Below are 72,089 nucleotides of genomic sequence, written 5' to 3'. Positions count from 1 at the left end.
TTTTTCGATTTCGGCTTTTCTCTTGAGGACAAGCGAGGTCTAAGCTTGGGGCAGTTGATACGTCCATTTTGAATCATGCTTTTATATCAATAGTTATTGCATTATGGGCTGTTATTACACATTATGTCACAATACTTATGCCTATTCTCTCTTATTTAACAAGGTTTACATAAATAGGGAGAATGCCGGCAGCTGGGATTCTGGGCTGGAGAAGGAGCAAATATTAGAGACCTATTCTGCACAGCTCCAAAAGTCCTGAAACTTCACAGATGATGTTTTCCAAATATATAAAAAATACTGAGTGCAAGAACCTCACCAAGGGGGCCACCCCCTTCCCACGAGGGTGGGGGCGCGCCCTACCCCCCTGGGCGCGCCCCCCTACCTCGTGGGGCCCCTGGTGGCCCTCCGGTGGCCATCTTCTGCTATATGGAGTCTTTCGATGGGAAAAAATCATAAGCCATCTTCTCGGACGAAACTCCGCCGCCACGAGGCGGAACCTTGGCGGAACCAATCTAGGGCTCTGGCGGAGCTATTCTGCCGGGGAAACTTCCCTCCCGGAGGGGGAAATCATCGCCATCGTCATCGCCAACGCTCCTCTCATTGGGAGAGGGCAATCTACATCAACATCTTCATCAGCACCATCTCATCTCAAAACCCTAGTTCATCTCTTGTATCCAATTCTTGTCTCCAAGTACGGGATTGGTGCTAGTAGGTTGCTAGTGGTGTTAATTACTCCTTGTAGTTGATGCTAGTTGGTTTAATCGGTGGAAGATCATATGTTTAGATCCTATATGCATATTAATACCCCTCTGATTATGAACATGTTTATGCTTTGTGAGTAGTTACTTTTGTTCCTGAGGACATGGGAGAAGTCTTGCTAGTAGTAGTCATGTGAATTTGGTATCCGTTCGATATTTCGATGAGATGTATGTTGTCTCTCCTCTAGTGGTGTTATGTGAACGCCGACTACATGACACTTCACCATTACTTGGGCCTAGAGGAAGGCATTGGGAAGTAATAAGTAGATGATGGGTTGCTAGAGTGACAGAAGCTTAAACCCTAGTTTATGCGTTGCTTCGTAAGGGGCTGATTTGGATCCATATGTTTCATGCTATGGTTAGGTTTACCTTAATACTTATGTTGTATTTGCGGATGCTTGCAATAGAGGTTAATCATAAGTGGGATGCTTGTCCAAGTAAGGACAGCACCCAAGCACCGGTCCACCCACATACCAAATTATCAAAGTACCGAACGCGAATCATATGAACGTGATGAAAACTAGCTTGACGATATTCCCATGTGTCCTCGGGAGCACTTTACATCATATAAGAGTTTGTCCAGGCTTGTCCTTTGCTAAAAAAGGATTGGGCCACCTTGTTGCACTTTATTTACTTTTGTTACTTGTTGCTCGTTACAAACTATCCTATCACAAAACTATCTGTTACCACTTATTTCAGTACTTGCAGAGAATACCTTGCTGGAAACCGCTTATCATTTCCTTCTGCTCCTCATTGGGTTCGACACTCCTACTTATCGAAAGGACTACGATAGATCCCCTATACTTGTGGGTCATCATGGGCCCCCTGTTGCCTCTCCGACTCCAACTCCAACTCAATATATTGAGTTTCAGGGAGAAAAAAATCAGAGAGAAGAAATCACCGCGTTTTACGATACGGATCCACCGCCAAGCCCTAAAACCTCCTGGGAGGGCTGATCTGGAGTCCGTTCGGGGCTCCGAAGAGGGGAATCCATCACCATCGTCATCACCAACCATCCCCCATCACCAATTTCATGATGCTCACCGCCATGCGTGAGTAATTCCATCATAGGCTTGCTGAACGGTGATGGGTTGGATGAGATCTATCATGTAATCGAGTTAGTTTTGTTAGGGTTTGATCCCTAGTGTCCACTATGTTCTGAGATCGATGTTGCTATGACTTTGCTATGCTTAATGCTTGTCACTAGGGCCCGAGTGCCATGATTTCAGATCTGAACCTATTATGTTTTCATCAATATATGAGTGCTCTTGATCCTATCTTGCAAGTCTATAGTCACCTATTATGTGTTATGATCCGTTAACCCCGAAGTGACAATAATCGGGATACTTACCAGTGATGATCGTAGTTTGAGGAGTTCATGTATTCACTATGTGTTAATGCTTTGTTCCGGTTCTATATTAAAAGGAGGCCTTAATATCCCTTAGTTTCCGTAAGGACCCCGCTGCCACGGGAGGGTAGGACAAAAGATGTCATGCAAGTTATTTTCCATAAGCACGTATGACTATATTCGGAATACATGCCTACATTATATCAATGAACTGGAGCTAGTTCTGTGTCACCCTAGGTTATGACTGTTACATGATGAACCGCATCCGGATAATTCTCCATCAGTGATCCATTGCCTACAAGCTTTCCATATATTGTTCTCCGCTTATTTACTTTTCCGTTGCTATTACTGTCATCACTACAAAATACCAAAAACATTACTTTTACTATTGTTACCTTTTGTTACCGTTATCACTACTATCATATTACTTTGCTACTAAACATTTTGCTGCGGATATTAAGTTTCCAGGTGTGGTTGAATTGACAACTCAGCTGCTAATACTTGAGAATATTCTTTGGCTCCCCTTGTGTCGAATCAATAAATTTGGGTTGAATACTCTACCCTCGAAAACTGTTGCGATCCCCTATACTTGTGGGTTAGCAAGACTATTTTCTGGCGCCGTTGCCGGGGAGCATAGCTCTATTCTTTGAGTCACTTGGGATATATATCTGCTTATCATTATGAAGAACTTGAGAGATCCAAAAACCAAGATCTATCCCTCAACTACGAGGGGAGGTAAGGAACTGCCATCTAGCTCTGCACTTGATTCACCTTCTGTTTTGAGTAAGCTTGCGACACCTACACCTGCTTCTGCTATTCGTTTTGATATGTCGCATGTTATTGATGATGCCACTTCTGCTATGCATGATACTTATGATGAAACTACCTCTATGCCTGATACTACTATGCCACTTAGTGATTTTCTTGATGAACAACTTGCTAGGGCTAGAGAAATTGAAAATATTGAATCTGATGATACTGATGAAAGTGATGATGAAGAATCACTTGTTATTCCTAAGGGTTATGTTTTTTATCAGGAAGCTTCTTTAGCTATTTTAGCTTGCAAAAATAGAAATGAACTCAAAAGGTTATTAGCTAAATGGAGTAAGCAATCTCTAAATGCTAGAATGAAACCTGATCCTGCTTTTGCTACTTCACCTTTCTTTGTTACTAATAAGGATTATGAATTCTCTGTTGATCCTGATATAATTACTTTGTTGAATCTGATCCTTTTCATGGTTATGAATCTGAAACTGTTGTGGCACATCTTACTAAATTAAATGATATAGCTACCCTGTTTACTAAAGATGAGAGAACTCGCTACTTTTATATCCATAAAATATTTCCTTTCTCATTAAAGGGTGATGCTAAGATATGGTTTAATTCTCTTGATCCTGGTTATGTGCGTAGTCCCCAGGATATGATTTATTACTTCTTTGCTAAATATTTCCATGCTCATAAGAAACAAGCTGCTTTAAGGGATATATATAATTTTGTGCAAATTGAAGAAGAGAGTCTCCCACAAGATTGGGGGAGGCTTCTCCAATTACTTAATGCTTTGCCTGATCATCCTCTTAAGACAAATGAAATACTTGATATCTTTTATAATGGACTAACCGATGCCTCCAGAGATTACCTGGATAGTTGTGCTGGTTTTGTTTTCAGGGAAAGAACACCGGATGAAGCTGAAATTCTATTGAATAATATGTTGACAAATGAAAATAATTGGACACCTCCAGAGCCAATTCCTGAGCCTATTCCTAAACCAACTCCGAAGAAGAGGGGTATTCTATTTCTCAGTCCTGAAGATATGCAAGAGGCAAAGAAATCTATGAAAGAAAAAAGGTATTAAAGCTGAAGATGTTAAGAATTTACCTCCTATTGAAGAAATACATGGTCTTAATTTACTGCCTGTTGAAGAAACATATAATCTTAATCCTTTACCTATTGAAGAAACTCATGGTCTTGATAACCCGACACAGGTAGTAAAGGTAAATTCTCTCTATAGATATGATAAAGCTGAAATCCCATTTACTAAATTTGCTAGCCCATGCTTAGATGAGTTTGATAAATTTATGGCTAAGAAAGAAGACTTTAATGCTTGTTTTGGTAGACAATTGAAATACAATTCAAATATGCTTGAACACTTGGGTGATTATATGGCTAATGTTAAAGGTGAACTTAAACTTATTAGTAAACATGCTTCTATGGTTACCACTCAAGTAGAAAAAGTACTTAAAGCTCAAAATGATTTTCTCAATGAATTGAATAGTAAGGATAATGATAATGGTGTTAGAGTGGCTACTAGAACTGGTAGAATGACTCAGGAACCTTTGTATCCTGAAGGCCACCCTAAGAGAATTGAGCAAGATTCTCAGAGAAATAATATAGATGCACCTAGTCCTTCTAAAAAGAAGAAAAAGAAAAATGATAAGACTTTGGATGCTTCTAGTGATCCTATTGTTGAAACACCTGAGAATCCAAATGATATTTCTATTTCTGATGCTGAAACTCAATCTGGTAATGAACCTGAAACTAGTGATAATGCTAATAATAATGTTCATGATGATGATCAACCTAGTAATGATAATGATATAGAAATTGAACCTGCTGTTGATCTTGATAACCCACAATCAAAGAATCAACGTTATGATAAGAATGACTTTGTTGCTAGGAAACATGGTAAAGAAAGAGAGCCTTGGGTTCAGAAACCCATGCCTTTTCCTCCCAAACCATCCAAGAAAAAGGATGATGAGGATTTTGAGTGCTTTGCTGAAATGATTAGACCTATGTTTTTGCGTATGCGATTAACTGATATGCTCAAAATGAATCCATATGCTAATTACATGAAAGATATTGTTACAAATAAAAGAAAGATACCAGAAGCTGAAATTTCCACCATGCTTGCTAATTATACTTTTAAGGGTGGAATACCAAAGAAACTTGGAGATCCAGGAGTACCCACTATACCATGCTCCATTAAAAGAAACTATGTTAAAACTGCTTTATGTGATCTGGGAGCCGGTGTTAGTGTTATGCCTCTCTCTTTATATCATAGACTTGATTTGAATAAGTTGACACCTACTGAAATATCTTTGCAAATGGCTGATAAATCAACTGCTATACCTGTCGGTATTTGTGAGGATGTGCCTGTTGTAGTTGCAAACGTTACTATTTTAACGGACTTTGTTATTCTTGATATTCCCGAGGACGATAGTATGTCTATTATTCTTGGAAGACCCTTTTTGAATATTGCAGGGGCTGTTATTGATTGCACTAAAGGCAATGTCACTTTTCATGTTAATGGTAATGAGCATACGGTACACTTTCCGAGAAAACAACCTCAAGTTCATAGTATCAACTCTATTGGAAAAATGCCATCGATTATATTTGGAGGTTTTGAATTTCCTCTTCCCACTGTCAAGAAGAAATATGATATTCTTATTATTGGGGATGTGCATATCCCCGTTGAGGTAACATAGTGTTATTCGAAATTTCTCCGGTTCCATGTAATTCGGAATGAGTTCGTTAACAAGACTTGATCAACCTTGTTAGTGGATTCCTTTTGATGATCATGAGATGGATGAAACTAGAAGGCACAACCTTTTGTACCCCACTTTTACTTTCTGTTATTTATATTAAATAAAATAAAAACAAATATTTTTCTGTCTGTTATCTGATTATCCGTGCAATATAAAATACCTCGAAAATAAAAGTTCTCCAAATGCCCTGAAATTTAAATATGATTTTTTCCAGAATATTTGAGAATATTTGGCACTGAGAACACAGCAGGGGGGTCAACCACCTGCCCACGAGGGTCGAGGGCGCGCCCTACCCCCAGGGCGCGCCCCCTGCCTCGTGGGCCCATGGTGGCCCTCCTCCACTTATCCTTTCACCCATACACTTCTTCTCCCTCTCACAAACACGAATAACCAGCTCAAACCCAAGTTCTAGCTCATTTTGCTGCCATTTTCGATCTCCTTGCTCAAAGCACCTCTCACAAAACTACTTGGGGAGATTGTTCCTTGGTATGTGACTGCTCCATTGGTCCGATTAGTTTTTGTTCTAGTGCTTTATTCATTGCAAATTTTTGCTGCTTAGGTGACCCTGTTCTTGAGCTTGCATGTCAAATTTATATGGTCAAAAGTAGTTTTGATGCATGATATAGGCCCTAGGCACTTGTAGGAGTAGTTGCTATCAATATTATTGAGTTTGGTTTACTTTTATTTTGAAGTTACTAAAATTTTCAGAATTTTTCAGAAAATTATGAGGAGACTTATGAGGGGCTCATTGATGACCCACAAGTATAGGGGATCGCAACAGCTTTCGAGGGTAGAGTATTCAACCCAAATTTATTGATTCGACACAAGGGGAGCCAAAGAATATTCTCAAGTATTAGCAGCCGAGTTATAAATTCAACCACACCTAGAAACTTAGTATCTGTAGCAAAGTGTTTAGTAGCAAAGTAATATGATAGTGATGGTAACGGTGACAAAAGAGTAATGAAAGCAAAGTAATGTTTTTGGTATTTTGTAGTGATTGTAACAATAGCAACGGGAAAGTAAATAAGCGTAAACCAGTATATGGAAAGCTCGTAGGCATTGGATCAATGATGGATAATTATGCCGGATGTGGTTCATCATGTAACAGTCATAACATAGGGTGACACAGAAATAGCTCCAATTCGTCAATGTAATGTAGGCATGTATTCCGAATATAGTCATACGTGCTTATAGAAAAAAACTTGCATGACATCTTTTGTCCTACCCTCCCATGGCAGCGGGGTCCTAATGGAAACTAAGGGATATTAAGGCCTCCTTTTAATAGATAACCAGAACAAAGCATTAGCACATAGTGAATACACGAACTCCTCAAACTACGGTCATCACCGGTAAGTATCCTGATTATTGTCACTTCGGGGTTAATGGATCATAACATATAATAGGTGACTATAGACTTGCAAGATAGGATCAAGAACTCTCATATATTGATGAAAACATAATAGGTTCAGATCTGAAATCATGGCACTCGGGCCCTAGTGACAAGCATTAAGCATAGCAAAGTCATAGCAACATCAATCTCAGAACATAGTGGATACCAGGGATCAAACCCTAACAAAACTAACTCGATTACATGATAAATCTCATCCAACCCATCACCGTCCAGCAAGCCTATGATGGAATTACTCACGCATGGCGGTGAGCATCATGAAATTGGTGATGGAGGATGGTTGATGATGACGACGCGACGAATCCCCCTCTCCGGAGCCCCGAACGGACTCCAGATCAGCCCTCCCGAGAGGTTTTAGAGCTTGGCGGCAGCTCCATATCATAAAACGCGATGATTTCTTCTCTCCTATTTTTTTCTCCCCGAAAGCAGTTATATAGAGTTGGAGTTGGAGTTGGGAGGTCTCCAGGGGGCCCACGAGGTAGGGGGGCACGCCCTAGGTGGGGGCGCGCCCCCCCACCCTCGTGGCAAGGGTGTGGGCCCCCTGGTCTTCATCTTTGGTGAGGATTTTTTATTATTTATTGTAAGATATTCCGTGGAGTTTCAGGTTATTCCGAGAACTTTCGTTTTCTGCACATAAAACAACATCATGGCAATTCTGCTGAAAACAGCGTCAGTCTGGGTTAGTTCCATTCAAATCATACAAGTTAGAGTCCAAAACAAGGGCAAAAGTGTTTGGAAAAGTAGATACGACAGAGATGTATCAACTCCCCCAAGCTTAAACCCTTGCTTGTCCTCAAGCAATTCAGTTGACAAACTGAAAGAAATAAAGAAAAACTTTTACAAACTCTGTTTGCTCTTGTTGTTGTAAATATGTCAAGCTAGCATTAAAGTTTTCAGCAAAGATTATAACTAACCATATTTGCAATAATTCTGAGGTCTCATGATTACCCATATCAATAGCATAATCAACTAGCAAGCCATAATAATAAATCTCGGATGACAACACTTTCTCAAAACAATCATCATATGATATAACAATATGGTATCTCGCTAGCCCTTTCTGAGACCGCAAAACATAAATGCAGAGCACCTTTAAAGATCAAGGACTGACTAGACATGGTAATTCATGGTAAAAGAGATCCAATCATAGTCACACCCAATGTAAACTAACAATAATGAATGCAAATGACAGGGGTGCTCTCCAACTGGTGCTTTTAATAAGAGGGTGATGACTCAACATAAAAGTAAATAGATAGGCCCTTCGCAGAGGGAAGCAAGGATTTGTAGAGGTGCCAGAGCTCGGTTTTGAAATAGAGGTGAATAATATTTTGAGCGGTATACTTTCATTTTCAACATAACAACCAAGAGATGGCGATATCTTCCATGCTACACACATTATCGGCGGTTCCCAAACAGAATGGTAAAGTTTATACTCCCCCTCCACCAACAAACATCAACTCATGGCTTGCTCGAAACAACGAGTGCCTCCAACATACATCAGGTCCCAAGGGGAGTTTTGTTTGCAATTATTTTGATTTAGTTTGCATAGAGCATGGGACTGGGCATCCCGGTGACCAGCCATTTATCTCGTGAGTGAGGAGCGGAGTCCACTCCTCTTGAGAATAACCCGCCTAACATGGAAGCTACAGACAACCCTAGTTGATACATGAGCTATTCGAGCATACAAAACAGGATGCTTATTTGAAGGTTTAGAGTTTGGCACATACAAATTTACTTGGAATGGCAGGTAGATACCGCATATAGGAAGGTATAGTGGACTCATGTGGAATAACTTTGGGGTTTAAGGAGTTTGGATGCACAAGCAGTATTCCCGCTTAGTACAGGTGAAGGCTAGCAAAAGACTGGGAGGCGACCAACTAGAGAGCGACAACAGCCATGTACATGCATTAAAATTAATAAACATTGGATGCAAGCATGAGTAGGATATAATCCACCATGAACATAAATATCGTGAAGGCTATGTTGATTTGTTTCAACTACATGCGTGAACATGTGCCAAGTCAAGTCACTTAAATCATTCATAGGAGGATACCACCCTATCATACCACATCATAACCATTTTAATAACATGTTGGCACGCAAGGTAAACCATTATAACTCATAGCTAATCAAGCATGGCACAAGCAACTATGATCTCTAATTGTCATTGCAAACATGTTTATTCATAACAAGCTAAATCAAGAACGATGAACTCATCATATTTACAAAAACAAAAGAGGTTGAGTTCGTACCAGCTTTTCTCATCTCAGTCAGTCCATCATATATCATCATAATTTCCTTTCACTTGCACGACCAAACGATGTGAATAGTAATAGGAGTGCACGTGCGTTGGACTAAGATGGAATCTGCGGGCATTCAATAAACAGGAGAAGACAAAACAATATGGGCTCTTGGTTAAATCAACAATAAAGCATATAAGAGCCACTTCAACAATTTAATCATGGTCTTCTCCTACTGACCCCCAAAGAAAAGAAAAGAAACAAAACTATTTACACGGGAAAGCTCCCAACAAGCAAAAGAAGAACGGGAAATATTTTTGGGTTTTCTTTTTAATTACTACTACAAGCATGGAAAGTAAATTAATTAAAAGCTACAACTAATTTTTTGGTTTTTTCTTAAGGTTTATTAAACACACAGGAAGAAAGCATAAAAGGAAATAAACTAGCATGGATGATACAGTGAAAAACTATGAACACCGACATCTAGCAATGAGTGTGTGTGAACATAAATGTAATGTCGGTGAGAAATATGTACTCCCCCAAGCTTAGGCTTTTGGCCTAAGTTGGTTTATGGCCACGGTTGGCCTGGCTGATATCCATAATAATAGTTGGGGTCATACTGCGATGCAGCGGCTATCGCCTCCTGAGCTGCAGTGTGGCGACGAGCGGCCTCCACTCTCCACTCGTACTCATCTGCCTCCTCTGTGGTAATAGTATATCCTCCTCTTGCCCGATAATCAAAGAAAGCAGGAGCAGGGAGAGTAATACGGACAGCACGGCGTCTGTCAAATATTAGTCGGTACTAGAGAGGTGATTCGTCCCTCTCGACAAAATGGTGAGAAACCATAGAATCAAAATCTAAATAGGCAGGAGGAAACTCAATGTCTCCTTCACAAACGTCTATCTCAAGAAATTTAGCTGAGCGGGTTGCATAAATTACTCCAAAGAAATCTCCATTATATCTATTATGATGCAACCTACGAGCTACAATGGCTCCCATATGATAAGATTGGTCTCCTGACACAGCACTCCTGAGAATGCTAAGGTCAGGGACACACGTGTGACATGCTTCATCCTTAGCATTTATGCACCTACCTATGAAGAGAGCAAAATAATGTATAGCAGGAAAGTGAATGCTCCCTATGGTAGCTTGCGTTATATCTCTAGATTCCCCTACAGTTATACTAGCAATAAAGTTTCTAAATTCAGATTTAGGGGGATCCCTAACACTACCCCATTGTGGAAGTTTGCAAGCAAAAGTGAAATCCTCTAAGTCCATGGTATAAGATTTGTCATAAAGATCAAACATGACTGAAGGAGAATTACGTGAAGATGAATACTCAAACCTCCTCACAAAAGAGCTTGTGAGATCATGATACTGGGGGCATTTGTCTGCCTCAAAGTCCTCAAGACCGGCATTACGCAAATATGCATTAAATTCTTCTTTAATTCCCGCTTGATACATAAAATTTTCAGAAGGCCACTCACAAGGACGCACTGGAGCGTCTCTTGCTGGCTCTTCGTCAGTATCACGCATTCCAAGCCTGGGTCCTTGCTTCCTTGAAGAACCACCTTGGAACATTTTTCTAAGCATATTTCTTCCTCTGAAAAATTCTGAAAATTTTTAGTAACTTCGAAATAAAATTAAACCAAACTCAATAATATTGATAGCAACTACTCCTACAAGTGCCTAGAGCCTATATCATGCATCAAAACTACTTTTGACCATATAAATTTGACATGCAAGCTCAAGAACAGGGTCACCTAAGCAGCAAAAATTTGCAATGAATAAAGCACTAGAATAAAAACTAATTGGACCAATGGAGGAGTCACATACCAAGGAACAATCTCCCCAAGCAGTTTTGTGAGAGGTGCTTTGAGCAAGGGGATCGAAAATGGCAGCAAAGAGGGCTGGAACTCGTGCTTGAGTTGGTTTTTCGTGTTTGTGGGAGGAAGAAGAAGAGGATGGGTGCAGGAATAAGTGGAGGAGGGCCACCATGGGCCCACGAGGCAGGGGGCGCGCCCTAGGTGGGTGGGCGCGCCCTCCACCCTCGTGGCAAGGTGGTTGGCCCCCTGGTGTGTTCTTTGTTCCATAAATCCTCAAATATTCTAGAAAAAAAATCATATTTAATTTTCCGGGCATTTGGAGAACTTCTATTTTCGAGGTATTTTTATATTACACAGATAATCAGATAACAGACAGAAACTTATTTATTTTTATTTTATTTCAACTAAATATCAGAAAGTATAGAGAGGATACAGAAGGTTGTGCTTCTAGTTTCATCCATCTCATGCTTGTCAAAAGGAATCCACTAACAAGGTTGATCAAGTCTTGTTAACAAACTCATTCCGATTAACATGAAACCGGAGAAATTTCGAATAACACTATGTTACCTCAACGGGGATATGCACATCCCCAATAATAAGTATATCATATTTCTTCTTGACAGTAGGAAGAGGAAATTCAAAACCTCCAAATATAATCGATGGAATTTTTCCGATAGAATTGTGTGACGCCCGGATAATCAAGCTACAGTAATTCCCTCTAATTATGCCATGTCATCATTTTCACTATTGCTAAATTCCCCTTTGATTCAATCCAGTTCAAATTCAAATTCAAATTAAAGTCCAAAATTCAGATTTCTCACACATGAAAACTAAAATGTTCAAATGGTGGCAAATGATCTCTCGTTAATTTGTCATGTTGAAACTATATTTTATAAAGGGTTTAAGTGTCACATCCCTAATTCTGGTCTGACCTATGCCAGCTTCCATGTGTGCATCATGTTTAAATTCAAATGAAATTTGAATTGAGGAATGTTCAAAGCCTCAGAAAACCCCTAAAAATAACCAACATTTAAATCTCATCAAATGAGTCCAAGAAAATGTTCTGGTTATTCTGTGAAAATATTGGCATGAGGTGAAATTCAAACCAATATTTTTGGAGTCATAGAAATAATTTATTTGGGCCTTTGAATTAAATCAATAATATATTTGGGTTGGAATTATTTCTGTTATATAAGAAATAGTGTCCAAATAATCCTAAACTGAAATGTTCCATGTTGGGTTTATTCCATACAGTGAGCATGAGCAGTTTGGTGATTTTTGGAAGTGCCTAGGTATTTTTAGAAAAGCCACAAACTTGCAGAAATATTAGAAAACAGAAAAAAATAGAAAAAGGCAGAGAGAGAGTTACCTGGGCCACTTACCTGTAGCAGCAGCCCAGCAGACAAGCCAAGCCCACTGGCCACTGCTAGTAATCCTCAACCTCCCACCAGGAGGACTGGGGCGGGTGCTTGCTGCGCGCTGGCCACACGCTGCGCCACCTCCTGCTTCCGCCGCATCCCCGACGCGGATGTGAGCGCCACGCACTCCCCTTGGCCCCCCTCCCACTCTCCCCCCGCGCTCATCCCCTCCCCTGGACCTCTCTCTCTCACCCACCCGAACGGGTTCGTCGCCGCCGCTCGCCACCACTGCGGCCATCGCCGTCCCGACGACACCCCGATCAGTCGAGCTCCGCCCCAATGTCCTCTTCCTCCTCACCGATCCTCACGACGCCAGAAGCCCCTGGATGCCGCCAGCTCCGCCGTTCCCCTCCTCAGCCACCGAGGTCGCCGCCGTCGATTTGCCACCATCTCCGCCTCCCCGAGCTCAACGACCGCACCAGAAGACTCGCTGTGAGCCCCGCCATCTTCCCCCCTTTTCCCGCGTTCATTTGTGTGCTCCAGCCATGCTAGCCACCGGACCCGAGAGCTCACCGCCGCCGCGCTCGTCGTTGTCGGCGAATAGGCTAGCAATCGTCGCGTACGAGCACTGCTACGTGCTCAGCATGTTCCCAGAAACCCAACACCACCATCAGCTAGTCCTCCCGTGCATCGCAGCGTCGTTACCGAGCTTGTCCGAGCTCCGGCCACCGCGCTTGCCATCGCCGCCGTTGTTACGGTCCACTCCGGCGCGAGCTGATGGCTCTGTTGGATGCGGACGAGCACCAGCTTCGCGCCAAGCCAAACCGCCGCTCGTTTCGTCGCCTGTGCTGCGTTTCCAAGCCGCGCCGCCATCTCGGGCCTCGCCGGTGTCATGTCGCCGGTGGGTTTGACCCATTTGACCATGTGGGCCCCGCCCCCTGCTCAAACCTAGATTAGGAGTTAAACTAACACTAATTTAGTTAGTTGGCTAACTGTGACACCGACAGTGGGCCCCGCGTCGAGTCAAAGCATGAGTCAACGCGGGATTAGTGCCTCTGTCACTGACCAGTGGGTCCCACTGGTCAGGTTTGACCTGGACCGCGTCTGTTGACCAGATGACGTCAGCATGATGCAAGGCTGATGCAGTAACTGCTTTTCTATATTTTAAATAGATCTAAATGATTTATTTATTTTCAGAAAATCCTCTAAACTTCCAAAAATCATAGAAATTCAACCGTAACTCCAAATGAAATAATTTATATATGAAAAATTATCAAAAAAATATGAAGAATCTGCTTATGGCATTCTCATGCATGTTTGAACAACTTAAAGCCATTGTATATGACAATTTGAATCAATGGTATTTGAAATGCCTGATGTGGAGTTCAAATTTGAATCTAGTGTTCAAACCAACTCCATTTAAATCGTTGCTAGCTGCATTAGCTCAAATCACAACATATTGCCATGTCACATTCATGCATCATATTGTTGCATTGCATTGATTGTGTTTCCTCTCTGTTGCCGGTAATTGTCCCCTCTCAATAGACGTTGCTTCGATGATGTGATCGATGACACCGATGGAGAACTATACTATCTTCGGAAGTGTCAGGCAAGCAAAACCCCCTTGTTCATTCCGATACAATCCCACTCTCTTGCTCCTGCTCTCTTTTACTGCATTAGGACAACAACGATTCATCTGTTACTTGTTGCGGTAGTTGAACCCCTTATCCTCTGCATGACCTGTCATTACCACAGTAAATAGATGAAACCCACTAGCATGAGTAGGAGTTGTTTGAGCCCTGATGTGCCTACTCATTCATGCTTGTTTTTCATGCCTGCTATTTCTTAGAGTTGTGTCAGGTCTGATTCATCGGGGATGATTGGAAAGTTGTGAACATGTCCTACTGTGTGTGAGCTAAGTGTGTTGAACACGATTTGGTAAAGGTATCGATGAGAGGCCATGTAGGAGTACATGGTGGGTTGTTTCATTGGAACCGTCCTTAAGCACCGAGATCTGTATGTGTGATTTAAGAATCAGTTACTACCATGCGTTGGGATCCTTAATTGACCCTCTCGGCTTCTTAACCACCCTAGTCCTCTGTCCAGGAGTTGCAACTAGTTTCTGGTGTTTATAGGATATGTGTTGGCGGCCGTGCGTAGCGCTGACCCTAGGGGTGGGCTATGATGCGGTAGATACACCATGGTCGGGCATGCCGGGCGCCCGTTTGGTGTCTCGGAACCCTGTACACATCGTCCGGAGCCATATGTGGAAACCTCGGCCGAACTCCCTGCGGATGGAACCTGGATAGGCGATAAACCTGGACTAGAGACTTGAGTGTTTAGGTAGGCCGTGGCCGACACCCTCGTTGGGCTTCCGCTTGAAGGTTGTCGAGTACATGTCGTGTAAACGGCGGTAAGTGGTGAGAGCGTGTGTGAAGAAGTACACCCCTGCAGGGTTAACATCATCTATTCGAATAGCCGCGTCCGTGGTAAAGGACTACTTGGTTTCCTATACAGTTCATAGATAACTTAAAGTGGATACTCTAAAACTCGCAAGATAAGCGTGAGTGCTATGGATGGCCTTCTCGTAGGGAGACGGGAGCGGATCCATAGCGTGTATTGATATGGTGAATATGTGGACTCGTGTGCGCCACCTCAAAAGAGTTGCTTGTAGTTGTAGTACGGGTTAGCCACTGGGTCAAAGCTGGCTTGCTGCAGTTAAACTCCACTACCGCTTTGTTGATACCGATGCATATGTAGTTAGTTCTGATGTAAGTCTTGCTGGGTACATTTGTACTCACGTTTGCTTAATTTATGTTTTGCAGAGAGACTTCAGTCTCGCTAGTAGTTCCGCGTGGACTTCGACGTTTAGCTTGATACCTCAGCTACGATCTTGTGCCCTCGGCAGGATCTAGTAGATAGTCAGGCTTCTTAGCCTTTTTCATTTGTAGATGTCTGTACTCAAACATGTTAAGCTTCCGCATGTGCTTTGATTTGTATGCTATGATTGTTGGGTCATGAGACCCATGTTTGTACATCTCGCTCCTCGGAGCCTAATGAATAATACTTGAGTCGTGGAGTTATGTTGTGATGCCATGTTGTATTTACACATATCGAGCATATTGTGTGTATGTGAAATGCTTGGTATGTGTGGGATCCGACAACCTAGTTGTTTATCCGTGGCAGCCTCTCTTATGGGGAAATGTAGTCTAGTGCTTCCATGAGCCATAGTAGTCCGCTACAGCCCGATTCACCGGAGTCCTATTAGCCCAGCACTACTGCTCGGGACACTTGACTGTCCGGCATGTGTTTCACTTCGTTCCTGTGTCTGTCCCTTCGGGGAAATGTCACGCGGTGACATCCGGAGTCCTGCCTAGCCTGCTACAGCCCGGGTTCCCGGATTCCTGTTAGCCCAGTGCTACAGCCCGGATTCACACGCTGCTGACCGACATGCTCGATGTGATTCATTCATGCCTGTCCCCATAGGTTGGTGCCGCTTTGGGTTCACGACTAGCCATGTCGGCCCAGGTTCTCTGTCGTATGGATGCTAGCGACACTATCATATACGTGAGCCAAAAGGCGCAAACGGTCCCGGGCCATGGTAAGGCGACATCCGTGGAATACCATGCGTGAGGCCGCAAAGTGATATGAGGTGTTACCAGCTAGATCGATGTGACTTGGAATCGGGGTCCTGACATTAAGTGCCCTTAAATAATCAAAGGAGTGGCTAAAAACAATTATAAAAGGCTTTTAACTAATAAAAAATACAACTAATTTTTATTTTGAGTACCAAACTTTTTGTGGCAGAGTTATAAATAGTATTGCTAATTTAGGTGCAGGAATGGTATTTTTATAAAGCTAAAGCTATATGAAAAGAAATTAGAAAACAGAGAATTTTAAAAGAAAAAGGCAAAAACAAAAACAAAAAAAGGAAACAAAAGACCCCCTGGCTCCCCCTGGGCTTCGGCCCATTCCATCGCACCCGGCCGGCCCAGGTGGCCCAGCTGCCACCTCCCCATTGTTGTCGTCTTCTCCCCACGCCCCCACTGTTCGTCCGACCGCGCCCGCTGTCGCCGACGGACCAGCTCGCCGCCCCACGCCGCTACAAGCCCCGGAGAGGATAAGGACATCGACGCCGCGCCCCCTCGGGCTCCCCTCCCCACTTGCCCCTTGCTCTCCCACTCGCTCTCTTCCCCCTCTCCAGATCAGCAGCGCCCGAGCGCGCCCATGGCCGCGCCGCCGTGCTAACCACGGCCACCGTTGTCCCCGAGCACCGTCATCCTCCTCTACGTCCTCCACGCCGACGATTTGGATCCGGGGAGCTCTACAGCGTTGGATCCCCGTCGTCGTCTTCCTTGGGTCGCCGTTGTCGCCTTCGACTCCAGCCACCGCCACCCTCCCGTCTACATCACGCCGCTGCTGGTACTAATCCATCACCGGGCCCTCGCGCGCCCACACGGTGAGCTCCCGCGCCCTGCTTCCCTTTTCCCTCGTCGCCGTAGGTCGCCTCCCGAATCCCCCCCGCTCCGGCCACCTCTCACGGTCACCACCCCGCACGCGCCCGGTGGCCATGCTCGTGCCCCGGACGCACCCCGGCCGCGCACGCCGCTCCCTGGACGTGCCCAGGTGCGCGCCCGCCATCACCCGCACCTCTGTCCGCTCCCGCTCGAGCCCACCGATGGCTGCGCCGCCCGCTGTTTTCCTCCGGCGCCGCTCTCGACCGCACTGCAACCGCCTCCCCGCCCACTACCCAACGCGCCCCGCTGCACCGATTTCCGTCGCCGGAAACGACCGGCCGGCAAGCCCTGCCGTGGCCGTCGGTGCGCTCCAGCGCCCGCAAGCCCGTGGCCATGCGGGTGGGCGCCCGCACCTGTTTCGCTCGTCGCCCGGTTGGCCCTAGTAGGCCACTAACCGCTGGGCCTGCCCCTGAAAAAAAAGAGAGAAAAGAAAACATAAAAATAATTAATTCATTCATTAATTAAATGGTTAATTAACTTAATTAATTAATCTAATGAACTAGATTAGTTAGTTAAATCAGTAATTAGAGAGCTGAGTCAATGACAGGGGCACCCACCCCCTGTTGACCAGTCAAACGTTGACTGCACAACTGGGACCCCCTGGCCCACCTGTCAGCCACTGGGTACACTTTTGTGTACACTGTGCTGGGTGCGCCTAGCATTTTAGCATTTATTTTCGAATTAAATTAATTTCAGAATATTAATAAAACTTTGAAAAATCATAGAAAATTAACCGTAACTCGGATGAAAAAGTTTTATACATGAAAGTTGCTCAGAACGACGAGACGAATCCGGATACGCAGCCCGTTCGTCCACCACGCATCCCTAGCATAGCGAACATGCACCTTTCCCATCCGGTTCGTCTGTCCGAAAACGCGAAACACCGGGGACATTTTTCCGGATGTTTCCCCCCTTCACCGGTACCACCTCTTACCGCGTTAGGGCACCCCTAGCATCGCTACTTGTCATGGCATGCATCGTTATGCATCTGTTTGCATTGTATTCATTGTTTCTCCCCCCTCTTCTCTCCGGTAGACTACGAGACTGACGCCGCTGCAGGTGCCCCGATCGACTACGCTGTTGACGACCCCTCTCTCTTGCCAGAGCAACCAGGCAAGCCCCCCCTTTGATCACCAGATATCGCCTATTCTTCTCTCTACTGCTTGCATTAGAGTAGTGTAGCATGTTACTACTTTCCGTTAATCCTATTCTGATGCATAGCCTGTCATTGTTGCTACATCTGTTGATACCTTACCTGCAATCCTAAATGCTTAGTATAGGATGCTAGTTTATCATCAGTGGCCCTACATTCTTGTCCTTCTGCCATGCTATACTATCGGGTCGTGATCACTCGGGAGGTGATCACGGGTATATACTTATACATATATACATACTATACAGGTGGTGACTAAAGTTGGGTCGACTCGTTGAGTACCCGCAAGTGATACTGATGTGGGGGCTGAAGGGGCAGGTGGCTCCATCCATGTAGTGGTGGGCCTGGGTTCCCGACGGCCCCCGACTGTTACTTTGTGGCGGAGCGACAGGGCAGGTTGAGACCACCTAGGAGAGAGGTGGGCCTGGCCCTGGTCGGCGTTCGCGGATACTTAACACGCTTAACGAGATCTTGGTATTTGATCTGAGTCTGACCACTGGCCTATATGCACTAACCATCTACGTGGGGACAGTTATGGGCACTTGACGTCGTGGTATCAGCCGAAGCCTTTGTGACGTCAGTGACTGAGCGGCGCGCGCCGGATTGGACCGTAAGCCTGATCTTGTATTAAGGGGGCTAGTTCTTCTTCTGGCCGCGTACGCAACGTGCAGGTGTGCAATGGGCGATGGGCCTAGACCCCTGCGCCATAGGATTTAGACCGGCGTGCTGACCTCTCTGTTTTGCCTGGGTAGGGCTACGACGTGTTGATCTTCCAAGGCCGGGCATGACCCAGGAAAGTGTGTCCGAACAAAGGGGATCGAGCGTGTTGGGAAATGTGGTGCACCCCTGCAGGGAAGTTAATCTATTCGAATAGCCGTGATCTTCGGTAACAGGACGACTTTGAGTTGTACCTTGACCTTAGGACAACCCTAACCGAATACTTAATAAAACACACCCTCCAAGTGCCAAATACAACCGGTGATCGCTCTCTCACAGGGCGACGAAGGGAGGATCATCGGTTAGGATTATGCTACACGATGCTACTTGGTGAACTTACCATCTACTCTCTTCTTCTGCTGCAAGATGGAGGTTACCAGAAGCGTAGTCTTCGATAGGACTAGCTATCCCCCTCTTATTCCGACATTCTGCAGTTCAGTCCACATATGATACCCTTATTCCTTTTGATATCAATGCATCCATATGTAGTGTAGCTCCTTGCTTGCGAGTACTTTGGATGAGTACTCACGGTTGCTTTGATCCCCCATTTCCCCCTTTCAGTACCCGGTTGTTGCGACCAGATGATGGAGTCCAGGAGCCAGAGGATCCCGAGGATCATTCTATGTGGAGTTCGACTTCAAGGAGTAGTTAGGAGGTCCCAAGCAGGAGGCCTCGCCTTTTCGATCGTTCCTACTTTTGTGCTAGCCTTCTTAAGGCAAACTTGTTTAACTTATGTCTGTACTCAGATATTGTTGCTTCCGCTGACTCTTGTGCCTTCGAGCATTTGTATTCGAGCCTTCGAGGCCCCTAGCTTGTAATATAAAGCTTGTATTATTTTAATTTGTGTCTAGAGTTGTGTTGTGATATCTTCCCATGAGTTCCTGATCTTGGTCATACACATTTGCGTGCATGATTAGTGTATGGTCAAATGGAGGGCGTCACAAGTTGGTATCAGAGCCGACTGCCTATAGGAATCCCCCTTTCACACTCCTTGGCCAAAGTCGAGTCTAGTCACTGAAAAACTGTTTTACTAACATGGCTGTGCGACCCATGGGCCCACGTCGCCATTGGGTGGTAATAGGATCTTTTACTCCTCGATCCTTACTCTGGGATTTTGATCTCTCATCTATTCGGGTTAAATAATTTTCTAAAATCAAACTTTAGGTTCTCAAAAACACTTTCTCCCGGAGAGCCCCTTCAGTCCGGATGATCACCGACTGCACTAGAAGATTTTAAATATATTGTCTGGTGTTCTATCGAGACCTTGTGACCACCGCTTTTGCTATTCTCGACCACCGATAAATCCTTAAGGATAACTACTTACACTTGTCGCTTATACCTTCGTACCCTGTTGCCATTGTTATTACTAATACCCTAAAAAGTTCTCCGATATTCCGAGAATGCTTTGTGTCTACCGCTTGCAGCTCTTTTCTGCATTAATACCCCTATGGATAATTCCTCGCACTTACTAAATGTCCGCTCATTCCCAGTTGTTCATGTGTTTCACAAAAGTCTTCGAAATCCCATTTGAATCTTCTGAAAATCCTGAGCAACCTATTGCTCTTAAAATTCTTGCTGGCTTGCACTATGGTTAAACCCATAAGTCTCGTAATTTTATTGTCATCCCTTGTCATTATCATTTTGAGTCTGTTGATTCAATATGTTGCGAATGCTCGCAATCCTCAATCAGATCCTAGAAGTCATCCTTCTGGCTCAGACGTCATTTTAAACATGAGCTGGATGTTGACCAATCAAATTGCCATCAATTGTAACCATAAGGCTATCCAACTTATCCATCCCTAATCAGAGCGTTGCTTCTGATCCCTTGTCTTGGAATTCATAATTCCTTTGCATTCGAGCTTTGAGTTAGTTAGTTGTTTCTATAATCAGATCTCCTTGCATTTTCTTCCTCTGGTTGAGTACCGATGCCCACATCAGATCCCTTGTGGACCATCGGTTCCTTTGTTGGATTTTATCCGACAGTGTCCGTCATATTGAATAACCTTGTGAGCCTTTCCATGGGTATACAATGCCTTTTTTAAATTGTATCATCTGCTTTTGAACAACGCTCTACTTTCGAGCTGGTGATGTTTATTATTGAAGCTTGCGGAATATGTTTCCACGATACCCCGATGGGTTGAACCTATGCCTTCCTTATTATGTGTGAACTCGAAAGTTTTCACGAGTCATATTCTTCTGGTATTTTGCCAGATAAAATTTCAACACTACAACTTCTTCGAAAGTGAGAGGTGAATGGATGTTTATACATTGAAGAAGTGGGAGTCGACCTTGAACTTTGTGTTCATGCCCATGGACACGATGTATATCTATCATGGAAGCTTCTTGAAATAATAACTATTCCCTTGATATATTATCATTTGGTATCTGTGAATTGATCCTTTGCAATCGTGGTTTCGACCATATTTTCTCCTTGATTCCATTTCTTGTGCAAGTTTGAGCACTTGTCTTCTGCAGAGCATTACTCTAGTCCAACCTCTACTTTGATCTATCGTCGAGTACTACCCCCTGGTATCTCGAGATTATCATGGAACTGCATAACTTCTTATGAGTTCTTCATCAAGTGCTACATCCTCACTGATTCTAATTTTTCATGGGCTTTGAGTTATTAAACACTCAAAGACACCGATAACTGACTCAAGTCCGCACCGTGATTAAACAACTCTTGGTAACCTTCATTACTTACGAGTTTGAACTCAATCACGTCATCCCTAGCCTGCTCGGCTATTTCCTTATCGTGCTGCTCTTAACTGTGCTACCCGGTCCTTCTTCCCGGAGCACAATGTTCGATGATGAGCTAAGCTTACATCAATTTTTCTCATCATATCATTTCTCCTTAAACCACAAGCTTGGTTTCGAATTTGTGCCATACCCGTGGTTCCAATAACCTTTCGCTTCATCATTCTTTTGACTTGATGTCATCGCCGATGGATTACAACTTCATGAAATCTCTCAACAATTGTGTCGTGATCATCGTCAATCTTATGAGCTCTTCTAGAATATCAATCGAAGTCATGATGAGAAATACCATCCTTGCCCCTCGATGAATTGTGTTATCATCAACAACTTTATTGCCTTCCCTCCAACACAAAATTGTTCGTGTTCTGTGTTATACCTTGAGTTCCTTGCTATCCAACATTTGTTCTTCTTTACCTTGGAGTATTACCATCTTTTATATCAAGGATGTCGTGCTTAGCACACCCGGCAGGAGGCCCTATGGTTATAGATTCCTTTTCAACAAGGTTATCCATTCTTCCATGAGGAAATTGTAAGACTTATTCTACAAGTTATTCCTGATGGATCCTTTGTGTTTCCAAAGTCTGACCTTTGCCTGAAGACCATGTCAATGCTATCTCGATGCATGTCTATGGCACTCCAATGTTCAACAAGAACATTTGAAGCCCAATGCTAAATATTTCCTGCTCAATTATCCAAACACCGTTGTATGGGTAATGTCAGGAAATTTCTCTCCCCTTTCCTAAAGGGTTTTCTATATTATATCCTGCCATGGATATCATACTATGCTTGTCCTTGGGAAGGATATACCCCTGAAATATGTGTTAAAACACATTTTCCTTTCCTTTCTTCTGTTTATTATGATGACCATCTTTTCCTTTCCATTGTTTTGTTTAACCTTTCTGGTGACCTATATGATCTAAGCAGTAATATACTTCTGCTTATTTAAACACCTTGGTGTACAATCGTGTCAGTAAGACCCTGTTGCTTTTGTTGATGACATTCCGGTAACCACCGATGGACGAGAACTTTGCCTATTGGTCTGCCTCGTTCAACGAGCAGGAAGATGGTTCTCATCGTCCCTCGCCCTTGGTACCGATGTTGTTGCCGACATAACTGATAGGCTATCCTCTGACATGACTTGATTACCTGATCCTGCAAGACGTCATCGCCGTTCCTACTTTTAACCCACATGGTGGGCCCATAACCCACAGTTCCACAGGATCGAAACCTGACTCTCCTGTACACCCTGTTGTCAAAGTTATTCCTCGCACTTGACTTCGTATGTAATTCACGGGCCACTGCCTAGTGATCTATTCTGGCATCAAACAAAAACTTATTCTCATTGCTGGACCCCCTTTTCACAATTTGTATCCGACCTCGAACGATTGTCTATCCATTCAAAACTTCATATGGTGCCTTCTTACTTTGCTCTCGATGTGTTTTATTTGTTCAACTTGAGAGATGGTCATGTGCTCATTCACGGGACAGCCCTCAGATGATTACCCCTTATAGCATCCTATCATTGTCAAGCTGCCCCTTACCTAATCGTAAGTACAATGGAGTTCCCGAAGAAAGGATGACTACTGCATCAAGAACACCTGAAGCAGAGGAATAAAGACATCGATGTAATGGATCGACCTCTTCGAGAAGAGCAACTAAGACCAGGAAGATCCGTTAGAATTTCGTAACCAGAGCTTTCCCCCTTACTCCCCTCTTAAAGCTCGGGACGAGATTTCTTGTAGTGGAGGAGAATTGTGACGCCCGGATAATCAAGCTACAGTAATTCCCTCTAATTGTGCCATGTCATCATTTTCACTATTGCTAAATTCCCCTTTGATTCAATCAAGTTCAAATTCAAATTCAAATTAAAGTCCAAAATTCAGATTTCTCAAACATGAAAACTAAAATGTTCAAATGGTGGCAAATAATCTCTCGTTAATTTGTCATGTTGAAACTACATTTTATAAAGGGTTTAAGTGCCCTTAAATAATCAAAGGAGTAGCTAAAAACAATTATAAAAGGCTTTTAACTAATAAACAAATACAACTAATTTTTATTTTGAGTGCCAAACTTTTTGTGGCAGAGTTATAAAGTATTGCTAATTTAGGTGCAGGAATGGTATTTTTATAAAGCTAAAGCTATATGAAAAGAAATTAGAAAAGTGAGAATTTTAAAAGAAAAAAGGAAAAACAAAAACAAAAAAGGAAACAAAAGACCCCCTGGCTCCCCCTGGGCTTCGGCACATTCCATCGCACCCGGCCGGCCCAGGTGGCCCAGCTGCCACCTCCCCATCGTTGTCGTCTTCTCCCCACGCCCCACTGTTCGTCCGATCGCGCCCGCTGTCGCCGACGGACCAGCTCGCCGCCCCGCGCCGCTACAGGCCCCGGAGAGGATAAGGACGTCGACGCTGCGCCCCCTCGGACTCCCCTCCCCACTTGCCCTTCGCTCTCCCACTCGCTCTCTTCCCCCCCTCCAGATCAGCAGCACCCGAGCGCGCCCATGGCCGTGCCGCCGTGCTAACCACGGCCACCGTCATCCCCGAGCCCCTCCGACTAGTCCCCGAGCACCGTCATCCTCCTCTATGTCCTCCACGCCGACAATTTGGATTCGGGGAGCTCTACAGCGCTGGATCCCCGTCGTCGTCTTCCTCGGGTCGCCGCTGTCGCCATCGACTCCGGCCACCGCCACCCTCCCGTCTACGTCACGCCGCTGCTGCTACTAATTCGTCATCGGGCCCCCGTGCGCCCACACGGTGAGCTCCCGCGCCCCGCTTCCCTTTTCCCTCATCGCCGTAGGTCGCCTCCCGAATCCCCCCCGCTCCGGCCACCTCTCGCGGTCACCGCCCCGCACGCGCCCGGTGGCCATGCTCGTGCCCCGGACACACCCCAGCCGCGCACGCCGCTCCCTGGACGTGCCCAGGTGCGCGCCCACCGTCACCCGCGCCTCTGTCCTCTCCCGCTCGAGCCCACCGATGGCTGCGCTGCCGGCTGCTTTCCTCCGGCGCCGCTTTCGACCGCACCGCAACCGCCTCCCCGCCCGCTACCCAACGCGCCCCGCCGCACCGGTTTCCGTCGCCGGAAACGACCGGCCGGCAAGCCCTGCCGTGGCCGTCTGTGCGCTCCAGCTCACGCACGCCCGTGGCCATGCGGGCAGGCGCCTGCACCTGTTTCGCCCGTCGCCCGGTTGGCCCTAGTAGGTCACTGACAGCTGGGCCTGCCCCTGAAAAAACAGAGGAGAGAAAAGAAAACATAAAAATAATTAATTCATTCATTAATTAAATGGTTAATTAACTTAATTAATTAATCTAATGAACTAGATTAGTTAGTTAAATCAGTAATTAGAGAGTTGAGTCAATGACAGGGGGCCCCACCCCCTGTTGACCAGTCAAACGTTGACTGGTCAACTGGGACCCCCTGGACCACCTGTCAGCCACTGGGTACACTTTTGTGTACACTGTGCTGGGTGCGCCTAGCATTTTAGCATTTATTTTCGAATTAAATTAATTTTAGAATATTAATAAAACTTTGAAAAATCATAGAAAATTAACCGTAACTCGGATGAAAAAGTTTTATACATGAAAGTTGCTCAGAACTTGGATGAAAAAATTAACCGTAGCATTTATTTTTCCGGATGTTTCCCCCCTTCACCGGTACCACCTCTTACCGCGTTAGGGCACCCCTAGCACCGCTACTTGTCATGGCATGCATCGTTATGCATCTGTTTGCATTGTATTCATTGTTTCTCCCCCCTCTTCTCTCCGGTAGACTACGAGACTGACGCCGCTGCTAGTGCCCCGATCGACTACGCTGTTGACGACCCCTCTCTCTTGCCAGAGCAACCAGGCAAGCCCCCCCTTTGATCACCAGATATCGCCTATTCTTCTCTCTACTGCTTGCATTAGAGTAGTGTAGCATGTTACTACTTTCCGTTAATCCTATTCTGATGCATAGCCTGTCATTGTTGCTACATCTGTTGATACCTTACCTGCAATCCTAAATGCTTAGTATAGGATGCTAGTTTATCATCAGTGGCCCTACATTCTTATCCGTCTGCCATGCTATACTATCGGGTCGTGATCACTCGGGAGGTGATCACGGGTATATACTTATACATATATACATACTATACAGGTGGTGACTAAAGTTGGGTCGACTCGTTGAGTACCCGCAAGTGATACTGATGTGGGGGCTGAAGGGGCAGGTGGCTCCATCCATGTAGTGGTGGGCCTGGGTTCCCGACGGCCCCCGACTGTTACTTTGTGGCGGAGCGACAGGGCAGGTTGAGACCACCTAGGAGAGAGGTGGGCCTGGCCCTGGTCGGCGTTCGCGGATACTTAACACGCTTAACGAGATCTTGGTATTTGATCTGAGTCTGACCACTGGCCTATACGCACTAACCATCTACGCGGGGACAGTTATGGGCACTCGATGTCGTGGTATCAGCCGAAGCCTTCGTGACGTCAGCGACTGAGCGGCGCGCGCCGGATTGGACCGTAAACCTGCTCTTGTATTAAGGGGGCTAGTTCTGCTTCCGGCCGCGTACGCAACATGCAGGTGTGCAATGGGCGATGGGCCCAGACCCCTGCGCCATAGGATTTAGATCGGCGTGCTGACCTCTCTGTTCTGCCTGGGTAGGGCTGCGACGTGTTGATCTTCCGAGGCCGGGCATGACCCAGGAAAGTGTGTCCGGATAAAGGGGATCGAGCATGTTGGGAAATGTGGTGCACCCCTGCAGGGAAGTTAATTTATTCGAATAGTCGTGATCTTCGGTAACAGGATGACTTGGAGTTGTACCTTGACCTTATGACAACTAGAACCAGATACTTAATAAAACACACCCTTCCAAGTGCCAGATACAACCGGTGATCGCTCTCTCACAGGGCGACGAAGGGAGGATCATCGGTTAGGATTATGCTACACGATGCTACTTGGTGAACTTACCATCTACTCTCTTCTTCTTCTGCAAGATGGAGGTTACCAGAAGCGTAGTCTTCGATAGGACTAGCTATCCCCCTCTTATTCCGGCATTCTACAGTTCAGTCCACATATGATACCCTTATTCCTTTTGATACCAATGCATGCATATGTAGTGTAGCTCCTTGCTTGCGAGTACTTTGGATGAGTACTAACGGTTGCTTTGCTCCCCCTTTTCCCCTTTCTGTACCCGGTTGTTGCGACCAGATGATGGAGTCCAGGAGCCAGAGGATCCCGAGGATGATTCTATGTGGAGTTCGACTTCGAGGAGTAGTTAGGAGGTCCCAGGCAGGAGGCCTCGCCTTTTCGATCGTTCCTACTTTTGTGCTAGCCTTCTTAAGGCAAACTTGTTTAACTTATGTCTGTACTCACATATTGTTGCTTCCGCTGACTCTTGTGCCTTCGAGCATTTTTATTCGAGCCTTCGAGGCCCCTGGCTTGTAATATAAAGCTTGTATTATTTTAATTTGTGTCCAGAGTTGTGTTGTGATATCTTCCCGTGAGTTCCTGATCTTGGTCGTACACATTTGCTTGCATGATTAGTGTACGGTCAAATCGGGGGCGTCACAAGTTGATACTATGAACTTGAGGTTGTTTCCTCGGAAAGTGTACCGTATGCTCATTACCATTAACATGAAAAGTGACATTGCCTTTGTTGCAATCAATAACAACCCCTGCAGTATTAAGAAAAGGTCTTCCAAGAATAATATACATACTATCGTCCTCGGGAATATCAAGAATAACAAAGTCCGTTAAAATAGTAATGTTTGCAACTACAACAGGCACATCCTCACAAATACCGACAAGTATAGCAGTTGATTTATCAGCCATTTGCAAAGATATTTCAGTAGGTGTCAACTTATTCAAATCAAGTCTACGATATAAAGAGAGAGGCATAACACTAACACCGGCTCCAAGATCACATAAAGCAGTTTTAACATAGTTTCTTTTAATGGAGCATGGTATAGTAGGTACTCCTGGATCTCCAAGTTTCTTTGGTATTCCACCCTTAAAAGTATAATTAGCAAGCATGGTGGAAATTTCAGCTTCTGGTATCTTTCTTTTATTTGTAACAATATCTTTCATGTACTTAGCATAAGGATTCATTTTGAGCATATCAGTCAATCGCATACGCAAAAACATAGGTCTAATCATTTTAGCAAAGCACTCAAAATCCTCATCATCCTTTTTCTTGGATGGTTTGGGAGGAAAAGGCATGGGTTTCTGAACCCAAGGTTCTCTTTCTTTACCATGATTCCTAGCAACAAAGTCTTTCTTATCATAACGTTGATTCTTTGATTGTGGGTTATCAAGATCAACAGCAGGTTCAATTTCTACATCATTATAATTACTAGGTTGAGCATTATTATGAACATCATCATTAACATTTTCATTAAGTTCATGTTCATTGCCAGATTGTGTTTCAGCATCATACATAGATATACCATTTGGATTATCAGGTGGTTCAACAATAGGTTCACTAGAAGTTTGCATAGTTCTATCATTTTTCTTTTTATTCCTTTTAGAAGAACTAGGTGCATCAATATTATTTCTCTAAGAATCTTGCTCAATTCTCTTAGGGTGGCCTTCAGGATACAAAGGTTCCTGAGTCATTCTACCAGTTCTAGTAGCCACTTTAACAGCATAATTATTTTTCTTAGCATTCATCTCATTGAGCAATTCTTTTTGAGCTTTAAGTACTTGTTCTACTTGAGTGGTAACCGTAGAAGCATGTTTACTAACAAGTTTAAGTTCACCTCTAATATTAGCCATATAATCACCCAAGTATTTAATCATATCAGCATCTTGTTTTTATTGTCTACCAAAATAAGCATTGAAGTCTTCTTGCTTAAACATAAAATTATCAAACTCATCCAAGCATTGACTAGCAATTTTAGTAGGAGGGATTTCAGCTTTATCATATCTATAGCGAGAATTTACCTTTACTACCTGTGTCGGGTTATCGAGGTCTAGAGGTTCTTCAATAAATAAAGGATCAAGATCATATGTTTCTTCAATAGGCAGTAAATTAAGACCATGTATTTCTTCAATAGGAGGTAAATTCTTAACATCTTCAGCTTTAATACCTTTTTCTTTCATAGATTTCTTTGCCTCTTGCATATTTTCGGGACTGAGAAATAGAACACCTCTCTTCTTCGGAGTTGGTTTAGGAATAGGATCATTAATTGGAGCAGGAGCTGGCTCAGGAGATGCCCAATTATTTTCATTTGTCAACATATTATTCAATAAGATCTCAGCTTCATCCGGTGTTCTTTCCCTGAAAAGAGAACCAGCACAACTATCCAGGTAATCTCTGGAAGCATCGGTTAGTCCATTATAAAAGATATCAAGTATTTCATTTTTCTTAAGAGGATGATCAGGCAAAGCATTAAGTAACTTGAGAAGCCTCCCCCAAGCTTGTGGGAGACTCTCTTCTTTAATTTGCACAAAGTTGTATATTTCCTTTAAAGCAGGCTGTTTTTTATGAACGGGGAAATATTTAGCAGAGAAGTAGTAAATTATATCATGGGGACTACGCACACAACCAGGATCAAGAGAATTAAACCATATCTTAGCATCACCCTTTAATGAGAACGGAAATATTTTAAGGATATAAAAGTAGCGAGATCTCTCATCATTAGTGAACAGGGTGGCTATATCATTTAATTTAGTAAGATGTGCCACAACAGTTTCAGATTCATAGCCATGAAAAGGATCAGATTCAACCAGAGTAATTATATCAGGATCAACAGAGAATTCATAATCCTTATCAGTAACACAGATAGGTGAAGTAGCAAAAGCAGGGTCAGGTCTCATCCTAGCATTTAGAGATTGCTTATTCCATTTAGCTAATAACCTTTTGAGTTAATATCTATCTTTGCAAGCTAACATAGCTAAAGAAGCTTCTTGATCAAATAAATAACCCTCAGGAATAACAAGTGATTCTTCATCATCACTTTCATCATCATAATCAGATTCAATATTTTCAATATCTCTAGCCCTAGCAAGTCGTTCCTCGAGAAAATCACTAAGTTGCATAGTAGTATCAGGCATAGAGGTAGTTTCATCATAAGTATCATGTATAGCAGAAGTAGCAACATCAATAACATGCGACATACAAGAACGAATAGCAGAAGTAGGTTTAGGTGTCGCAAGCTTACTCATAACAGAAGGTGGATCAAGTGCAGAGCTAGATGGCAGTTCCTTACCTCCCCTCGTAGTTGAGGGATAGATCTTGGTTTTTGGATCTCTCAAGTTCTTCATAATGATAAGCAGATATAAATCCCAAGTGACTCAAAGAATAGAGCTATGCTCCCCGGCAACGGTGCCAGAAATTAGTCTTGATGACCCACAAGTATAGGGGATCGCAACAGCTTTCGAGGGTAGAGTATTCAACCCAAATTTATTGATTTGACACAAGGGGAGCCAAAGAATATTCTCTAGTATTAGCAGCTGAGTTGTCAATTCAACCACACCTGGAAACTTAGTATCTGCAGCAAAGTGTTTAGTAGCAAAGTAATATGATAGTGATGGTAACGGTAACAAAAGAGTAACGAAAGCAAAGTAATGTTTTTGGTATTTTGTAGTGATTGTAACAATAGCAACGGGAAACTAAATAAGCATAAACCAGTATATGGAAAGCTCGTAGGCATCGGATCAATGATGGATAATTATGCCGGATGCGGTTCATCATGTAACAGTCATAACATAGGGTGACACAGAACTAGCTCCAATTCATCAATGTAATGTAGGCATGTATTCCGAATATAGTCATACGTGCTTATAGAAAAGAACTTGCATGACATCTTTTGTCCTACCCTCCCGTGGCAGCGGGGTCCTAATGGAAACTAAGGGATATTAAGGCCTCCTTTTAATAGATAACCGAAACAAAGCATTAGCACATGGTGAATACATGAACTCCTCAAACTACGGTCATCACCGGTAAGTATCCCGATTATTGTCACTTCGGGGTTAACGGATCATAACACATAATAGGTGACTATAGACTTGCAAGATAGGATCAAGAACTCTCATATATTGATGAAAAAATAATAGGTTCAGATCTAAAATCATGGCACTCGGGCCCTAGTGACAAGCATTAAGCATAACAAAGTCATAGCAACATCAATCTCAGAACATAGTGGATACTAGGGATCAAACTCTAACAAAACTAACTCGATTACATGATAAATCTCATCCAACCCATCACCGTCCAGCAAGCCTACGATGGAATTACTCATGCACGGTGGTGAGCATCATGAAATTGGTGATGGAGGATGGTTGATGATGACAACAGCGACGAATCCCCCTCTCTGGAGCCCCGAACGGACTCCAAATCAGCCCTCCCGAGAGGTTTTAGAGCTTGGCGGCGGCTCTGTATCGTAAAACGCAATGATTTCTTCTCTCCTATTTTTCTCCCCGAAAGTAGTTATATAGAGTTGGAGTTGGAGTCGGGAGGTCTCCAGGGGGCCCATGATGTAGGGGGGCGAACCCTAGGGGGGCGCGCCCCCCACCCTCGTGGCAAGGGTGTGGGCCCCTAGTATTCATCTTTGGCGAGGATTTTTTTATTTATTGTAAGATATTCCGTGGAGTTTCAAGTCATTCCGAGAACTTTTGTTTTCTGCACATAAAACAACATCATGGCAATTCTGCTAAATACAGCGTCAATCCGGGTTAGTTCCATTCAAATCATACAAGTTAGAGTCCAAAACAAGGACAAAAGTGTTTGGAAAAGTAGATACAACGGAGACGTATCACTCATCGAGCCAAATCTCGAAGGAAAAGGCACCAAAGCCTAAGTATAATCTGCCTCGCACCGCGTAGATTCGGTCGTGTGAATGGCCTTCCGAGGATTTCTTGAGAGCAGCCGAGATTTATGAAGATTTTCATGAATTGGCTAAGAATGCAGGCCTTACCGCTTTCCTCCACGACCAATGCAATCAGTATCTCTTACTCACAAATATCTTTGTGCAAAACTTTCATTTCCGTTCTAGGAGCTTACCACCTACGGTGGAGTTTTATTTATATGATGAGCATAAGGAGATGTCACTTTATGATTTTTGTCGGGTTTGTTTAGTCCCTTTTGCGAGCAAGATAGAAGAACCACATCGTGATGATGTGGAGAGGTTTATTGATACTATCACTGTAGGGGAAACAAGGAAGGTTTCTGATGCACGAATCACTAGCATACATTTTCCTATTTTACGTTATTTTGCATTATTTGCTAGTCGTTGCTTAATTGGTCGCGGAAACTGTGGAAACCTTAGTATCCCTGATATTATTATTTTGCTCCACGGTTTATATGATGATAACTCTGTTAGTATGGGAGGCATTATTGCCAAACGGTTAAGCCTGAACCGTACAAAGGGCCCCATCTTTGGAGGCATCTATGCTTCACGCCTAGCTGCACATTTTAACATACCTGTTAGGCATTATGAGAAGGAACAAAAAGTGCTGCCTCGTGTTTATCTAGATTATAAGTATGGTGGCACATGCTTTTATTATTAATAATAGGGAAGGAGAGCTTAAATATCAATTGTTCTTGAACAAACATCATCCTAAGACTATTACCCTACCCGCTCCTTCTTTGTTTGATTTATCTGTAGGCACGTACCTTGTTCCATTGAAGGCTATTCACGCCTACCGGAACCCTGCACCAGCCGTGGAGCCAAAGCTGGAACCACAAGTTGATCCTTCACGATAGTCTAATTACCAGTGGGATCCGGAGATGATTGCCAGCCAGTGGCAAGCGGAGTCTTCCTCTTCTTCTTCTCAGTACGACCCCAACTATTATTATGGATATCCGCCAGGCCAGCCGTGGCCATAGACCAACTTAGGCCAAAGGCCTAAGCTTGGGGGAGTACGTATTTCCCACCGACATTACATTTATGTTCACACACTCATTGCTAGATGTCGGTGCTCATACTTTTTCATTGTATCATCCATGCTAGTTTATTTTCCTTTTTTTATGCTTTCTTCTTGTGTGTTTAATAAACCTTAAGAAAGAACCAAAACATTAGTTGTAGTTTTTAGTTAGTTTAATTTCCATGCTTGTAGTAGTAATTAAAAAGAAAACCCAAAAATATTTCATGTTCTTCTTTTGCTTGTTGGGAGCTTTCCCGTGTAAATAGTTTTATTTCTTTTATTTTCTTTGGGGGTCGATAGGAGAAGACCATGATTAAATTGTTGAAGTGGCTCTTATATGCATTATTGTTTATCTGACAAAAGAGCCCATATTTCCTTGTCTTCTCCTGTTTATTGAATGCTTGCAGATTCCAGCTTAGTCCAATGCACGTGCACTATTATCATTATTCACATCGTTTGGTCATGCAAGTGAAAGGCAATTATGATGATATATGATGGACTGACTGAGATGAGAAAAGCTGGTATGAACTCGACCTCTTTTGTTTTTGTAAATATGATTAGTTCATCGTTCCTGATTCAGCCTATTATGAATAAACATGTTTGCAATGACAATTAGAGATCATAGTTTCTTGTGCCATGCTTGATTAGCTATGAGTTATAATGGTTTACCTTGCGTGCCAACATGCTATTAAAATGGTTATGATGTGGTATGATAGGGTGGTATCCTCCTCTGAATGATTTAAGTGACTTGACTTGGCGCATGTTCACGCATGTAGTTGAAACAAAATCAACATAGCCTTCACGATATTTATGTTCATGGTGGATTATATCATACTCATGCTTCCATTCGGTGTTGATTAATTTTAATGCATGTTCATGACTGTTGTCGCTCTTTAGCTGGTCGCTTCCCAGTCTTTTGCTAGCCTTCACTGTACTAAGCGGGAATACTGCTTGTGCATCCAATCCCTTAAACCCCAAAGTTATTCCACATGAGTCCACTATACCTACCTATATACGGTATCTACCTGCCGTTCCAAGTAAATTTGTAAGTGCCAAACTCTAAACCTTCAAATAAATATCCTGATTTGTATGCTCGAATAGCTCATGTATCAACTAGGGCTGTCCGTATCTTCCATGTTAGGCGGGTTATTCTCAAGAGGAGTGGACTCCGCTCCTCACTCACGAGAAAGTGGCTGGTCACCGGGATGCCCAGTCCCATGCTTTATGCAAATCAATCAAAATAGTTGCAAACAAAACTCCCCCTGGGACTCTTGTTAGTTGGAGGCACTCGTTGTTTCGAGCAAGCCATGGATTGATGCTTGTTGGTGGAAGGGGGAGTATAAACTTTACCATTCTGTTTGGGAACTGCCTATAATGTGTGTAGCATGGAAGATATTGCCATCTCTTGGTTGTTATGTTGACAATGAAAGTATACCGCTCAAAATTTTATTCACCTCTGTTTCAAAACCGAGCTCTGGCACCTCTACAAATCCCTGCTTCCCTCTGCGAAGGGCCTATCTATTTACTTTTATGTTGAGTCATCATCCTCTTATTAAAAAGCACCAGTTGGAGAGCACCACTGTCATTTGCATTCATTACTGTTAGTTTACATTGAGTATGACTTGACTGGATCTCTTTTACCATGAATTACAATGTCCAGTCAGTCCTTGGTCTTTTAAGGTGCTCTACATTTATGTTTTGTTGTCTCAGAAAGGGCTAGCGAGATACCATCTTGTTATATCATATTATGATTGTTTTGAGAAAGTGTTGTCATCTGAGATTTATTATTATGGCTCGCTAGTTGATTATGCTATTGATATGAGTAAACTTGAGACCTATGCGTTATTGCAAATGTGGTTAGTTATAATATTTGTTGAAAACTTGAATGCGGGCTTTACATATTTACAACAACAAGAGAAAACATAGCTTGTAAAAGTTTTTCTTTATCACTTTCAGTTTATCAACTAAATTGCTTGAGGACAAGCAAAGGTTTAAGCTTGGGGGAGTTGATACGTCTCCATCGTATCTACTTTTCCAAACACTTTTGCCCTTGTTTTGGACTCTAACTTGCATGATTTGAATGGAACTAACCCGGACAGACGTTGTTTTCAGCAGAATTACCATGGTGTTATTTATGTGCAGAAACAAACATTCTCGGAATGACCTGAAACTTCATAGAGCCACTTTTCAGAAAATAAGAAAAATACCTGCAAAAGATGAAGGCCAGGGGGCCCACCACCTCTCCACGAGGGTGGGGGGCGCGCCCCCTACCTCGTGGGCCCCCTATTGCCTCTCCGACTCCAACTCGAACTCCATATATTGAGTTTCGGGGAGAAAAAATCAGAGAGAAGAAATCATCGCGTTTTACGATATGGAGCCGCCGCCAAGCTCTAAAACCTCTCAGGGAGGCTGATCTGGATTCCGTTCGGGGCTCCGAAGAGGGGAATCCGTCACCATCGTCATCACCAACCATCCTCCATCACCAATTTCATGATGCTCATCATCGTGCGTGAGTAATTCCATCATAGGCTTGCTGGACGGTGATGGGTTGGATGAGATCTATCATGTAATCGAGTTAGTTTTGTTAGGGTTTGATCCCTAGTGTCCACTATGTTCTGAGATTGATGTTGCTATGACTTTGCTATGCTTAATGCTTGTCACTAGGGTCCGAGTGCCATGATTTCAGATCTGAACCTATTATGTTTTCATCAATATATGAGTGTTCTTGATCCTATCTTGCAAGTCTATAGTCACCTATTATGTGTTATGATCCGTTAACCCCGAAGTGACAATAATCGGGATACTTACCGGTGATGACCGTAGTTTGAGGAGTTCATGTATTCACTATGTGTTAATGATTTGTTCCGGTTCTCTATTAAAAGGAGGACTTAATATACCTTAGTTTCCGTAAGGACCCCGCTGTCACGGGAGGGCTGGACAAAAGATGTCATGCAAGTTCTTTTCCATAAGCACGTATGACTATATTCGGAATACATGCCTACATTATATCAATGAACTGGAGCTAGTTCTGTGTCACCCTAGGTTATGACTGTTACATGATGAACCGCATCCGGCATAATTCTCCATCACTGATCCATTGCCTACGAGCTTTCCATATATTGTACTCCGCTTATTTACTTTTCCGTTGCTATTGCTATCATCGCTACAAAATACCAAAAACATTACTTTTACTATTGTTACCTTTTGTTACCGTTATCACTACTATCATATTAGTTTGCTACTAAACACTTTGCTGCAGATATTAAGTTTCCAGGTGTGGTTGAATTGACAACTCAGCTGCTAATACTTGAGAATATTCTTTGGCTCCCCTTGTGTCGAATCAATAAATTTGGGTTGAATACTCTACCCTCTAAAACTGTTGCGATCCCCTATACTTGTGGGTTATCAGCGAACTTCGGCAAGGAAGCGTCAGATCGAGGCAGAGAAGAGCAGATCCGGTCGGTCCCGTCCGGTTTCGACGAAAGAAGTGGCGGGGGGAACTTGAAGCTTGGCGCTGCATCGCTCGAAGAAATCCTCGCGGTGAAGAAAAGCAGGAAACGTGGCAACGACGAGCTCCTCGGAAAGCGCGGGCAGGACGCCGGTTGATCCTTGGGGCCTCCATGGACGACTCTGTCGCGAGGGAAATTGGCGCCGGGGCGAAGTCTCAGGCGACGGACGGCGACGAGGAGGTCGTCCCTGGCGTCGGCCTCCTGTGAAGGTGAGAGAGAGAGAGAGAGAGATCGTGAGACGAGAGGGAGATGGAGAGGAAAAAGGGAAGGGCAGGGGAACGGCCTGGCAGTGGTGGTTCCGGTAGAACTCCGGTGAGGTCTCCGGCCGGTGGTGGCGCGCGGGGTTGAGCGAGGCTCTCGGGCGGAGGCGGTTGGATGGATGGCTTGATGGAATAAGTGGCTGGTTGGCTCGGCGCTGAAAAACAAAGAGAAAGAAGATTGCGGCGGCAGCGATGGGACAGACTGCCTAAAATCTAGGGTTAGGTTGTTTATATAGGTAGGTTGGTTAGGTTAGGGGCTACTCGGTCCCTCCGATCAGAATCGGACGGTCACAAATAAATAGTTAGGAAGTACAAAATAAAAAAGGAGATGTTTTGTAGATGTTTGGGGATGATCCGGACCCAATGGTGATGACTCCCCGGGTCGGGTTCGGGACAACTTCCGGACGCGCGCGAGGGGTTCGATGCACTGTGCAGAGAGGGTTTTCGGACCGAGCGATCGCATCGGACGGCTCCAGACGCGAAGAGGGGCAGGTGGATGGACTAGGTGGGCTGTGGTGAGGCTGAGAGGAGAGAAGAGAGAGAGGGCCCGGCCACAGTTTTCAAAGACCGAAAACGTTCGACATTAGACCGGCAGCGGTGCCGCTATAGTTATACGTTGGGGCATCAAACGGACTCCGAACGCGATGAAATTTGACAGGCGGTCTACCTACACTAAAATAATACCGCACGCCAACTTTCAACCCTTTTCGAGAACATTTTCCGGCCACTTATAAAATAATATTTCGGACATTCCACGGGCGCGGGCGAGTGTGGTTAGACTCAAAACGGATAGCGGAGAGAATGAGGGAACCCGGACGGATGCAAGTTTTGAAAACATGATGATGCAATGTGGATGGTGACATGGCAAGATGCAACATGCAAACGAATGACAAGGCAACAACACGAATAACTGGAAGACACTTGGCGCATTGGTCTCGGGGCGTCACAGGCTCCCCTTGTGTCGAATCAATAAATTTGGGTTGAATACTCTACCCTCGAAAACTGTTGCGATCCCCTATACTTTGTGGGTTATCATCCCACTCATCATAAAGTTTTCTAGGGATAGAAACTTCTAATTCAAGCTTTTCTTCATAGGATTGCATTAAGGCATCAACGATATGTTTGGTAAAAGCTTTATTTTGATCATAAGCACGAGGAAAATTTAGCACGGATTGCAACAAGGAAATACAATCTATTAAAGAGCAATTATCATAATTGAATTCCTTGAAATCCAAAATAGTGGGTTCATTGCTATGTAAAGTTTTGACCTCTTCAATCCCACTTTTACCAATTTTTGCATCAAGATCTAAAAACTCCGAATCATTGGGATGCCTTTTAACTAAAGTTGACTCATCTCCAGTCCCATCAATATCAAGATTCATATTGCAAAACAAAGATTTAATAGGTGACACATCAATCACTTTTAGATCTTCATCCTTATTATCGTGAAAACTTGAAGAACATGCTTTTATAAAGCAATCTTTTTTAGCACGCATCCTAGCGGTTCTTTCTTTGCACTCGTCAATGAAAATTCTCATAGATTTGAGAGACTCATTGATATCATGCTTAGGTTGAATAGATCTAAGTTTCAAAGAATCAACATCTATCCACGTTCCTAGTCAACTCATCAATCTTAGGCAATTTTTCTTCAAGCAAAGCATTGAAATTCTTTTGCGAAATCATAAATTCTTTAACACTAGTCCCAAAGTCAGAGGGCATCTTATTAAAATTTCCATAAGAGTTTTTGTAGGAGAATTACCATAATTATTAGAGGAATTGCTAGGAAACAGCATAGGATTAAAGTTTCTTCTATACGCGTTGTTACCAAAATTGTTCCTACCGACAAAATTCACATCCATAGATTCATTATTATTCTCAATCAAAGTAGACAAAGGCATATCATTAGGATTAGAAGAAACAATCTTATTAGCAAACAATTTCATAAGTTCATCCATCTTTCCACTTAAAACATTAAGCTCTTCTATTGCATGAACTTTTTTACTAGTAGATCTTTCAGTATGCCATTGAGAATAATTAACCATAATATTATCTGGGAGTTTAGTAGCTTCTCCTAAAGTGATTTCCATAAAAGTGCCTCCCACGGTCAAATCTAAAAGATTTCTAGAAGCAAAACTCAATCCAGCATAAAAAATTTGTATAATCATCCATAAATTTAATCCATGAGTAGGGCAATTACGTATCATTAATTTCATCCTCTCCCAAGCTTGTGCAACATGCTCATGATCAAGTTGCTTAAAATTCATAATATCATTTCTAAGAGAGATGATCTTAGCGGGAGGAAAATACTTAGAGATAAAAGCATCTTTGCACTTATTCCATGAATCAATACTATTTTTAGGCAAAGACGAAAACCAAGTTTTAGCACGATCTCTAAGCGAAAACAGAAATAGCTTCAATTTAACAATATCATTATCCACATCTTTGTTCTTTTGCATATCACATAAATCAACAAAGTTGTTTAGATGGGTAGCGGCATCTTCACTAGGAAGGCCAGAAAACAGATCTTTCATAACAAGGTTCAGTAAAGCAGTACTAATTTCACAAGATTCAGCATCGGTAAGAGGAGCAATCGGAGTGCTAATAAAATCATTATTGTTGGTATTGGAAAAGTCACGCAATTTAGTATTGTCTTGAGCCATCATGACAAACAATCAATCCAACACACAAGAAAACAAGAAGCAAGCAAAAACAGACGAACGGAAAAGAGGCGAGTAGAAAAGAGGGCGAATAAAACGGCAAGGGTGAAGTGGGGGAGAGGAAAACGAGAGGCAAATGGCAAATAATGTAATGCGAGGGATAAGAGTTTGTGATGGGTACTTGGTATGTCTTGACTTGTGCGAAGATCTCCCCGGCAACGGCACCAGAAATGGCTAGTTGCTGGGAGATCAAATCTTGACTTGACTTGGTGCAACCTCCCCGGCAACGGCGCCAGAAATTCTTCTGGCTACCTCTTGAGCATGCGTTGGTTTTCCCTTGAAGAGGAAAGGGTCATGCAGCAAAGTAGCGTAAGTATTTCCCTCAGTTTTTGAGAACCAAGGTATCGATCCAGTAGGAGGTAACACGCAAGTCCCTAGTACCTGCACAAACAAACAAGAACCTCGCAACCAACGCGATAAAGGGGTTGTCAATCCCTTCACGGTCACTTGTAAAAGTGAGATCTGATAAAGATAATAAGATAAATATTTTTGGTATTTTTATGATATAGATTGGAAAGTAAAGATTGCAAAATAAAAGGCGGTAGAAATAGCAAGTAGATAGGAAAATAATATGATGGAAGATAGACCCAGCGGCCATAGGTTTCACTACTCGCTTCTCTCAAGATAGCAAATTCTACGGTAGGTGAACAAATTACTGCCCAGCAATTAATAGAAAAGTGCATAGTTAGGAGAATATCTAGGCATGATCATGTATATAGGCATCATGTCCGCGACAAGTAGACCAAAACGATTCTGCATCTACTGCTATTACTCCACACATTGACCGCTATCCAGCATGCATCTAGAGTATTAAGTTCATAAGAACAGAGTAACGCATTAGGAAAGATGACATGATGTAGAGGGATAAACTCAAGCAATATGATATAAACCCCATCTTTTTATCCTCGATGGCAACAATACAATACGTGCCTTGCTGCCCCTGCTGTCACTGGGAAAGGACACCGCAAGATTGAACCCAAAGCTAAGCACTTCTCCCATTGCAAGAAAGATCAATCTAGTAGGCCAAACCAAACTGATAATTCGAAGAGACTTGCAAAGATATTAAATCATGCATAAAAGAATTCAGAGAAGAATCAAATATTGTTCATAGATAATCTTGATTATAAACCTACAATTCATCGGATCTCGACAAACACACTGCAAAAAGAATTACATCAAATAGATCTCCAAGAGAATCGAGGAGAACTTTGTATTGAGATCCAAAGAGAGAGAAGAAGCCATCTAGCTAATAACTATGGACCCGAAGGTCTGTGGTGAACTACTCACACATCATCGGAGAGGCTATGGTGTTGATGTAGAAGCCCTCCGTGATCGATTCCCCCTCCGGCGGAGTGCCGGAAAAGGCCCTAAGATGGGATCTCACGGGTACAGAAGGATGCGGCGGTGGAAATAGGGTTTCGTGGTGCTCTCGGATGTTTTCGGGGTATATGAGTATAGATAGGTGAAAGAAGTAGGTCGGCAGAGCCATGAGGGGCCCACGAGGGTGGGGGCGTGCCCTCCTACCTCATGGACGCCATGTTTCTTCCTTGACGTCCACTCCAAGTCTCCTGGATTGCGTTTGTTCCAAAAAATAACTCTCCCGAAGGTTTCATTCTGTTTGATATTCCTTTACCGCGATACACTAAGGCTATGTTTGATAGCAAAGTATCAGAAAAACCAAAGTATCAAAAACTGCAGTAATTTAGTCAGTAGGTACACAAAACAATGGTTTTTATTTAACAGAGTTTTTTGGAGTATTCAGAATACAGAGAAGATGTTTGGCTACAACACATAATGATGTAAAATTTGCTGACTAGCCCTTAGACAGTCGCATCTAGCTAGCCATCATGGCAGCAATGCAAAAACATGCGCAGCTGGCCTATTGTGTGCTGTTTTTGTTGCGCTAATCTAGCTAGGTAGATTGGCTAGCCCTTGGCATTCACGTCCATATGAACTGAGGAGCATGCACAGACGACGAAACGGTATCTTGTATATTTTGTGAAAGTCCACCTGCAGCACGGCGTCGCCGGTGACTCACCAGGCGATGTCTCTTTTTTAGATCGAGCGACTTGTTAGCATAGGAGGAAAGAACATAACAACGTTGCTCTGTTTTTTAAAAAGAAGTCCAGAGTTCTTTTTTTATACAGAGAAAAAACCACAGTTTGCTCAATACTGCAGTTTTAAAAACACTGTTGTTAGGGGAAGCCAAACACCTCATTGAAGTTAAAATCATGGTAATCTGAAAAACTGCAGTATTCTCATGATACTGCAAAAATACTGAGCTATCAAACGGGGCCTAAAATAGGCAAAAAAAACAACAATTTGCACTGGGCCTTTGGTTAGTAGGTTAGTCTAAAAAATAATATAAAAAGGTATTAAAGTCCATTAAACATGCAAAACAGATAATATAATAGCATGGAACAATCAAAAATTATAGATACGTTGGAGACGTATCAGCGGCACATGCCTCCTGTGTAGTGTGGAAGACGAAAGCAACTACCATGTTGGTTGTGTGAAGCCATGATTGAAAGATTTGGAAACTTCTATGGTGTTTGTGCCCTTTACATGCTGATGATCGATTGGTAGATAATGGGGAGGAGTGGTTGTTGAATATTCTGCTAGATTGCACGGATACCTCTAGGGACATGGTGACTATGTTTACATGGACTATCTAACAACTAAGAAATGATTTGATACGTGATAAGGAGGTCACTCTAGGAGAAATTATGATCGAGTTCCTGGACAGCTACTTAATATCCATTGGTTATTCCCCAAAAAATACAGTATGGAGGAAATTGTGAAGGGGAAGATACAGGAGAAAAAAGCACCCTCCCCGGCCTTACTATAGCCTCCATCGCCAACGAATTATGCTGCCCTACCCGTCAACGGTTCATTCTCGGCAACAAACGGTGCGAAAGTGGATGGTACGATCTTGAGAAGATAGGACACATTTGTCATCTTTGCGGCTTATCGCTATGTGTTCAATTGCAATGATGTACTGAAAGTGGAGCTACATGCGCTCATCCAAAGGATGTGGCGCGCGCACACACACATACACCAATCATTGTTCAGTATGACTCTTTGAAGGCTCCCATTGTGTTATGAGGTGATGGACTACCTTGCTCGACATATGGGCACCTCGGCTCTAATGATCAATAGGGAATTTACTTCTCAAAATTTTCGATGTGATCAAAATGGCGTGGTTGACCGGTTGACAAACTATAGTGGTACTGATACGTCTCCAACGTATCTACCTTTTCTCACGCTTTTCCTCTTGTTTTGGACTCTAATTTGCATGATTTGAATGGAACTAACCCCGGACTGACGTTGTTTTCTGTAGAACTATCATGGTGTTGTTTTTGTGCAGAAATAAAAGTTCTCGGAATGGAACGAAACTTTGCGAGGAATTTTTATACAATATATAAAAAATTCTGGAGCCAAGACCTACCGGAGAGGGGCCCCTGGGTGGGCACAACCCACCAGGGCGCACCCCCCTCTCCTGGCGCGCCCAGGTGGGTTGTACCCACCTGGTGGCCCCGCAGACCTGAACCCTGGCACTATAAATCCCTATTTCCGGAGAAAAAAAGCGAGAAAGAATTATCGCGATCCATGAGACGGAGCCGCTGCCAATCCCTGTTCTTCCTCGGGAGGGCAGATCTGGAGTCCGTTTGGGGCTCCGGAGAGGGGGGTCTTCGTTCTTCGTCATCACCAACCCTTCTCCATCACCAATTCCATGATGCTCCCCACCGAGAGTGAGTAATTCCTTCGTAGGCTCGCTGGTCAGTGAGGAGTTGGATGAGATTCATCATGTAATCGAGTTAGTTTTGTTAGGGCCTGATCCCTAGTATCCAATATGTTCCTATATTGATGTTGCTATGACTTTGCTATGCTTAATGCTTGTCACTTTGGGCCCCGGGTGCCATGATTTCAGATCTGAACCGTTTATGAATTCATAATTATATCCATGTTCTAGATCCGATCTTGCAAGTTATAGTCACCTACTACATTTTATGATCCGGCAACCCCGGTGTGACAATAACCGGGCCCACTCCCGGTGATGACCGTAGTTTGAGGAGTTCATGTATTCACTATGTGTTAATGCTTTGTTCTGGTTCTCTATTAAAAGGAGGCCCCACGGGAGGGTAGGACAAAAGATGTCATGCAAGTTCTTTAAAAAAGCATGTATGACTATTTACGGAATACATGCCTACATTATATCGATGAACTGGAGCTAGTGCCTTATCGCCCTAGGTTATAACTGTCTCATGATGAATATCATCCAACAAGTCACCGATCCAATGCATATGAACTTTTCCATATTGTTTCTGCTAAGTTACTACTGCTATTATCACTATTACACTTTCTACAAAATTACTACTATCACTCTTACTGTTACTATTGTTGCTGTCACTATTATCAAAACTATCAAACTACTTTGCCACTGATCGCTTTGTTGTAGATAATTAATCTCCAGGTGTGATTGAATTGACAACTCAATTGCTAATACCTTCAAATATTTTTTGGCTCCCCTTGTGTCGAATCTATAAATTTGGGTTGAAAACTTTACCCTCGAAAACTGTTGTGATCCCCTATACTTATGGCTTATCAAGACCTTTTTCTGGCGCCGTTGCTGGGGAGTATAGTTATATTTGTTGAGTCACCTGGGATTATTATCATATTATTAGTATGAAGAATCTGAAGGATCCAAAGACTAAGATATTTCCCACAAAGACGAGGGGAGGTAAGGAACTGTCATCCAGTTCTGCTTTAGATTCACCTTCTGTTATGAATAAACTTGCAACTCCACCACATGCTATTAATTCTAATATGTCGCAAGTTATTGATGATGCTACTTCTACAATGAATGATGCTTATGATGATGCTAGTACCTTGCTTGATAATGATGATGTGCCACTTGGTGAATTTCTTGATAAACAATTTGCTAGAGTTATACAACATGATGTTGTTGAATCTGATGATGAGCTTGAAACTGAAACTCCTGCTAGAACTAGCCCTCCTAGATATGAATTGTCTAAGGTACCGAAAGGTTATGTTATGAGTGAAGAAACAACTAGAGATATTCTTGCTTGCAATGATAGAGATGATCTAGAGAAATTACTACAATGGTATAAAGAAAAATCTTTGAATGCTAGAATGAAATGTGATCCTAAGTTTGCTACTTCACCTATCTTTATTGATGATAAGGATTATGAATTCTCTGTCGACCCAGAGTTAATTACTTTGGTTGAATCTGATCATTTCCATGGTTATGAATCTGAAACTGTTGTGGCACATCTTACTAAGTTGAATGATATAGCCACCCTTTTTACTCATGATGAGAAAACTCGCTATTATTTTATTCTCAAATTATTTTCTTTCTCATTAAAGGGTGATGCTAAAGCTTGGTACAACACTCTTGCTCCTGGTTGTGTGCGTAGTCCCTAGGATATGATTTATTACTTCTATAAAAATATATTTTCCTGTTCATATGAAACAAGCTGTCTTACAGGAAATATTTAACTTTGTGCAAACTAAAGAAGAGAGTCTCCCACAAGCTTGGGGAGGCTTTGCCAGTTACTTAATGATTTGCCTGATCATCTTCTTAAGAAAAATGAAATACTTGATATCTTCTATAATGGACTAACCGATGCTTCTAGAGACTTCCTAGATAGTTGTGCTGGTTGTGTTTTCAGGGGACGAACTGTTGGACAAGCTGAAGAATTATTGAATAACATATTGAAAAATTATGATGATTGGACTGTTCTTGAACCACTGCCTAAACCCACTCCGAAGAAGAAGGGTATATTATATCTCAGTCCCGAAGATATGCAAGAGGCAAAGAAATCTACGAAGGAAAAAGGTATTAAAGCTGAGGATGTTAAAAATTTACCTCATATTGAAGAAATGCATGGGCTTAATACACCACCAATGCCTAAGGTGGTAGAGGTAAATTCTCTTATCACTACCGGAATCAGGAACTTTGCCGTCAGCCGTTTCTTTGCCATGTTTCGGGGCTATGTAAATTAAGTTTCTTGGTACCTATGTATGTGCTTCCTTTGGTTTAGAACCACAGATGTGCTTTGGTATCATATGTCACTTGATTCCAACTTATGCATAATAAGTTTGCAAGTGTATACATGTGTGCTTCGTCCTTTGCAGAACAATACAATGCTTCGGTATACTTTATTCATGCTTCCAGAAATTATCAAACAGTGTTTCAATGACTCACTATCGTCTCAATGCACAATATTACCTGTGAAATACTTCTCAGATAAACACAATATGTCTCCTATAACATACCCAAACAGCAAGGTTTTGGTACTACTTTGGCATTCTTCAACCACCATAAAAACGTGTTTCAAATTAAACCATACATGCTTCCTAGAACAATACAAATCGTAATAGTGTGTGGAGAGAAATGTGACTAAGAATGAAGTATCCATATGTATCTCTATAATCTATAATCTATCTATATCTATATCTATATCTATACCAATATAAAAAGACCCAAATAGACAGGTCCAACTGATCTCGACCATCAAACTAAGTCAATCCAACGACCTGCACTGCTCTAATGGTGAGTGTTTATCATGCAATTAATATCATACCAAATATTGCACTAATCATAGAAGTAACACAGAAATAATAGCATACCTAATATCTGTGTACAATTAATACATTTCCTAATATTAATGTGTGTTGCACGTGCGCATTACTAGTAATACTAGTCAATATATACGTGCAATGCACGTTAATTTGGAAGTATATTAAGTGCATGTGGATATTAAGTAATAGAATATTGTTTGCGTGTTATTATGTGATTAACATTATATTAGGCATGAAATTAACTACACGCTAAACGTGTTGAGCGCTCGACATTGAAGCAGTCTAGGTCGTTGGATTGATATGATTTGATGACTGAGATTAATTGGATCTACCCCTTTTAGTCTTTTTATATTGGTATAGAGTAATGATAATAATAATAACAATATAAAAAGACACAAAGGGCAGATCCAACATATCTCAGACATCAAACAGTGTCAATCCAACGACCTATATTGCTCCAATAGCAAGCGCTCAACATGTTTAGTGTGCAATTAATAACATACCAAATATGGACTATCCACGTAATTAACGCGTAATTGGTATCCTACTTAATATCAACACACAATGAATTTTCTGTCTGATATCAACTTGCAATTAATTTCTGTCTGATATGAAATTGCGATTAATTTTCTGTCTGATATCAACATGCATTGCATGCATGCATTTACTTGTATCTTGTAGTGTTGGTAGTATGTTCATCATATGATGGACATGAATGAAATATATAATGAAACTAGTAAGTGTGCACGTGCAACGCACGTTTCATAGTCTATAATAAAACATATTTAATCTTATTTCTTGTATGGCGAGTTCTTTCCCGAACCATTTAAGTGTGTGCCCATGAAGTGAATCCGAACACATGTCTTCACATGAAATTCACAGTCACATAAATGTATTATAATTAATTACAAAAATATTTAGAAAAAAATAAGAAACAATATCTATTATTTGTTCTTTGACGATGATTCTCTCTTAAAGTTTCATGTATTGATGAAATCTGAATGCTTCGTTCCATGGCTGAGATATTGTTTAGAGCTTTATTCCCTTATTTCAAAACATGACCAAAATTTGCCTCCTCAGTCGAATATAATTCTACATATGCATTATACATCATTGTTATTTAAAAAATACCATGTGCAACGTATATAGAAATGACTATGGTGTAAATAATCACCCTGTGTACTGGAAAATGTAGCCCACCATCACACCATGAGTGCATGAAATTAGAAACCAAATAACCATGTAGTGAACCGGAATGTCTCCAACAAATTAGACGCCGTGCTACGCTAATATATGCACAACAATATTAAAGCAATCAGCATCCATGTATTCATCATTCTTTAATTTGTTCCTTATTTGTCTCAAATTTAACCTAATAATATGATAATGATTATAGCTTTTCCCCCATTCACTTATGTGAAATCGTAGTTATGTCAATTTTAATAACACAAGAGTATATTAGCTAGAGCTCAAAATGATCTGAAAAAATGTGGCTTACTACAACAAAGGGACATCATCAAGCATGTTGGTGCACAAGATGGTGAAAGAAGAAACGATTGCCAAGTTAAGCTCAAGTTTTGATGATGTGTTTGATGTAGGTAAATTCTTAGGGAGTCTATCCAGAATCATATAATCTGTGGGATCAGTACCGATTTCTTACATTATCATCATTCAGTTTCGAGTCCACTAAATGACAACTAATTTTGTTCTGAAATATGTCATATGATCATAATAAATTAGAGTCAGAATTCAAATAGTAATACAACATAGAATAAATATAATGTTAAGATATTATAAAACCTTCAGACCAACTTCAACGCTAGACCCCATCCTGTCCGTCCGCATCTTTTGAGGACAAACGGACACATGCAACGTCCCAACATGCGCAAGCATCCCCATTTTTTTGTCCCGGACGCATTCGTTCTACTCCATTCGCAGACTGGGCACGGTCGGGGCTCTACAGGCGCGGGACGTGGACGGAGCAAGGCGAGGAGGTTGCGGGCGGGCCGGTGCTCTGGCGAGGTGCGACAGGGCGACGGCGTGTGCTGCGGGCGGCAGGGTGGCGCAGCTGCGGGCTCTGCGGGGCACAACAACGGTGCTTCTGCGGGCGGCGCAACATGGCCACTGGCGACGACGGTGCGACTACGAGCGGCGAGGTGCGGCTGCGTGTGCTACATGAGTTGTGGGCCCAAGCTGTCTGTTTGGAATGCGTCCTGCGTTGGGTGCTTGGCCGGCGCAAACACAAATTCGGACGGACATAACCTTATTGCCATCTCAAACGGACAAAATTCAGACAAAACGGATGTCCGTTTGAGGCTGTGCGTTGGAGTTGGCCTCGAGATCAACCATTGATATATGACCGAACCAGATTTGTAAACACTTGCCGTAAAAAAAAGAAATCGGACAACCGGAGCAAACACTCAACTCCCTCACTACACAGGTGGATAAGCTCCTCTCTCCCTCACAGAACATGTCCGCCCCTCTTCCACTACATCCCCATCGGTGGCGAGACGAACACCCACCCCTGCCTGGTCCATCGCGGCCGCCCTTCCCCTACCGCTGATCTATGTCCCCTCCCCCACCCCCCTGCCGCTGCGCCGGTCCATGGCGGTCTCTTCACGCAGCCCGGATCTGCCGCCTACGGCTTCCACCTCGCTTCCCTTTTCCCCATCGCTCTCCAGCCCCGCGACGAACGCGTTCGCGGCCACCAGCCTAGTCCGCAGCCACGGCTCCTCTCCAACCGCCATGGATGAGTTTTGCCTCCAACGGGTCGTCGGCACCGACCACCGGGCAGCCTTGGAGGGATCCGGCAGAGGCTCCCCACCTCTACTACGGCTAGAGGAGGCCATCGATGCCCCCTACTTCACGTCGTCCCAGCAACAACGAGAGCCGCCGCGTCCGTTCGTGGGTACCCCCTGCTCAGCGTACTTCGTAGACGGTGAGGAATCCGAGATCCCCATTAGGATATGTATATGTGACTGCTTTTTGTCTAAATCTTGCGTGAACTGAACATAGTTGTGTGCATACTGAACTTTGACTGAAATAATTGCTTGAGAGAATTAGCTATCATCAAATTGTCTACTTTGTTAAATTTAATGTTTTGTTCAAAGTCTGCTATTGTAGGTTGACATGATGGATGAGTAGTCTGCTGATGATATCATCTACTCTCATTTGGTACTACACAATTCTTAATTGCGGACACTTCCTTTGTAATACGATTAATGGGGACATACAAAAAACATAGGTAGGAAGGTGTACCCATATGTCTCCACTTATTAGATATTAGTTCCATGTGAAGCGATGCAAATTGGAATACATTTTCCAGTACTTCCAGCTATTGCATGAATAAATGACAAAGCAACAAAGCATTAGCATCACAAGCAAAAAATAACATAAATCGTCTTATCAAAAGATGAGGCAGTGGGGCTAATAACTAACCATAGCAGTGAGGTCTTCGCGATTAATTCCCGTGCCTGATGAGTGTTGCTATTTACCTGATGAGTGTTTGTGTAGTTAAAAACAGCATAACAATTGCAACTTACTGTTTGTTATCTCGGAGCTGCACTGAGCATTCTTACATCGTTCGGCTTGTAATATTGTATAATTTCCTAAACACCATCAAGTTTCCAGAAAACTCATTGTTAGATGCATTGGATACTGTGACTGGTGCAACATATGCACGAAAGGGCTCTTAAGGCCCTTTTCTTCATCTATTTAGATAACAGAGGTCCTGGTCTTCTAGGATTTACACTTGTTTCAGTCATAAACCTGCTGTTGCCTTTTTAGTGTGCTGAAAATCATGACTTTATTGTTTAGATCATTTGAACGCTGCCTTGTTTCAGTTACCACCATATTTTCCTGAGAGACGTTATTCTGTCCTTTTCAGATGTTCTACAAGCAGTCTTGCCCGGGAAGAAAATGCACATCACGGGGAACTTGAGAGTGGAGAAGAAAAACCCAATCCAGGTATTTCACTTCCTTGACCAAAACCCTCCAAGAACTATCAACAAGAGAATGACTGTGTCCTTAATAGATCATTTACATGCTAAGTTTGACTATGTCCTGAATAGGTTCATTTACATGCCAAGTCGACACAGATTCATCATCCATAGAGCCTGAATGTTAAAACAAAATACTATATTGTTAAAACAAATGAGTTGGTTTCATATTCTTGGACTGGGACTTTCTTCTTCTCTCTCTTGGACTGGGTTACAAATAGATCATACAGGGTTTTATTCATTCAGTCATACATATTCGAATACTATACTGTTAAAACAACATGATGGAGGGCTCCAGTTTGATGCATCGTTAAAATTCATGCTGAAGTCACAGGAGGTAGATCTATTATGGTTTGCCCAAAAATTATGCATTGATCAGCACACTGTTGTAAATATGCAAAACAGTGAAGAACATTGTTATAAAGATGCAAATTTGACAGGGATTAGGGAAGCAATGAAGTACACACGTATTTGCTAAATAGAATTTCCCTTGTGCAGGCAGGTGCGTTGGCTGAGGACTTGGTTGGCGCCGACGTCGTCGGCTGCGGAAGGCGGCGATGGCCAACACTCGCTGGACGGCGATGGCGCAACAGTGGCTTGGCAGCGCCGACGTCTCACTGCAATGTGCGTTTGAACGGCGACATCGAAGAAAGACATCGAGATTAACTGGGATGGAACTGGCCACATACTGCGCACAAGAGGATAGTCTGCATCTGCGTTGGCTAGAAGCTCGTCGGCGCAGGCGTCGTCCGCTGCGCATGGCGGCGATGGCGCAGGACAGGCTGGGCGGCTGCGACGTACGTCCGGGCGGGCAAAGGCAGGAAGATCGAGTTGATTCCCGTAAGTTTAGCCGTTTGTTGTGAGGCGGACGTATCAATTGCCGTAATTGTGGCTGTTTTTCTGTAATTGATTGGCTTGAATTTTTTTTGCGGGAAGGTAGAACTGTTCGATCGATGGCAGAGTTTTGTCCGCTATTCTAAATTGCTAAACGCACACAGGTGGGGCCTGACTTTAATCTGGACGGTTAGATGCCTAATCTTGGGGTGGTAGTTTGTCTTGTTTTTCCCTGTGTACGTTTACCTGGGTGGGCATAGTGAAGAATATGTTTGCTTGTTTAATAGTAGTAGAAAGGAAGCATCGTGTGTACGCAGAAACATGTGTGATTATAGGAACCTCATACATGGAAGCAATGTGACCGGAGAAAGTTTGTTTGGAAAACTGAATGAAAGTGAGCATCCCGTGTACACAGAAATATGCATGATTACAGGAACCTCATATATGGAAGCAACGTGAATGGAGGAAGTTTCTTTGGAAAACTACCAAGGGAGAGCGTATACGTGTTTACAGGGACCTCAGATATGGCAGAATCGTGCATACAGAAAATTCGTTTCAACAACTGCCAAGGGGGTGTGGGCATTATTTTAGGGATGCATCTAACGCTCCAGAACCTTTTGATCCAACGCCCATCTACTGCTCTGACAGGAAGCTACGCATCAGTAGTCTGACACATAGCGGCGCCCTTTATTATATGTAAGTGATAAATCTCTCAAATCATTTGGCCATGTTTCCACTTCAAGCAACATTTTCATTTGATTGATTGATTTCTTTTTTTTTTTTTTGCAATACTAGCTCACCGGTGAGAGTAGTTTGATCAGACTTTTGGATTTGTGTGACTATCAGGGATTCTTTGATTCTCTAGATTCAAAAGGCGTGGGAAAACGAAAATATGTGGGATTATAATATCACGTCCATTTGAATCCTAATAAAGGAATTTGTTTCCTGTGATTACATCACAAGGAAAACAAGAGATTTCTTTCAAAAGGAATGAGTGGATGCAAATATTTCTTACGAAATGTACAGCATACTTATCCTTAGGAGAACTCATGCAAACGATGTTGGCCAAAAATGCTAAACACACGGGCATTTTACGAAGCTGTTACGGGGCTAACTATACAATTTCTCCACCGCCTCCCCCTGATTTTCAGATGGGTGGGGCCCAACCTCCCCCTTAATCCAATAGTAACTTGCCATGTCAGGAGGAACTCCGTAAAACCTAGTAATAAGCCCGTGAATGTAGCGTTGCTGTGATGTTGGCCCTGTTTCGGCTTCATGCAGTTTTAGTTATTCGTCAACACTGATCAAAATTAAGCAATTTCATTACTGATTTATAAGTTCTGGCTTCCAAGCTAACATACAACACTTTTAATTTACCATAGCAACATAAAAAGGCAGGTCCAACCACTAGTCCATGTTATCATACATGAGTGTGCGTGTGCGTGTGTCTCACGAGAATATATTTTGACGCCCGAAACAACCGTGGGACTTTTTTGCCACTCTTTATTATTGATCCACTCTCTTTTTTTTCTTAAGCTTTAAGCACGCTTTTTGTAAACTTACTATTATTTCTTCAAAATAATATCATGAGAAGAATCTTGAGTATTGTATTTCGTAAACATAGATAAGGTAGACCAACCGTCTATGAGCAGCGTTCGTTGAAATATGGGCCACATAAAGTTATAGAAACATACAAGACAAATAAAATGGATGAGCGAAAGATGAAATGTTGCAACTTTTTTTTCTTTTGCGTGCATTTGATGAGACGGGCGAAGGAAGCTGTAAATGCGGGGGAACCATACCAAAGGAGTTGGAACACAGAACCACAACCGGAAAGTCACAGGGGCATGCACCTGTCAAGCCCTATTCGTTCGCTCGATTTGCCTCACGATTCGTGAAGTAGTTGGATCCCGAACAGGGCACCGTAAGTTTTAAGTTTCAGTCGTTGAAACTTACAATTTTTTATCTGAAATTTGCGATTTTCTCACTTGCTTTTACCATGTTTCATAGATAAAATTTTAAGTTATTTTTTCTGTTGGTCGTAGGAAAAAATGTGATTTTATTGTTTGCGCGTACTAAGTTTCAAGAGTTGAAACTTAACATTTATTTTTAAAATTCATCGAAATGTATTCAAAATGAATCTTATTTGAAAGCGCTCATCACGAGAAACACAAATATGAAAACAAAACTTAATTTGAACTTTCTGTTCAAAAGATATAAAAGATTGAAAATCAAAAGCCAAAAAAAAAAAGCACAGCCGAGAGACTGCATGCTGTGAGACCTACGTGCTACAAATCCTCTCCCAACCACAACTAGATTTATTTTTTCCAAGGATGATGCATTCAGCACGTATCTGTACCGATTTGGTACCTGGTCGTGCACAACCAGCCAAACGAAGCCCATGCATGCACGATATCGTGTCGAGTGAGCACCATAAAACAACTGCATTCTAGGTTAGGATTTAAAATCTTCGGTACTGTTACAAAAATCTACGGAAAAGATAACTGAGACCGTTCGTTAGGAGAGCATGGCATTTCGCTCCTTTCGTGTGAAAGGTGTTGAAGGGATAAGCTAGCCATTACGCGCCGTCGATTAGGAGATGAAACAAAATGGGAAGGAGGGTTTTATTCCAAGCTACGACATGTCCAAGTCTGTACAGTCTGTACAGCGTCACCGAAGCAGATCTTGCATTCGTCTATGTATACATATCGAGATTGGGACCTTGCTACTGGTTATAGCAGCCAGCCGGCGTCTTTGATTCTTCCTTTGCGGGTCTTTGAAAGGAAGTGGGGTATGGTAGGCAGGTTTCGCAGCATGTTCTCGGATGACAGATATAGAAAAGTTTCAAAAAAAAAGGAATGACAAATATAGAAGGCCAGCTATACTTCTGCGGAAATGGTGTAATAAAGTACTGGTTGACTGTAGGACGGTAGGGAAGAAAACTCGCTTGCGTGGTCGGTCGTGCTTGCTCTTTTTATCACATCCACGTTACTATCTGGTCATTGATCACAATTAATGGTGTTTGTATTCTTTTTTTTTAGCATTAGTACAAACACAAGCGCTCATATACACGCGCATACACTTATAATGCGAGCACCAGGATTTGAACCCTGGTGAATTGGGGATACCACTGTCCATCTAACTAACTCAACCACAGGTTGATTCGCAATGGTGTTTGTATTCGATTAGTATAGAGTGCTGGTAGTTTGAGCTAAGGTTTAAGATCCTGCACAGAGTCGTTGTATTCACTGAAAGCAATGTACAGAGTGCAAATAGAAGGAGCCTCAACTGCTCCCGTAGGTGTAGGCACGCAGGCCATTAGCAAGAAGAGTGGATCGTGATCCTGATGACTAGGAGATGGTTACAACAGAGATGCGGCACAGAATTATACAGCATATGTTAGCAGTTTGTTTCCTCTAATGCATGTCTTCTGAAACATCTGTCAGACTATCGTCTATCGTATACCTCTTCCTCACACTTTATAGTAGCATTTAGCCGGCCTCTTTGATTCTTTCTTTGCTGCGAGAAGGGTTCATCAAGGAGGTGTTGCACTTAGAATGGCTGGCAAACCCAATCATGATGCCAAAGAAGAACAACTCTTGGTGCATGTGTATCGACTTCAAAAACATTAACCGGGCGTGTCTAAAATATTGACCAGATAGTAGACTCCACTGCTGGCTGCAAGGGGATTATGTTTTTCAGATGCTTATTCGTTGTCATCAGATCAGATTGAAATAAAGTGATTAAATAAAAAGGGCCTTCATAATCATGTTTGGGCCTTTCTGATATATAATGATGCCATTTGGACATAAGAATGCTCATGCTACTTATTAGCGTATGGTTCAAACTTGTTTGCACATGCAGATTAACAGAAATGCAAGAGATTACGCAGACGACATCGTCATGAAGTCGTTCAAGGGATCCGATCTCCCGACTAGCCTTGGGGAAACGTTCAAAAATCTTCAAGCTTATGACATCAAGCTCAACCCACAGAAATGCATTTTCATGGTGCCTGCGGGAAAACTACTCGGTTATCTTGTTTCCGAACGATGAATCGAAGCCAACACGAAGAATATCAATGTCATCATCAGAGTTACATGAGTGTTTGATAAAAAAAACTACCACTCTAGGGGTATCCGTCCCACTGAACTACCACTTTTTAAAAGTGATCGAAAACTACCAATTTTTTTTAATTTTGTGACTAAAAACTACCACTTTCAGATAATGGCCAGTTTAAATGATTTAAACACGTTTATGACATACGGGACCCACCCGTCAGGGCTGATGTGGCGGCAAAGTCAACTCTGTTTATTTTGACCATTGAGTTGACCGTTACTACAGGTGAGGACCACACGTCAACGCCTATATTCTTCTTCTTCCTCCTCTGTTTTCTCTCGTAGGCATTTCAACGAATACCTAGTGTTCGTGCCAGCGTGATGGAACAGACCATGGACGCCCCGTCGAGCACGCGGAGCTGGTTGCCGACCATGGGAGTGAGTGACGACGAGGCCGCCATGGCCGCGTTCAACACAGACGGCGATGCAAGTCCGAGCATGGCGCCGTGCCCGCCTTCTGGTCAACAGCGGAGGTGCCTCCACGAGCGCCGCGCCCTCGACCCCGTGCTTGCTGTCGGAGAACGAGGCATGCATGTGGGTCGTCGCGCTCTACGTCGACGATAGGCGACGGTGACGCCGACCGCGACGCCCACTCAATCGGGAGCGGCCTCCGCACCGTCCCAACATTCCTCGCCAAGTCCCTCATGTCCGTCTATCAAGGCGACTCCCGCAGCGCCGCGCGCCTCGTCCGGACCGGCCGCAAGATTGCCACGCGCCTCGCAGCCTCCTGCCTCCATGCCTTACTCCTGCTCCTCGGCTCCACGCGGGAGGCTCTGCTGCTGGGAGGCGTTTGAAGGAAATATGCCCTAGAGGCAATAATAAAGTTGTTATTTATATTTCCTTATATCATGGTAAATGTTTATTACTCATGCTAGAATTGTATTAACCGGAAACTTAGTACATGTGTGAATACATAGACAAACAAAGTGTCCCTAGTATGCCTCTACTTGACTAGCTCGTTAATCAAAGATGGTTAAGTTTCCTAACCATAGACATGTGTTATCAATTGATGAACGAGATCACATTATTAGAGACTGATGTGATGGACAAGACCCATCCGTTAGTTTAGCATAATGATCGTTTAGTTTTATTGCTATTGCTTACTTCATGACTTATATATATTCCTCTGACTATGAGATTATGCAACTCCCGAATACCGTAGGAACACTTTGTGCGCTATCAAACGTCACAATGTAACTGGGTGATTATAAAGATGCTCTACAGGTGTCTCCTATGGTGTTTGTTGAGTTGGCATAGATCGAGATTAGGATTTGTCACTCCGAGTATCGGAGAGGTATCTCTGGGCCCTCTCGGTAATGCACATCACTATAAGCCTTGCAAGCAATGTGACTAATGAGTTAGTTACGGGATGATGCATTACGGAACGAGTAAAGAGACTTGTCGGTAATGATATTGAACTAGGTATGATGATACCGACAATCGAATCTTGGGCAAGTAACATATCGATGACAAAGGGAATGACGTATGCTGTTATGCGGTTTGACCGATAAAGATCTTCGTAGAATATGAAGGAGCCAATATGAGCATCCATGTTCCGCTATTGGTTATTGACCGGAGATGTGTCTCAGTCATGTCTACATAGTTCTCGAACCCATAGGGTCCGCACGCTTAACATTCGATGACGATTTGTATTATGAGTTCTGTGTTTTGGTGATCGAAGTTTGTTCGGAGTCCCGGATGAGATCACGGACATGACAAGGAGTCTCAAAATGGTCGAGAGGTAAAGATTGATATATTGGAAGCTTATTGTTGGTGTCAAAACCGGCGGATCTCGGGTAGGGGTCCCGAACTGTGCGTCTGAGGTCGATGGTAACAGGAGACCGGGAACACAATGTTTACCCAGGTTCGGGCCCTCTCGATGGAGGTAAAACCCTACGTCCTGCTAGATTAATATTGATGAGTATGGGGGTCTACAAGAGTTGATCTACCACGAGATCATAATGGCTAAAACCCTAGAAGTCTAGCCTATCTGATTATCCTTGTCCTTACGGACTAAGCCCTCCCGTTTATATAGACACCGGAGGGGACTAAGGTTATACAAGGTCGGTTACATAGAAAGGAAATAGTATATCTGGCTGCCTGGCTTGCCATCCACGCAAATAAGAGTCCTATCCAGACACGGGAGAAAGTCTTCCATCTTGTATCTTCATGGCCCAATAGTCTGGCCCGTGTCCAACAGGCCAGACGCCCAAGGACTCCCTCAGTAGCCCCTGAACCGGGCTTCAATGACGAGGTGTCCGGCGCGTAAACGGTCTTCGGCATTGCAAGGCGGGTTCCTCCTCCGAATACTCCGACACAGTTTCCGAACATAAAGATCGTGTACGGATCTGCAAAACAAGTTCCACACACCACTGTAGAGAATATAATATTTCACGAGTCCAATCCGCTGACAACTTTTTGCAACGTAACACTACATCACCTCCCGGTCATTATTTCAAACCGTTTTTCGGCCTGCCGCTCCATATTTCGAGACGCAACTTTATTGGCACGTCTTGTCAAAGCAGAGATCGTGTCCCCCTATCGCGGGTAATCCAACTGCGCCGTTCGCACAACCCTTGGGAATAGGCAAGTTTTAAGGCGAGTGGGGATGCGCTTGATATTCACCGTCTTTATAAGGGGATAAGGATTCCCTTCTTTCACCCACACCTTCTCTCTTCGCACCTACCCACTCTCAAGCTCCAGCGCCCAAGCCCTCATATTTTCTGCCTCAAGAAAGCACTTCCAACAATGTCCGGATCTGGAGCGCAAGGCAAATGGATGGCCTCCTCCGTCAAGGATAAGGACATCACCAAGCTTCGGGAGGCCAAGTATCTGGCGAAGGAAATCACTCATAGGCTTCCGGCCAAGGGGCAAATCGTCCCCAACCCAAAGCCCAATGAGAGGGTGGTGTTTATCTCCCATTTCGTCCGCGGGTTAGGGTTTCCTCTCCACCCTTTTGTCCGCGGACTCATGTTTTATTACGGGCTAGATTTCCATGATCTAGCTCCCAACTCTTTCCTCAACATTTCGACGTTCATTGTCGTGTGTGAGGCTTTCCTCCGCATCCCACCCCACTTTGGACTATGGCTCAAAATCTTCAACGTGAAGCCGAAGGTGGTGGATGACAAACACACGGAGTGCGGAGGCGCCATGGTGAGCAAACTGCCCAACGTCACATGGCCCAAGGGTACTTTTGTGGAGACCGTCAAAGAGTGGCAGAAATTGTGGTTCTATATCACAGAGCTCCACGATACCACCTGGGTCACGGCTCCCAAATTCAAATCCGGAGCTCCAATGCGGCTCACCTCCTGGATAGAGAAGGGCCTGAATTGGTCCTCGTCAGATGAGCTGATCGCGCTACAAACGCGCATCCAAAGCACGGTGGACAAAAACATCAAGCTCGTCAATGTGATTCAGGTGATGTTAATCCGCCGGATCCTTCCATGCCAGAGCCGGACTTTCCCTTTGTGGGAATTCGATCCGGAGAAGCACCGGACCTTGGAGAGACTCTTCGAAACCACACACAAATATATCTGGAAGTTGCTCTTCAAGGGCAATGAGACACCGCCGAAGACGGACGAGGACCGCGGGCACGAACTGGCCCATCCTGCCAGTGCGGTAAGTCTTTCTTGTTTCAAGGTGTATCCTCTACTTGCTTATTAAAGGAAGATACCTAAACTTCACTAGCAATTTTTTTAGGTATGGACAGAGAAAGCGGAGCGGATTAAGTGTCCGGCTCCGCTGCCCGAGGAACCAACTATCCCTCTTCTGTTGAAGATGCTGGTCCTGGCGCCTTACCAGGCGCCGGAGAAGAAGGCCAAGGAGGCCCGGGGTGGCCTCCGTCACAAAGGAGCTCCGGACGAGACTCCCTCCTCCACCGCCGAAGACGATGATAAGGACGACGACGAAAGCAGTTCTCCCCCTGAGTGGGGAAAGAAGAAGAGGGCGGCCTCCACAAATCTGGAGGCAGAGGCGTCCAAGAGGGGGAAGAGCTCCCTCGTGGATAACTCCGCGTGGGACGTCGACAGCAGCCCAGAGCCGCACCACCGAAACAAGCCCCTGCCCACGCCGTGAGTGCTCAAAAGACTCTGACATATTCATGTATTCGACCTCTTCAGTTTGCAGTTTTAATGCTTTAAATCATGCACTTGTAGTCCGGCCCACGACAGCTCCCTGCGATCCTCATTAGGAGGTTCGCTAGATTCGAAGGTGATGGCCAGCGAGTCACCGTCGGCCGCTCAATCTCCCATAGTTAGGGGCGACGACGAGGTGCTGTCCAAAAGGACCTTCCCAGGCCGGCCTATACGGCTCCGGAATCCGATAAGCAACCTCCTTCGAAAGAAGGAGGTGTGCCTATTCCACCGGTGACCTCTGTCTAGCCAGAGGCACCGGATAATCTGCTGGATGCATTGCGAGGCGCTTCCATTGTGTAGGAACACCGTATCCTTATGGGTACGGTGGTTGAGATGGTTCAGTCCGTCAAGAGCGGACTAGCCGAAGCCTGCACCAACCTGCTGACAGGCTTTGAGGTAAGCGGTACGAGAAAGAAGGTCATAGTATAGACAATGTAGCCCCTAAGACACTGTCCGGTGTTCGGAATGGAAAAGCCGGACAGAGGATCAAGTAATTTTTGCAGGAAACTAACTAAATATGTCTTATGAACACAGGCATCGCTGCTGGCCGCCACCTCTCATGCCGCTAAGGTCTCTGGACTAAAGCGGAGTCTGGAGTGGGCCAAAGAAGAGCTCAGCCTTGTGAAAAGGTAGCTGGTAGGACAAGCAAGGTATGTGGAGACCTGCCGTATATTCGGAAAGAATAAATGATGTATATTGATTTTAGTGCCGTGATATTTGTAGGAGAAGCGACTGAGGTTGAAACCCTCAAGGAAGCGCTGGCCGAGGCCGAGGAGAGGGCGGCGAAGGAACAAGTTGTCCGGAAAAAACATGAGGCCAGGGTTGGGGAGGTCCACCAAGAGCTTCATGATGCTTTGAAGAAATATGAGTCCTTGGAGCGTCAGCATGCGGACCGAGAGTCCGAGCTTGAGAAGGCCCGCCAAAGCGCACAAGAGGCCCGGACCGAAGCCCAAGACGCCTCCCGGGAAATCCAGGAGGCCAAAAAGATCGCGGCGGGTAAGGCTTTTATTATGCTAAGCAGGTATGCGAAGAAGAGATATCTCTTACTCACCCGGGTTTGGAGTTCTCCAGGGGCGTTTGTGGATCTACCACGCAGCGTATCTGACGCTGCTGAATTCTTTCGAGCTGAAGAGGGGAGCTCGACGGAGAAGCTGTTCTGGTCGCAATACCTTGCGCCAAAACATCCGGTGCCCTTGAGCGACCAGCTAAAATAGCTGGTCGAACTGCATAGGGTGGCCGAACTGACCATGAAGGACTTGATAGTCCGGCTGTGGCCAACCGAAACTATACCCAACAGCTACTTCGGTCTCGTGAAGCGGCTAGTCGACGCCTGCCCTCGGCTTGATGCCATCAGGCGGTCGGTTTGTATCGAAGGTGCACGGATGGCCTCCGCCCGTGTCAAGATGCAGTGGGCGAAGATGAATGCTGCCACGATCGCGACCGAAGGACTGCCCGTGGGCAAGGAGTACTGCACGCCCAAGCGATATTTTAGCGAAGTCCTTGAGGGATCCTGCATTGTGGCGGAGCAGTGTACGAAGGGCGTAATCTTTGAATGAATATTGTTATATCGTCTCGCCTTGTATTATAAAAACAAGTTCGTCTATGTAATATAATGTTTGTTTAATATTTTTACCTCCTGTGCAACCGTGTTTATGAAATTTTGAGAGTTGGCCAGTCATCTGCTGCTACCTCTTGAGCACTTGCGTTGGTTTTCCCTTGAAGAGGAAAGGGTGATGCAGCAAAGTAGCGTAAGTATTTCCCTCAGTTTTTGAGAACCAAGGTATCAATCCAGTAGGAGGCCGCGCACAAGTCCCTCGCACCTACACAAACAAATAAATCCTCGCAACCAACGCGATAAGGGGTTGTCAATCCCTACACGGTCACTTACGAGAGTGAGATCTGATAGATATGACAAGATAATATTTCTGGTATTTTTATGATAAAGAGAAATAAAAGATGCAAAGTAAAATAAATGGTAGAGAAAATAACTAAGTATTGGAATATTAATATGATGGAAGATAGACCCGGGGGCCATAGGTTTCACTAGTGGCTTCTCTCAAGAGCATAAGTATTTACGGTGGGTGAACAAATTACTGTTGAGAATTTGACAAAATTGAGCATAGTTATGAGAATATCTAGGTATAATCATGTATATAGGCATCACGTCCGAGACAAGTAGACCGACTCTTGCCTGCATCTACTACTATTACTGCACACATCGACCGCTATCCAGCATGCATCTAGAGTGTTAAGTTCAAGAGAACAGAGTAACGCTTTAAGCAAGATGACATGATGTAGAGGGATAAACTCATGCAATATGATATAAACCCCATCTTGTTATCCTCGATGGCAACAATACAATACGTGCCTTGCTGCCCTACTATCACTGGGAAAGGACACCGCAAGATTGAACCCAAAGCTAAGCACTTCCCCCATTGCAAGAAAGATCAATCTAGTAGGCCAAACCAAACTGATAATTCAAAGTGAATTGCAAAGATAACCAATCATACATAAAAGAATTCAGATAAGATTCAAATATTGTTGATCGATAAACTTGATCATAAACCCACAATTCATCGGTCTCAACAAACACACCGCAAAAGAAGATTGCATCGAATAGATCTCCACAAGAGAGGGGGAGAACTTTGTATTGAGATCCAAAAAGAGAGCAGAAGCCATCTAGCTAATAACTATGGACCCGTAGGTCTGAAGTAAACTACTCACACTTCATCGGAGAGGCTATGGTGTTGATGTAGAAGCCCTCCATGATCGATGCCCCCTCCGGTGGAGCGCCGGAAAAGGCCCCAAGATGGGATCTCGTGGATACAGAAAGTTACGGCGGTGGAATTAGGGTTTTGGCTCCGTATCTGGTAGTTTGGGGCTACGTAGGTATATATAGGAGGAAGGAGTACGTCGGTGGAGCAACAGGGGGCTGGCGAGGGTGGAGGGCGTGCTTGGGGGGGGGTAGGCGCGCCCCCTACCTCGTGCCTTCCTCGTTGATTTCTTGACGTAGGGTCCAAGTCCTCTGGATCATGTTTGTTCCAAAATCACGTTCCCAAAGGTTTCATTCCGTTTGGACTCCGTTTGATATTCTTTTTCTGCGAAACCCTAAAATAGGCAAAAAAAACAGCAATTCTGGGCTGGGCCTCCGGTTAATAGGTTAGTCCCAAAAATAATATAAAAGTGTATAATAAAGCCCAATAATGTCCAAAACAGAATATAATATAGCATGGAACAATAAAAAATTATAGATACGTTCGAGACGTGTCAAGCATCCCCAAGCTTAATTCCTGCTCGTCCTCGAGTAGGTAAATTATAAAAACAGAATTTTTGATGTGGAATGCTACTTTGCATAATTTCAATGTAATTCTTCTTAATTGTGGTATGAATATTCAGATCCGAGAGATTCAAGACAAAAGTTCAATATTGACATAGAAATAATAATACTTCAAGCATACTAACTAAGTAATTATGTCTCTTCAAAATAACATGGCCAAAGAAAGTTATCCCTACAAAATCATATAGTCTGGCTATGCTCTATCTTCACCACACAAAGTATTTAAATCATGCACAACCCCGATGACAAGCCAAGCAATTGTTTCATACTTTTGGTGTTCTCAAACTTTTTCAATCTTCACGCAATACATGAGTGTGAGCCATGGACATAGCACTTTAGGTGGAATAGAATGGTGGTTGTGGAGGAGACAAAAAGGGGAAGATAGTCTCACATCAACTAGGCATATCAACGGGCTATGGAGATTCCCATCAATAGATATCAATGTGAGTGAGTAGGATTGCCATGCAACGGATGCACTAGAGCTATAAGTATATGAAAGCTCAACAAAAGGAACTAAGTGGGTGTGCATCCAACTCGCTTGCTCACGAAGACCTAGGGCATTTTGAGGAAGCCCATCATTGGAATATACAAGCCAAGTTCTATAATGAAAAATTCCCACTAGTATATGAAAGTGATAACATAGGAGACTCTCTATTATGAAGATCATGTTGCTACTTTGAAGCACAAGTGTGGTAAAAGGATAGTAGCATTGTCCCTTCTCTGTTTTTCTCTCATTTTTTTATTTGGGCCTTCTCTTTTTTTGTGGCTTCTTTTTTCTTATTTTCTTTTCGTCCGGAGTCTCATCCCGACTTGTGGGGGAATCATAGTCTCCATCATCCTTTCCTCACTTGGGACAATGCTCTAAAAATGATGATCATCACACTTTTATTTACTTACAACTCAACAATTACAACTCAATACTTAGAACAAAATTTGACTCTATGTGAATGCCTCCGGCGGTGTACCGGGATATGCAATGAATCAAGAGTGACATGTATGAAATAATTATGAACGGTGGCTTTGCCACAAATACAATGTCAACTACATGATCATGCAAAGCAATATGACAATGATGGAGCGTGTCATAGTAAACGGAACGGTGGAAAGTTGCATGGCAATATATCTCGGAATGGCTATGGAAATGCCATGATAGGTAGGTATGGTGGCTGTTTTGAGGAAGGCATATGGTGGGTGCCGGCGAAAGGTGCACGGTATTAGAGAGGCTAGCAATGGTGGAAGCAAGAAAAGTGCGTATGATCCATGGACTCAACCTTAGTCATAAAGAACTCATATACTTATTGCAAAAATCTACAAGTTATCAAAGAAAAGTATTATGCGCATGCTCCTAGGGGTATAGATTGGTAGGAAAAGACCATTGCTCGTCCTCGACCATCACTCATAAGGAAGACAATCAATAAATAAATCATGCTCTGACTTCATCACATAACGGTTCACCATACGTGCATGCTACGGGAATCACAAACTTTAACACAAGTATTTCTCAAATTCACAACTACTCGACTAGCATGACTCTAATATTACCATCTTCATATCTCAAAACAATTATCAAGTATCAAACTTCTCATAGTATTCAACACACTCATAAGCAATTTTTTATTAATCTTGAATGCCTAACATAATTAAAGCAAATTACCATGCTGTTTTGTAGGACTTCTCAAAATAATCTAAGTGAAGCATAAGAGAACAATAGTTTCTATAAAACAAATCCACCAACATGCTCTAAAAGATATAAGTGAAGCACTAGAGCAAAAACTATACAACTCAAAAGATATAAGTGAAGCACATAGAGTATTCTAACAATTTCCGAATCATGTGTGTCTCTCTCAAAAGGTGTGTAAAGCAAGGATTATTGTGGAAAACTAACAAATAAAGACTCAAATAATACAAGACGCTCCAAGCAAAACACATATCATGTGGTAAATAAAAATATAGCTCCAAGTAAAGTTACCGATGGAAGTAGACGAAAGAGGGGATGCTTTCCGGGGCATCCCCAAGCTTTGGCTTTTAGGTGTCCTTAGATTATCTTGGGGTGCCATGAGCATCCCCAAGCTTAGGCTCTTTCCACTCCTTGTTCCATAATCCGTCAAATCTTTTACCCAAAACTTGAAAACTTCACAACACAAACCTTAAAGTAGAAAATCTCGTGAGCTCCATTAGCGAAAGAAAACAAAACGCCACTTCAAGGTACTGTAATGAACTCATTCTTTATTTATATTGGTGTTAAACCTACTGTATTACAACTTATCTATGGTTTATAAACTATTTTACTAGCCATAGATTCATCAAAATAAGCAAACAACACACGAAAAACAGAATCTGTCAAAAACAGAACAGTCTGTAGTAATCTGTAGCTAACGCAAGATATGGAACCCCAAAAATTCTAAAATAAATTGCTGGATGTGAGGAATTTATCTATTAATCATCTGAAAAAAGAATTAACTAAATACCACTTTCCAAATAAAAATGGCAGCAATTCTCGTGAGCGCTAAAGTTTCTGCTTTTTACAGCAAGATTAAAAAGACTTTCCCCAAGTCTTCCCAACGGTTCTACTTGGCACAAACACTAATTAAACACAAAAAACACAACCAAAACAGAGGCTAGATAAATTATTTATTACTAAACAGGAGAAGAAAGCAAGGAATAAAAAAAATTGGGTTGCCTCCCAACAAGCGCTATCGTTTAACGCCCCTAGCTAGGCATAAAAGCAAGGATAGATCTAGGTGTTGCCATAACAATAAGATAGATCATTAAAACTCATTTCATATTCTCTACGTTCGGCAGCAAGTTTTATTTGAGGAAAGCAAAAGTAATCAAAAGGGCTAAATTTAATGGGACAAAAGTCCCCAAGATCAACTTTGGGAGGTATAGGTTCCTCTTTTGGCCCTTCGTATTGCACAACCAATTCATCATTGTAAGCATTCTTTTGACAGAACTTTGTGAGCCTATACTCAAGAGAATATCCTAGTTCATTATTTCGAATAGCCAAATCATCATTAAGGTCAGAAATTCTATCAACTAGAACATTGGTAGGAACCCTTTTTCTAAGATTTTCATTGAAAGCAACATAGTTTAGAGATTGAAAAGGCATTATTTCTTCTTGATCAAAAAGGATAGCCTCTATGGGAGGATGACAAGCATCCACCCTATAATGCACAAAGATTTCTTTGGCCTCTTTTATTATGAATCTAAACTCATGAGCCAAAAAGATAGTAGCAGCACGCTTAACAAAAGAATGCTCAATATTAGAAAATTCTAAGAAAATCCTTTGTATGCAAGGATGCATGTGCATAAATTGTCTCTCAAGTTCAACTACAAGCAAGGCGATAGAGTCCGCAAGACTACTAGTTCTATGAAGGATAGAACTACCCATAGAAGGCAAAGCATCGGCACAAGTAAAGAAATCTTGGATAACTCCTTTTCCAATAATATTACCACTACCAATACGGAATTTGTTTGTATGTAAGATAGGGGGTTCTTCAGCAGGAGCATCGGAATTTTTCATGATATTATTATTGTCCAGATCGACAATAGTTTCCCCAATTTCAGACATAACGGCAGAAAGTGCAAGGGGCAAAAAGAGGCAAATAGAGAAAGAGAGGGAGGATGGAGAGAGAGAGGGCGAATAAAACGGCAATGGTGAAGTGGGGGAGAGGAAAACGAGAGGCAAATGGCAAATAATGTAATGTGGGAGATAAGGGTTTGTGATGGGTACTTGGTATGTCTTGACTTGCAACGGCGCCACAAGTGACTCGTCGTCGGGAGTCAAATCTTGACTTGTCTTGCGCGAACCTCCCCGGCAACGGCGCCAGAAATCCTTCTTGCTACCTCTTGAGCACTTGCGTTGGTTTTCCCATGAAGAGGAAAGGGTGATGCAGCAAACTAGCGTAAGTATTTCCCTCAGTTTTTGAGAACCAAGGTATCAATCCAGTAGGAGGCCGCGCACAAGTCCCTCGCACCTACACAAACAAATAAATCCTCGCAACCAACGCGATAAGGGGTTGTCAATCCCTACACGGTCACTTACGAGAGTGAGATCTGATAGATATGACAAGATAATATTTTTGGTATTTTTATGATAAAGAGAAATAAAAGATGCAAAGTAAAATAAATGGTAGAGAAAATAACTAAGTATTGGAATATTAATATGATGGAAGATAGACCCGGGGGCCATAGGTTTCACTAGTGGCTTCTCTCAAGAGCATAAGTATTTACGGTGGGTGAACAAATTACTGTTGAGAATTTGACAAAATTGAGCATAGTTATGAGAATATCTAGGTATGATCATGTATATAGGCATCACGTCCGAGACAAGTAGACCGACTCTTGCCTGCATCTACTACTATTACTGCACACATCGACCGCTATCCAGCATGCATCTAGAGTGTTAAGTTCAAGAGAATAGAGTAACGCTTTAAGCAAGATGACATGATGTAGAGGGATAAACTCATGCAATATGATATAAACCCCATCTTGTTATCCTCGATGGCAACAATACAATACGTGCCTTGCTGCCCTACTATCACTGGGAAAGGACACCACAAGATTGAACCCAAAGCTAAGCACTTCCCCCATTGCAAGAAAGATCAATCTAGTAGGCCAAACCAAACTGATAATTCAAAGTGAATTGCAAAGATAACCAATCATACATAAAAGAATTCAGATAAGATTCAAATATTGTTGATCGATAAACTTGATCATAAACCCACAATTCATCGGTCTCAACAAACACACCGCAAAAGAAGATTGCATCGAATAGATCTCCACAAGAGAGGGGGAGAACTTTGTATTGAGATCCAAAAAGAGAGCAGAAGCCATCTAGCTAATAACTATGGACCCGTAGGTCTGAAGTAAACTACTCACACTTCATCGGAGAGGCTATGGTGTTGATGTAGAAGCCCTCCATGATCGATGCCCCCTCCGGTGGAGCGCCGGAAAAGGCCCCAAGATGGGATCTCGTGGATACAGAAAGTTACGGCGGTGGAATTAGGGTTTTGGCTCCGTATCTGGTAGTTTGGGGCTACGTAGGTATATATAGGAGGAAGGAGTACGTCGGTGGAGCAACAGGGGGCTAGCGAGGGTGGAGGGCGCGCTTGGGGGGGGGTAGGCGCGCCCCCTACCTCGTGCCTTCCTCGTTGATTGCTTGACGTAGGGTCCAAGTCCTCTGGATCATGTTTGTTCCAAAATCACGTTCCCAAAGGTTTCATTCCGTTTGGACTCCGTTTGATATTCTTTTTCTGCGAAACCCTAAAATAGGCAAAAACTAGCAATTCTGGGCTGGGCCTCCGGTTAATAGGTTAGTCCCAAAAATAATATAAAAGTGTATAATAAAGCCCAATAATGTCCAAAACAGAATATAATATAGCATGGAACAATCAAAAATTATAGATACGTTGGAGACGTATCATCGGCTTCAGCCCTCACGTAGGTAGTACGAGGGTGTTCAGGATGGAATCTAAACACTCTTGATCCAATTTGTTTGGTCCTTGAAGGAGGTGTTTAGCGCAATGAACCAGGCAATCGGACTATGTGGCTTTATCACCCTCACTTAGCCATAGGAGTTCTACAATTAAAATTTTAGGCGCAGCCCCTAGTGTCCGAACTAGGGTACTGCAATCACCTGATCGGGTAAAAAGCCGATTCATCACATAATGCGGGAAAAATCGCTAAAGATTTGAACCCTCCAAAGAGCTGACCGGCTCTCACCGCATCATGATAGTCAGTTTTCGGCTTTCTCTACTAAGGTGCTCATCCGGATGAACTAGGACACAATCGCAGTAGTCCTCCCTTTACTACCCTAGCCGATATAGCGGAATGTAAGGTAGTAAGCACAAGAGCCGGGCAACCCAACTATTGACCAAAGACATGATTCGGAGCCAATGCATATAATGCTAAATTCGGGGTACCGAACTGTGTTGTAGAAAGTGTTCGGACTTTGTTGCCGTATTATGGGTCGCGATGAAGCCCCTGGTAGATTAAAGCGTACCAAAGTGTACGGCCGCAACTTTGAGAAAATCATCAAAGAAAAAGGGAAAAAGGGTAGTAAGCTAGTGCCGCAGAAGTTGGGCCGCAAACTGTTTCCGTTATAGTTTGATTAATACGTCAAAGTGTATTCGTACAAGTGGTGCGATAAGCAATTGGGCTATTTAACATGCCCTAACCAAGGGACAGCTGCATGCGGGTCCTGAAGGTAGGTAGAGTGATCGTTAAAGAGACCATCTAAGAATTCCCTTGTACGCCAGTGTTTCTTGCCATCTTGGTGTATCCATCCTGCCGAGAGGACCGATGATCAGGTCGTCAGAAGAAACCTGCGGAAAAAGGACATGAAAAGGATAAAAGGGAAAAAAATGAAAAGTATGTGTGTCCAGGAGTGGTCGAGCCGTATTATGGATCACAAGATAGTTATGCCTCCGTCTATGCCCATGGTATTTTGAGTGCGTAGTTATGCACACGCGGTACGAATGCCCCTTCTTGGTTGGGACGGGGACGGAGGCCGAGTTGCTAGTCGAGCTCTTGACGAGCTGGGCTGTCCTGCTGCAGAGTAGTCCGAACTCGTTTGACAGTGTCCGGGAGTTCGGCCGATGAATTAAGGTTCTGCTTGAAGAGGCCGCTCTGTACTTCTGCTGATAAGGCAGCGGTGTGCTCCTCGGTACGGAGGGAGCGTTCCGTGTTCCCATTGACTATTATGACGCCGCGTGGACCGGGCATCTTGAGCTTAAGATAAGCGTAGTGTGGCGCGGCGTTGAAGCGTGCAAATGCGGTTCATCCGAGCAGTGCGTGATAGCCGCTGCAAAAGGGGATGATATCGAAGATCAGCTCTTCGCTTCAGAAATTGTCCAGAGATCCGAAGATAGCCTCTAGTGTGATTGAGCCCGTGCAGTGGGCCTCAACACCTGGTATGACTCCTTTTAAAGGTAGTCTTTCTGGGCTTAATTCTTGATGGATTAATGCCCATTTTGCACGCTGTATCCTGATAGAGCAGGTTCAGGCTGCTACCACCATCCATGAGGACTCGCGTGAGGTGAAATCCATCAATGATTGGGTCTAGGACCAGTGCGGCTGAACCGCCATGATGGATACTGGTCGGATGGTCCCTGCGATCAAAAGTGATCGGGCAGGAAGACCATGGGTTGAACTTTGGGGCGACTGGCTCCATCGCATAGACGTCCCTGAGCGCGTGCTTGCGTTCCCTCTTGGGGATGTGGGTAGCGTATATCATGTTTACCGTTTTAACTTGGGAGGGGGGACTTCTTCTGTCCCCCTATGTTCGATGGCCGGGGCTCCTCGCCATCGTCTTCGCTTTGCGACCCCTTCTCCTTGTTCTCAGCATTTAACTTGTCGGCCTGTTTAAAAGCCCAACAGTCTCTGTTGTTGTGATTGGCTGGTTTGTCAGGAGTGTCGTGTATCTGGCATGGGCGATCGAGTATGCGGTCCAAGCTGGATGGGCCCGAATTGTTTCTTTTGAACAGCTTCTTCCGCTGGCCGGACTTGGAGCCGCTGAATCCGGCATTGACCGTCGTGTCGTCAGTATTGTCACCATTGTTTCGACGCTTGTGTCTGTTGCATCGGGGCTTTCCGTTGCTATTCTTGGCTTCTGCAGTGCCAGGCTCGTTTGCCCTGTTATTGCTACGAGCTAGCCAGCTATCTTCGCCCACGCAAAAGCGGGTCATAAGTGTCGTAAGGGCTGCCATGGACTTTGGCTTCTCTTGGCCGAGGTGTCGGGCGAGCCATTCGTCCCGGATGCTGTGTTTGAAGGCCGCCAAGGCTTCGGCATCCGGACAGTCGACGATCTGGTTCTTTTTAGTTAAGAACCTAGTCCAGAGTTTCCTAGCCGACTCTCCGGGCTGTTGAATTATGTGACTTAAGTCATCGACATCTCGAGGTCGAACATATCTACCTTGGAAGTTGTCAAGGAAGGCTTCTTCCAAGTCCTCCCAGCTGCCAATGGAATTTTCGGGTAGGCTGTTCAGCCAGTGCTGGGATGGCCCATTGAGTTTTAGGGGGAGGTATTTAATGGCATGAAGGTCATTGCCGCGAGCCATGTGAATATGGAGAATGAAGTCCTCAATCCATACCGCGGGGTCTGTGGTTCCATCGTATGATTCGATATTCACGGGTTTGAACCCTTCTAGGAATTCATGTTCCATGACTTCATTAGTGAAGAAGAGAGGGTGTGTGGCACCTCTATATCGGGCCATTTCGTGACGTAATTCGGATGGAGTCCGTCTGCGGCTTTCGGCTAGGACGTAATTGTACTTGCCATGTTCGGCTTGATAGCCGTCATCGCATGTCGAGGCACGCCCCCGTGATCCGTAGATCGATCTGGCCGGACCTGTTTTATTCTTCAGGCCCTACCGGAGATCATACGTGTATCCCTGAGTAGTTTTGTCTCTGCCTTTACAACGAGGTAAGGCGGGCTGGTGTTCGGCTTGTGTTGCCGCTTTGTCCCGGCCACGTGGCGGTCGGTCAGCCGCATTGTGTGTTGATGGTGTGGGCTCCAGCGCTTCGTCATCGAATTGAGATAGTAATTTGCACTTCAGGTAACTTTTGAGTGGTCGCTTGAGGCCGTATTCTTCGGCTTCGAGGACATTAGTCCATTTGTCATTAAGTAGATCTTGATCAGCTTGAAGATGTTGCTGCTTCTTTTTCAGGCTCCTTGCAGTGGCTATCAGCCGGCGCTTGAAGCGCTCCTGCCCGAGAGGCTCCTCAGGCATGATGAAATCCTCGGTGCCGAGACTTGCCTCATCCGTGGAGAGTGGGAGGTAATTACTGTCCTCCGAGTCTTCGTGTATGGCCTGTTCGTCAGGGCTGACTCACCCATCTTCCCGTTCATCCTGTTCGAAAGTTGGCTGAACGGGGTCTTCATTGTCTTCGGCACTGTCCGGAGTGTTATCTTCTCCTATGCCGGTGTTGCTGTCTTTGCTGTGGCGTGACTTAGAGCGGCGCCGCTGACGCCGGCGCTTTGGTTGTATCTCGGGAGGTTTATCCTCAACCGGATCTTGTCATCACCGCTATTCTATTTTGGTGCATCCACCATCTATACATCATACGAGGAAGTGGCCGTCCAGTGTCCAGTAAACGACGGGTTTTGGGCCTCTTCTTCTCCGGCATCGTCGTCCATACCATCGATGTCGCCAGAGCCGTAATCGAGCATGTCAGTTAGGTCTTCGACAGTGGCTATTAAGTGGGCGGGGGGTGGGAAGCGAAATTCTCCATCATCAGCCTCCAGTTCAAACGTGATATAATTCGGTTGTCAGTCCCTTGCTAGGGAGAGTGTTTTTAATGAGTTTAGCACGCCGCCTAAAGGTGAGTGCTGAAAGTTGTCCGCGGAGCTGAATTCGACGATCGACGCCCGATCAAGCTCGTCGTGCGCGGACACACATGCCTCGGAACCTGTAGCCGGAAACGTGTCCGAGGTTCTGGCAACACAGATCTCACTTGATGTTGGGTCCGTGTGCGGCTCCAACGCCGCTAAGTCTGCAGCCTCCATGGTGGGGTTGAGCCTCCCGTCCTCGGATGGCGTGACATGCTCCGGATCTAGAGTCGAAGCAGTTGCAGGTTCTATCTCCTGGGTGTAGTTTGATAATAGATTTAGGCCATGTTCATCGTGGTGACAGGGAGCGGCTACTGCCGTGGTCTCGAATCCGTCGAAGATCAAGTCTCCGCGGATGTCCGCGACGTAGTTCAAGCTTCCAAATCTGACCTGATGGCCAGGGGCATAGCTATCAATCTGCTCTAGATGGCCGAGCGAGTTGGCCCGCAGTGCGAAGCTGCCGAACACGAAGATCTATCCAGGGAGGAAGGTTTCTCCCTGGACAATGTTGTTGTGGATGATTGACGGGGCCATCGAACCTCTTGGCGACGGTGCAACGGAACTCTCAATGAAAGCACCAATGTCGGTGTCAAAACCGGCGGATCTCGGGTAGGGGGTCTCGAATTGTGCGTCTGAGGTCGATGGTAATAGGAGATAGGGAACACAATGTTTACCCAGGTTCGGGCCCTCTCGATGGAGGTAAAACCCTACGTCCTGCTAGATTAATATTGATGAGTAGGGGGGTTTACAAGATTTGATCTACCACGAGATCATAATGGCTAAAAC

The 72,089-nt window shown here is 43.8% G+C and overlaps 1 protein-coding gene across 1 annotated transcript; it reads left to right on the top strand.

The window, feature by feature from the left end:
* The first annotated feature begins 48,062 nt into the window (after positions 1-48,062).
* On the top strand, positions 48,063-50,671 carry LOC125513563 (uncharacterized). The gene is made up of 3 exons (XM_048678695.2): positions 48,063-48,493; positions 49,442-49,521; positions 50,052-50,671. Exons 1-3 carry the CDS (start codon positions 48,160-48,162, stop codon positions 50,217-50,219), a joined length of 582 nt encoding a protein of 193 aa, XP_048534652.2. The 5' UTR covers positions 48,063-48,159; the 3' UTR covers positions 50,220-50,671.
* The last annotated feature ends 21,418 nt before the right edge of the window (positions 50,672-72,089 follow it).

The sequence above is a fragment of the Triticum urartu genome, chromosome 1A (genome assembly GCF_056163025.1).
Source record: "Triticum urartu cultivar PI428250 chromosome 1A, HENAU_Tu73, whole genome shotgun sequence".
Lineage (NCBI taxonomy): Eukaryota > Viridiplantae > Streptophyta > Magnoliopsida > Poales > Poaceae > Triticum > Triticum urartu.
The sequence above is the reverse complement of the archived record's forward strand: the minus strand, read 5'-3'. Positions and strand labels throughout refer to the sequence as shown.

Bases quoted from the DNA above. Each gene is read 5' to 3' on its own strand.
- LOC125513563 (XM_048678695.2), top strand. From the start codon at position 48,160: ATGGCGGTCTCTTCACGCAGCCCGGATCTGCCGCCTACGGCTTCCACC. The intron at 48,494-49,441 runs GTGAGGAATCCG...TGTCCTTTTCAG, and splicing joins CTCAGCGTACTTCGTAGACG to ATGTTCTACAAGCAGTCTTG. The intron at 49,522-50,051 runs GTATTTCACTTC...TCCCTTGTGCAG, and splicing joins AGAAGAAAAACCCAATCCAG to GCAGGTGCGTTGGCTGAGGA.